This window comes from Staurois parvus, unplaced genomic scaffold (genome assembly GCF_062004578.1).
Source record: "Staurois parvus isolate SC_StPar_1 unplaced genomic scaffold, SC_StPar_1.0 ptg001122l, whole genome shotgun sequence".
Taxonomy (NCBI): domain Eukaryota; kingdom Metazoa; phylum Chordata; class Amphibia; order Anura; family Ranidae; genus Staurois; species Staurois parvus.
The window spans coordinates 451,688-511,629 of NW_028318918.1; the positions used below are offsets into that span (position 1 = coordinate 451,688).

General features: G+C 46.2%; 1 protein-coding gene across 2 annotated transcripts; it reads left to right on the forward strand.

The window, feature by feature from the left end:
* Positions 1 to 3,746: 3,746 nt before the first annotated feature.
* Positions 3,747 to 37,355, forward strand: THAP7 (THAP domain containing 7). Of its 2 annotated transcripts, XM_089658990.1 has the most exons (7): positions 3,747 to 3,861; positions 8,353 to 8,480; positions 12,584 to 12,791; positions 18,024 to 18,103; positions 24,025 to 24,180; positions 29,849 to 29,974; positions 36,598 to 37,355. In XM_089658990.1, the coding sequence occupies exons 2-7, from the start codon at positions 8,401 to 8,403 to the stop codon at positions 37,265 to 37,267; spliced, it is 1,320 nt and encodes a 439-aa protein (XP_089515116.1). In that variant the 5' UTR covers positions 3,747 to 3,861; positions 8,353 to 8,400; the 3' UTR covers positions 37,268 to 37,355. The 2 variants fall into 2 exon arrangements, with proteins under 2 accessions (XP_089515116.1, XP_089515117.1); XM_089658991.1 differs by lacking the exons at positions 3,747 to 3,861; positions 8,353 to 8,480 and adding an exon at positions 8,811 to 8,831.
* Positions 37,356 to 59,942: the final 22,587 nt, after the last annotated feature.

A 59,942-nucleotide genomic window follows, 5' to 3' on the forward strand; every position in this document is an offset into this window, starting at 1 on the left:
AGGTTACTAAAGTTACGAAAATTCTCAGACAGAATAAAAATTTGGAAGTGATGTAATTCATTGTATTGTGTTTTCGTACTGAGAAATGACGGACGGACAGGAGGTCTCCTGTTCTGGGAGGACATCATATGGTGTCCTCCCACTCTAGCTGCGCATAAGCAGTGGATCGCTGATCGTGGTAAAGAGCCGATGATGTAGGGTCTTTACCATGTGATCAGCTGTGTCCAATCACAGCTGATCACATGTAAACAGGAAATGGCAGTTATCGGCATTCCTCTCCTCCCGCTGACAGCGCCTGAGATGAGGAGAGCCAATAAGTGGCAATCATCAGAGGGGACATCTACACTGATAATCAGGGCACTGATGACCAGCGCAGCCACATCAGTGCCCATCAATGCTGCCTTTAAGTGGCAGCACAGTGGCTAAGTGGTTAGCACTTCCGCCTGGCAGTACTGGGGTCGTTGGTTCGAATCCCAACCTCAGCACCACCTGCCTGGAGTTTGCACGTTCTCCGTGTCTGCGTGGGTTTCCTCCAGGTACTCCGGTTTCCTCCCACACTCCAAAGACATGCTGGTAGGTGAATTGGCTCCTGTCTAAATTGTCCCTAGTATGTGTATGTATGAATGTGAGTTAGGGACCTTAGATTGTACGCCCCTTGAGGGTTAGGGACCTTAGATTGTACACCCCTTGAGGGTTAGGGACCTTAGATTGTACGCCCCTTGAGGGTTAGGGACTGATGTGAATGTACAATATATATGTAAAGCACTGCGGAAATTGACGGCTCTATATAAGTACTTGAAATAAATAAAATAAATAAAGTGCCCATCAGTGATACTTGTCACTGCCCATCAGTGCTTCCTCATCAAAGCAGTCTATCAGTGCCACTTATCAGTGCCGCCTATCAGTGCTTCCTCATCAGAGCAGTCTATTAGTGCCCATCAGTGCCGCCTGTCAGTGCTTTCTCATCAAAGCAGTCTATTAGTGCCCATCAGTGTCGCCTGTCAGTTCTTCCTCATCAGAGCAGTCTGTTAGTGCCCATCAATGCCGCCTATCAGTGCTTCCTCATCAAAGCAGTCTATTAGTGCCCATCAGTGTCGCCTATCAGTTCTTCCTCATCAGAGCAGTCTGTTAGTGCCCATCAGTGCCGCCTATCAGTGCTTCCTCATCAGAGCAGTCTATTAGTGCCCATCAGTGTCGCCTATCAGTTCTTTCTCATCAGAGCAGTCTATTAGTGCCCATCAGTGTCGCCTATCAGTGCTTCCTCATCAAAGCAGTCTATTAGTGCCCATCAGTGTCGCCTATCAGTTCTTCCTCATCAGAGCAGTCTATTGGTGTCTATCAGTGTCGCCTATCAGTTCTTCCTCATCAGAGCAGTCTATTAGTGCCAATCAGTGCCACTTATCAGTGCTTCCTCATCAAAGCAGTCTATTAGTGTCCATCAGTGCCACCTATCAGTGCTTCTTCATCAAAGCAGTATATTAGTGCCCATCAGTGCTGCCTATCAGTTCTTCCTTATCAGAGCAGTCTATTAGTGCCCATCAGTGCTTCCTCATGAGAGCAGTCTATTAGTGCCCATCAGTGCTACCTATCAGTGCCCATCAGTGCCGTCTATCAGTTCTTCCTCATCAGAGCAGTCTGTTAGTGCCCATCAGTGCCGCCTATCAGTGCTTCCTCATCAAAGCAGTCTATTAGTGCCCATTAGTGTCGCCTATCAGTTCTTCCTCATCAGAGCAGTCTGTTAGTGCCCATCAGTGCCGCCTATCAGTGCTTCCTCATCAGAGTAGTCTATTAGTGCCCATCAGTGTCGCCTATCAGTTCTTTCTCATCAGAGCAGTCTATTAGTGCCCATCAGTGTCGCCTATCAGTGCTTCCTCATCAAAGCAGTCTATTAGTGCCCATCAGTGTCGCCTATCAGTTCTTCCTCATCAGAGCAGTCTATTGGTGTCCATCAGTGTCGCCTATCAGTTCTTCCTCATCACAGCAGTCTATTAGTGCCCATCAGTGCCACCTATCAGTGCCAATCAGTGCCACTTATCAGTGCTTCCTCATCAAAGCAGTCTATTAGTGTCCATCAGTGCCACCTATCAGTGCCGCTTATCAGTGCTTCTTCATCAAAGCAGTATATTAGTGCCCATCAGTGCTGCCTAGCAGTTCTTCCTTATCAGAGCAGTCTATTAGTGCCCATCAGTGCTGCTTATCAGTGCTTCCTCATGAGAGCAGTCTATTAGTGCCCATCAGTGCCACCTATCAGTGCCCATCAGTGCCGTCTATCAGTTCTTCCTCATCAGAGCAGTCTATTAGTGCCCATCAGTGCCGCCGTCAGTGCTTCCTCATCAGAGCAGTCTATTAGTGCCCATCAGTGCCTTCTATCAGTTCTTCCTCATCAGAGCAGTCTATTAGTGCCCATCAGTGCTTCCTCATCAGAGCAGTTTATTAGTGCCCATCAGTGCCGCCTATCAGTTCTTCCTCATCAGAGCAGTCTATTAGTGCCCATCAGTGCCACCTATCAGTGCCAATCAGTGCCACTTATCAGTGCTTCCTCATCAAAGCAGTCTATTAGTGTCCATCAGTGCCACCTATCAGTGCCGCTTATCAGTGCTTCCTCATCAGAGCAGTTTATTAGTGCCCATCAGTGCCGCCTATCAGTTTTTCCTCATCAGAGCAGTCTATTAGTGCCAGCCATCAATGCCACCTATCAGTGCCCATCAGTGCCTTCTATCAGTTCTTCCTCATCAGAGCAGTTTATTAGTGCCGGCCATCAATGCCACCTATCAGTGCCCATCAGTACTATCTGTCAGTGCCCATCAGTGATGCCTATCAGTGCACATCAGTGAAGGAGAAAAATTACTTATTTACAAATTTTGTAACAAACTTTTTTTCCCAAAAATGTTTGGTCTTTTTGTGTCTGGTCCAGTGGTGATTAAATACCACCAAAAGAAAGTTCTATCTGTCTAAAAAAAAAGGATAAAACTTTCATATGGGTACAGTGTTGCATGACCGCGCAATTGTCATTGAAAGTGTGACATTGAAAGCTGACAATTGTCCCGTGCAGGAAAGGGGCGGCAGATGAACGCGGTACTTCAATTTTCTGAATGAGGCTTTAGATTCACACCAGCGCACTGATCTGCGTTTCAGCGCAGCAGTAAAAAACGCAGCTCAACGGACGGACGTCTGATAAACAATCATTTCCAACGTGTCCTATTCACACCGTAACGCTGCAATGACCCGCGTTGCGCTAAAATTCAACAGGTAGGCATTTTAGCGCAACGGCATTGAGCGGATGTCAACGCAATGCGCGGGATATCCTGTGAAAATGCAGAACGCTTTAACGTGCGATAAAATGCATGTCAGCGGATGTCCGCACGCGACTACGGCGGATGGAGGAGTACATCGACTTTCTGTAGGATTTCATACACATCGGTGTGAATTGGCCCTCAGAATGTGGTGATGAAGGGGTCCGGAGTATGTGATCCGGGGTTCCCGGTGATGGCTCCATACACCGTACCGGGTGATGAGCAGGGGCAGACTGACCATTTGGAAACTCAGGCACTGCCCGAGGGCCCGGGGTCAGTAGGGGGCCCCATGAGATGCCCCTGGTACCTTTTTCATAGGCTTTTTTGAGTTTGGGCAAGGACACAGGGGCCCCATGATCCCCTATTGCCCGAGGGCCCCATGAGTTGTCAGTCCGCCCCTGGTGATGAGGGATCACCGGGGTTATCGGACGGTACAGCTGAGCGCTGGTTGTTCGGTCCTCCGGCCGGCAGGTGGCGGTGTTCCGGCGGGGGGTGGTGTAGAGACAGTCAGGCGGACAGATGACTCCGGATCTGTAGCCGGTTCCTCTGTGCTCTGTGCACCGGACAGGTATGGGGGGAGGGGGGCACGGTGCTGGGGGACGTCTGTGTTTAGAGAGGTGATTGCTGTATTATCAGGAGGTCCCCATCCCCCCACTGCATCCTCCTGACCCCCCCTCCCCCATAGTACACACAGGGGAACCACAGGGCTCAGCATGTCCTCATCACAGCCTAACATCGAACCCACATTTCATTATATTCTACATAGAGGAGGATGTCTGCTCCTTCACTTCCTGTCCTGTGACACCATTGCATGGACATTTCCCATCACTTCCTGTCCTGTGACACCATTGCATAGACATTTCCCATCACTTCCTGCCCTGTGACACCATTGCATAGACATTTCCCATCACTTCCTGTCCTGTCACACCATTGCATGGACATTTCCCATCACTTCCTGCCCTGTGACACCATTGCATAGACATTTCCCATCACTTCCTGTCACACCATTGCATAGACATTTCCCATCACTTCCTGCCCTGTGACACTATTGCATGGAGATTTCCCTTCACTTCCTGTCCCTGTGACCCCACATAGCGACAGATCACTTCCTGTACTTTTGACACCATTGGATGGAGATCTCCCCTCGCTTCCTGTCCTGTGACCCCACTGGAGGGAGACTTCCTGTGCTGTGACACCATTGGATGGAGACTTCCCCTCATTTGCTGTCCCTGTGACACCATTTGAGGGAAAATCCTGTCCCTGTGGCCCCACATAGAGAGAGATCTCCCCTTACGTCCTGTCCCTGTGACCCCACATAGAGATCTCCCCTTACATCCTGTCCCTGTGACCCCACATAGAGATCTCCCCTTACGTCCTGTCCCTGTGACCCCACATAGAGATCTCCCCTTACGTCCTGTCCCTGTGACCCCACATAGAGATCTCCCCTTATGTCCTGCCCCTGTGACCCCACATAGTTAGAGATCTCCCCTTACGTTCTGCCCCTGTGACCCCACATAGAGATCTCCCCTTACGTCCTGTCCCTGTGACCCCACATAGTGAGAGATCTCCCCTTACGTCCTGTCCCTGTGACCCCACATAGAAATCTCCCCTTACGTCCTGTCCCTGTGACCCCACATAGTGAGAGATCTCCCCTTACGTCCTGTCCCCCCACATAGTGAGAGATCTCCCCTTACGTCCTGTCCCCCCACATAGTGAGAGATCTCCCCTTACATCCTGTCCCTGTGACCCCCCCACTGAAGGGAGACTTCCTATCCCTGTGACACCAATGGAGGGGAATGTCCCCTCACTTCCTGTACATGTGATATCATTGGATGGAGATTTCCTGTCCCGTGACTCCACTGGAGGGAGACTTCCTGTCCCCTTGACCCCACTGGAGGGAGACTTTCTGTCCCCGTGACCCCACTGGAGGGAGACTTTCTGTCCCCGTGACCCCACTGGAGGGAGACTTCCTGACCCCACTGGAGGGAGACTTCCTGACCCCCAGACCCCACTGCATGGAGACTTCCTGACCCCACTGCAGGGAGACTTCCTGACCCCACTGGAGGGAGACTTCCTGACCCCCAGACCCCACTGGAGGGAGACTTCCTGACCCCACTGGAGGGAGACTTCCTGACCCTTTGACCCCACTGGAGGGAGACTTCCTGACCCCCAGACCCCACTGGAGGGAGGCTTCCTGACCCCCAGACCCCACTGGAGGGAGACTTCCTGACCCCCAGACTCCACTGGAGGGAGACTTCCTGACCCCACTGCAGGGAGACTTCCTGACCCCCAGACCCCACTGGAGGGAGACTTCCTGACCCCCAGACCTTACTGCAGGGAGACTTCCTGACCCCACTGCAGGGAGACTTCCTGACCCCACTGGAGGGAGACTTCCTGACCCCCAGACCCCACTGGAGGGAGACTACCTGACCCCACTGCAGGGAGACTTCCTGACCCCACTGGAGGGAGACTTCCTGACCCCCAGACCTTACTGCAGGGAGACTTCCTGACCCCACTGCAGGGAGACTTCCTGACCCCACTGGAGGGAGACTTCCTGACCCCCAGACCTTACTGCAGGGAGACTTCCTGACCCCACTGCAGGGAGACTTCCTGACCCCACTGGAGGGAGACTTCCTGACCCCGTGACCCCACTGGAGGGAGACTTTCTGTCCCCGAGACCCCACTGGAGGGAGACTTCCTGACCCCGTTACCCCACTGGAGGGAGACTTCCTGACCCCAGTGGAGGGAGACTTCCTGACCCCGTGACCCCACTGGAGGGAGACTTTGCCCACTTTCTAACTCTGGCACAGGAACAGAAAGAAGAAGTAAGAGAATGGACGGGAAGAGAATGATGCTGGGGGTTATTTTTGGGTGAAGATCCCTTTTCAGAATTAGTACAAGCAGCTCATCATTAGTCACAAGAGACATTCATTTCTGTCATTTGGGGACCCCTCATCAGTTCATGTAAACTTTGCCCCTCCCCCACCGACAACGCATCTAGCAAGGAGACAACTGCATAGGAAGCACATTTTGGAACATTGTTTTGAAAATCCTTTTGGGAAAATAAGGACTTATGTTTGAAATATTATATACCGTATTTTTCGCTCCATAAGACGCACTTTTTTCCCCCCAAAAAAGGGGGGAAAATGTCAGTGCGTCTTATGGAGCGAATATGGAGCGGCCGGTCCGGTATTTCCACTGCCGCCGTGTCAGAATACCGGGCCGGCCGCTCAGCTCTACAGCGGGACCTTATAGAGATGACGGCTGACCTTTGGGGAGAGAGGGGGAGCGGGTACCTGAATTTGACAGATACCCGCTCCCACTTCCGCGGAGTTGTTCTTTATCTTACCTGTTCCTCTATCCAGCGGCGCGCTGTCTTCCGGCTTCTGTAGTGTGGGCGCTCGGCATGACAGCCGGGTGCCAAGTGCGCATGCGCAAGAAGCGGTGCTTTTTGTGAATGGTAAGGCGGTACCTGGGACACATGACAGATCCCAGAAGCCGCCGGACCAATCACAAAGCGCAAGTGCTTCTCGCTCATGCGCACTGGGCACCCGGCTGTCATGCTGAGCGCCCACACTACAGAAGCCGGGAAGACAGCAGGTGGCTGGATAGAGGAACAGGTAAGATGAAAGAACAACTACGCGGAAGTAAGAGCGGGTACCTGTCAAATTCAGGTACCCGCTCCCCACCTCCCCAAAGGTCAGCAGTCATCCCTTGTACTATCCACAGTCTCTGGTCATCCCTGTACTGTCCGCAGTCTCTGGTCATCTCCTGTGCTGTCCACAGTCTCTGGTCATCCCTGTACTGTCCGCAGTCTCTGGTCATCTCCTGTGCTGTCCGCAGTCTCTGGTCATCCCTGTACTGTGTCCGCAGTCTCTGGTCATCCCTGTACTGTGTCCGCAGTCTCTGGTCATCCCTGTGCTGTCCGCAGTCTCTGGTCATCCCTGTACTGTCCGCAGTCTCTGGTCATCCCTGTGCTGTCCGCAGTCTCTGGTCATCTCCTGTACCGTGTCTGCAGTCTCTGGTCATCCCTGTACTGTGTCCGCAGTCTCTGGTCATCCCTGTACTGTGTCCGCAGTCTCTGGTCATCCCTGTACTGTGTCCGCAGTCTCTGGTCATCCCTGTACTGTGTCCGCAGTCTCTGGTCATCCCTGTACTGTGTCCGCAGTCTCTGGTCATCTCCTGTACTATGTCCGCAGTCTCTGGTCATCCCTGTACTGTGTCCGCAGTCTCTGGTCATCCCTGTACTGTGTCCTCAGTCTTTGGTCATCTCCTGTACTGTCAGCAGTCTCTGGTCATCCCCTGTACTATGTCAGCAGTCTCTGGTCATCTCCTGTACCGTGTCTGCAGTCTCTGGTCATCTCCTGTACTGTGTCTGCAGTCTCTGGTCATCTCCTGTACTGTGTCTGCAGTCTCTGGTCATCTCCTGTACCGTGTCTGCAGTCTCTGGTCATCTCCTGTACTATGTCTGCAGTCCATTAGTTCAGAATTTTTTTTTCCTGTTTTCTGCCTCTAAAACCTATGTGTGTCTTATGGTCAGGTGCGTCTTATGGAGCGAAAAATACGGTATATATTTTTGCACGGACATTTATTTATTTGTGATTATTTTTATTTATTTAATTTTTGCGCTGTTTTTTGTGTTATTTATTATTGGTGGTTTTCACTGGTGCACAGCTGCATAATTGTATACTTTCTTTGATTGGCGCTGGGATTTTTTTAGTTTGTTTGCATAGGTAGCGCCTATTATCTCCAGCTCCAGACATGTACTCAAGACAAGCAGCAGCAAGAGAAATGCAGGGCGGGGGAGGGGATGCTTGTCTCTTGGAGCCGGAGATGAGTGTCGGCTATCAGTGCTGCTGTCTCCTTGCTGGCTGCGTTGTTGGACAGCCGTGGGGGTGGGGCTCATCCTGCCCAACCTCATAGCTAGCCTTCCACAGCACATAGGAAGCTGGGACAGAGTACTGTGGAGGACGGAACACTAATAAAAAAAAGAAATGCGACGTCCCCCTTCATATTGCCCTGTATTCATACTGAAAACATTCTTTTTCTTCATCCGAAGGAAAGGCCTTGATGTGGGCGGCCTGTGACACCGGCCGAGTGGTGCGAAATGGTCCGGTCATGCTCTGCTGCTAATTGTGTCAACCGGCAGACGGCGCTTACGAGACGCAAAGGGATAACATTCCACAGGTAGGTACTGTGGTCTGACATAGGGCGAGATAACATTCCACAGGTAGGTACTATGGTCTGACCTAGGGCGAGACGCAAAGGGATAACATTCCACAGGTAGGTACTGTGGTCTGACCTAGGGCGAGATAACATTCCACAGGTAGGTACTATGGTCTGACCTAGGGCGAGACGCAAAGGGATAACATTCCACAGGTAGGTACTGTGGTCTGACCTAGGGCGAGACGCAAAGGGATAACATTCCACAGGTAGGTACTGTGGTCTGACCTAGGGGGAGACGCAAAGGGATAACATTCCACAGGTAGGTACTGTGGTCTGACCTAGGGGGAGACGCAAAGGGATAACATTCCACAGGTAGGTACTGTGGTCTGACCTAGGGCGAGATAACATTCCACAGGTAGGTACTATGGTCTACCCTAGGGCGAGACGCAAAGGGGTAACATTCCACAGGTAGGTACTGTGGTCTGACCTAGGGAGAGATAACATTCCACAGGTAGGTACTTTGGTCTGACCTAGGGCGAGATAACATTCCACAGGTAGGTACTATGGTCTGACCTAGGGCAAGATGCAAAGGGGTAACATTCCACAGGTAGGTACTATGGTCTGACCTAGGGCGAGATAACATTCCACAGGTAGGTACCTTGGTCTGACCTAGGGCGAGATAACATTCCACAGGTGGGTACCTTGGTCTGACCTAGGGCGAGATAACATTCCACAGGTAGGTACTATGGTCTGACCTAGGGCGAGACGCAAAGGGGTAACATTCCACAGGTAGGTACTGTGGTCTGACCTAGGGCGGCGTCCCTGCGCAGTGTGTGTGACCGCATTCTTATTGTAGATTTATTACTGTATTCTAGTTGCCATCTTTATAATATTGTGTTCTAATTACCATATAGTTGTTACCATTTTATCATTGTATCAATTTAGTAATTGTTCCAAAAACTGTAGCTGCTGACTTTTAACCACTTGCTAACCGCGTTATTGCCGAATGACGGCTACAGCGCAGTCGTCCAGTTCTGGACGTCCTATCAGAACGCCCCCAGTGGCGCACCCCCCTCGATCTCTGTGTCCTATGGACACAGCTGATCACGTGATGAGGTAAAAGGCCAATCACAGCTTCCTTTTACCGCATGATCAGCTGTGTCCACTGACACAACAGATCACGGAGTAAATACAGTTGCCGGTTATCAGCAGCACTTTGCTCACACTGTCACAGTACTGCCGATAACCGGCAAATATGACAGATCAGTACTGATCATCAGTGCCCTGCAGTGCCTCCCAACAGTGCCACCCTCCAGTGCCCAACAATGCTCCCCATCAGTGCTGTACAAGCAGTTGCGCCCAGCAGTGTAGCCAGTCAGTGCTGTTAGTCAGCACCACACGTCAGTGCTGCTTATCAGTGTATCAGTGCCCATCATTGCTGCATATCAGTGCAGCATCATCAGTGCCTCCTCATTAATGCCCACAAGTGACAACCTCATTGGTGTCACCTCATCAGTGCAGCCTATCAATGCCCATCTGTGCCACCTCAGGAGTGCTGCCTATCAGTGCCCATCAGTGCTGTCTATCAGTGCAGCTTCATCAACGCACATCGGTGAAGGAGAAAAATTACTTGTTTGCAAAATGTTATAATAAAAACAAAGAAAAACTTTTTTTTTTTAATTTTGTGCTCTTTTTTTGTTTATAGCGCAAAAAATAAAACACCCAGTGATGAGTACATACCACCAAAAGAAAGCTCTATTTGTGTGAAAAAAAATGCTAAAAATGTCATATGGGTACAGTGTTGCATGATCGCGCAATTGTCATGCAAAGTGTGAGAGCGCTGAAAGCTGAAAATTGGCCTGGGCAGAAAGGGGGTAAAAGTCCCCGGTAGGCAAGTGGTTAATAAACGGTCACCTGTCCAGGAATCCAGCTCTGTCTTCACCCGGGCCGGTTCTTCACAGGTCTTTGGGTCCCCAGTACCAGCATATTTACTATGGGAGGCTGACTGGGACTCCTCGCAGCTTCACAGCCGACTCCCCGTTACGCATGCGTGAGTCACGCTGCGCCTTGTGAATGGTTCCGCTGCCTACTGGGACCTGTGACATGCCCCAGTAGGTCACTGGCAGGGGGCCTAACTTCTGCTCCGATCACCTAGGTTGGGGGTCTCCAAACTTTCTAAACAAAGGGCCAGTTTGCTGTTTTTTAGACTTTAGGGGGGCCAGACTGTGACCAGCGGGAGTGGAGAATGCCCTGACATCAGTGGAAGTAGACAATGGGGCTTATTTACTAAAGCCGGAGAGTGCAAAATCAGGCTCACTTCTGCGTAGAAACCAATCAGCTTCCAGGTTTTATTGCCAAAGCTTAATTGAACAAGCTGAGTTTAGAAGCTGATTGGCTCCCATGCACAGCTACACCAGATTCTGCACTCTCCAGTTTTAGTAAATCAACCCCAATGTCTCAGCCCGGGTTCACACTTGTGCGATGCGGCACATAGCATGTGATTCGCACAGGAACCGTACCTCATTCACATGCGATTTCTGTGCGGTGCAATTTGAGCCATACATTTTGTCAACAGTAGATTCCTCCCAGCAACGGCTGACCCCCCCCCCCCCAGCAACATAAGACCCCTTCCCCAGCAACAACAGATTCCCACCAACAACAATAGACATACATGCAAAAATAGATCCCCTTCAGCAACAATAGATTCCCTAGCAGCCAACATCAATAGACTTCTCCCTCAACTGTAGATTCCTTCCAGCAACAACTGAGCCCCCAGCAACCTAAGACCCCTTCCCCAGCAACAACAGATTCCCCACCAGCAACAATAGACATCCATGCAAAAATAGATCCCCTTCAGCAACAATAGATTCCCTAGCAGCCAGCATCAATAGACTTCTCCCTCAACTGTAGATTCCTTCCAGCAACAACTGAACCCCCAGCAACATAAGACCCCTTCCCCAGCAACAACAGATTCCCACCAACAACAATAGACATCCATGCAAAAATAGATCCCCTTCAGCAACAATAGATTCCCTAGCAGCCAGCATCAATAGACTTCTCCCTCAACTGTAGATTCCTTCCAGCAACAACTGAACCCCCAGCAACCTGAGACCCCTTCCCCAGCAACAACAGATTCCCCACCAGCAACAATAGACATCCATGCAAAAATAGATCCCCTCCAGCAACAATAGATTCCCTAGCAGCCAGCATCAGTAGACCCTCCAGGACATCTCACCACCTCTTGTCATTACATACATTCAGTGCTGGAGGTGCCGGAATGTGTTCCCCCGCGCTCCTGATGAATAAGAGCCCTGCTTATTATCGTATTCTTATTATATCTACTTATTATTGTATTCTGGACCTGCTGGGTCTAAGATAATTCTGTTGTTGCTCATAGCAACCAGTAAACCTCTTTTCGTTTACTTGTATGTGTATTCTTTAGTAATTTTAGCAATTTTTCCTGCCCCGACATGCAAAAAATGGCTATAGATGTGCTTTACAGCAGAGCTCAGACTACAGTAGACAGAAGCAGCACAAGGAGCCAATTAGCTGTGCTTTAGTAGCCATGTGCTAACAGGCAACTTGCTGATAAGAGGAGAGAGCAGAGTGACAAGGGAATGAGTTCCACAGTCTGCTGCTTCTCTTTCACAGGTTGGGGCAGGAACAAGAGTTGTATTTCTTATCTGCAGCAGATAAATGCCAGGTCTAGAGGATAAATGAGCTGTCTGGCAGGGCTGTGTAACTCTCGGGACTGGATGGATGGAAATACAAATCCTTTAGCACACGGGTGTCAAACTGGCGGCCCTCTAGCTGTTGCCAAACTACAAGTCCCATGAGGCATTGCAAGATTGACAGTTTACAAGCATGACTCCCAAAGGCAGAGGCATGATGGGACTTGTAGTTTCACAACAGCTGGAGGGCCGCCAGTTTGACACCCCTGATTTAGCAGGTATATTAGCTCCTATTTATGTATTTCATCCATGTATAGGCATGTTGCCCGGAGATCCACTTTAAATGTTCTTTCATATTGAAATCATTTTCTTTTTTTGTATCTTTGGTTCTGGGTTGTCATTCCTCCCATGACACAGTTATCACCTTTTTTTTTTCTTCTTTCCTTTGCTTAGATTTCCCAAAGAGGAGTCTCGGAGGACGCTGTGGGTGAATGCCGTGTCCCACTCTCACGCTGCGGTCGGTAGTGAATGGACCCCTTCTGTCCACAGCTCTCTGTGCTCCCAGCACTTCCACGATAAACAGTTTGATCGAACCGGGCAGACGGTGCGGCTCAGGGACTCTGCGGTCCCTATGATATTTTCGACCTTCAGCTTTGCAAAGGTACTCACCATGGGTGAATTTTGAATGCCTTATGCTGGCCGCACAGTCATTTGATGTAATGTTCATGGTAATGGGCAGCACAGTGGCTAAACGGTTAGCACTTCCGCCTGGCAATACTAGGTTCAAATCTCAACCACGGCACCACCTGCCTGGAGTTTACATGTTCTCCCTGTGCCTGTGTGGGTTTCCTCTGGGTACTCCGATTTCCTCCCACACTCAAAAGGCTTGCTGGTAGGTTAATTGGCTCCTGTCTAAATTGTCCCTAGTATGTGTATGTATGAATGTGAGTTAGGGACTTTAAATTGTACACCCCTTAAGGGTTAGGGACTGATGTGACTGTACAATATATATGTAAAGCGCTGCGCAAATTGACAGCACTGTATAGCGTATTTTTTGCTCCATAAGATGCACCTAGGTTTTAGAGGAAAAAAAAAAAAAAAAGAAAAAAAAATATTCTGAACCAAGACTACAGAACTAGTACAGGAGAGGACCAGAGACTGCGGACACAGTACAGGAGATGACCAAAGACTGCGGACAGTACAGGAGATGACCAGAGACTGCGGACAGTACAGGAGATGACCAGAGACTGCGGACACAGTACAGGAGATGACCAGAGACTGCGGACACAGTACAGGAGATGACCAGAGACTGCGGACACAGTACAGGAGATGACCAGAGACTGCAGACACAGTACAGGAGATGACCAGAGACTGCGGACACAGTACAGGAGATGACCAGAGACTGCGGACACAGTACAGGAGATGACCAAAGACTGCGGACAGTACAGGAGATGACCAGAGACTGCGGACACAGTACAGGAGATGACCAGAGACTGCGGACACAGTACAGGAGATGACCAGAGACTGCGGACACAGTACAGGAGATGACCAGAGACTGCGGACACAGTACAGGAGATGACCAGAGACTGCGGACATAGTACAGGAGATGACCAGAGACTGCGGACATAGTACAGGGGATGACCAGAGACTGCGGATATAGTACAGGAGATGACCAGAGACTGGGGACGTAGTACATGAGATGACCAGAGACTGCGGACACAGTACAGGAGATGACCAGAGACTGCGGACAGTACAGGAGATGATGACCAGAGACTGCGGACACAGTACAGGAGATGACCAGAGACTGCGGACATAGTACAGGAGATGACCAGAGACTGAGGACACAGTACAGGAGATGACCAGAGACTGCGGACATAGTACAGGAGATGACCAGAGACTGCGGACACGGTACAGGAGATGACCAGAGACTGCGGACACAGTACAGGAGATGACCAGAGACTGCGGACATAGTACAGGAGATGACCAGAGACTGCGGACACAGTACAGGAGATGACCAGAGACTGCGGACACGGTACAGGAGATGACCAGAGACTGCGGACATAGTACAGGAGATGACCAGAGACTGCGGACATAGTACAGGAGATGACCAGAGCCTGCGGACACAGTACAGGAGATGACCAGAGACTGCGGACACAGTACAGGAGATGACCAGAGACTGCGGACACAGTACAGGAGATGACCAGAGACTGCGGACACAGTACAGGAGATGACCAGAGACTGCGGACACAGTACAGGAGATGACCAGAGACTGCGGACATAGTACAGGAGATGACCAGAGACTGCGGACACAGTACAGGAGATGACCAGAGACTGTGGACACAGTACAGGAGATGACCAGAGAATAATACGGTAAGTACCTGTAATAAATGAATAAATAAACACATCAGCAATCAATTGCTCTACTTAGCATTTTACCTAAAATATGTTGCTTTTTTTGTTTTGTTTTTTTAAAGTTTGGTTTAGAAGGGTATCTATTCACCTTCTGTCCTATAGGCACAACAGGAAATCAAGCATAGACATACAGTAAGGACTTCTGACACTTTTTCAACTTTTCTGAATCACGTTAGTTTGGCGCGAGCATCTCAAAGCATTAAAGCCTATGGACCACCTTAAATCTGTAATTGATCCCAAAACAACTATGTAACATATTGCAGCAGACCAATCCTTACCCCCCGGCGGTATTCCCGAGTGTAGCTCGGGGTTAAGTTTGAGTACCACAAGCGGTAACCTCGAGCTACACTCGGGAATACACTGCAGCGTTGCTCTGGGATCCCTCGAGCACTTACCTTGTCCTGTGGTCCCGCGATGTCCCCCCTGCAGCGTCCCCGACCATGTCCTCCGGCCGATGCCAGTATCTGTCTTCTGGGATCCGTTCCCTGCGAGCGTCGGGACATACGGGGGACGGAACCGGCGGGAAATTAAAAATTGTGACATTCACTCAATACACTAAAATCACATAGTAAAACATTCCTGTATCAAACCATTTCACATACATTTTGTCCCGAGTGCTTTGTCCGGCGCCCTGCCTGCATTTTTACTGTTCTTTCTGCCTGGAAACTGAGAAACGTCCATGGCGTCCAAAAAGCGTCCCTTTAGGTCAAAAGTGGTTTTAGACCGGCTAGAGAACAGCGATAGTAAATCAGAACCACTTGCAGAATTGAGTGATAATGATTCGTGGGGGAAATTCCTCATCAGACACTGAAAACGATTCTGCAACTGAGCTCAGCGATGTGCGAACTTGGCGCTCTATTTCAAATTTCAGTGTTTTTGGTTTGATTATATTATTGAATTAAATTTATTATATATTATTATTTTTTATGATTATTATATTATAATTTATGATTTCGTGTTTCAAATTTTATCATACCCGGGATGTTTACTAGACTCTTGTTCGGACAGATTTCAGTGAGTTATTCCTAAAAATTACAGGCCTACAATAAAAAAAATACATATTTCCATGCAAAAAAATGTACCGCTTTGAGCACAGAAATACTGACATAATCAGACCGCTAGGGAGGTTAAAGCAATACTAAAGGTTCAAGTTTTTTCTTTTAATTAAAATAACAAACGTGTTATACTTACCTGCTGTGTGCGGTGGTTTTGCACAGAATAGCCCGGATCCTCCTCTTCTCTGGTCCCCCATCGGCATTCCTGGCTCTTTCTTGCTATGGTGGCCCCCGAGCAGGTGTGCTCCTGAGCCGCTGCTCCATGTGTCCATTCACACAGGGAGCCACGGCTTGGCCCTGCCCCCCTAGCTCCTCATTGGCTCACTGGCTGTGATTAACCACTTGCCGCTCTGCCACTGTAGAAATAGGGCGGCACGGGCAGGTAAAAACCACGTTTTAAAACGTGTGTTTTGTAAATCGGTAGGAGGCGCGCCGCCGCCCTACCTGTCCCGCCGATCACAGCCGCGGATGTCAGTCGCCGGGTCACAGCCGGTCCTTACCGGCTATCTCCCGGCGATCGGCGGCAATCAGTGACAGAGAGCACAGCTGCAGTAGCTATGCTTTCTGTCACTTCCCTGACAGCTGGAGGACAAGCTGATCGGGACAGAAGAGTTGCACTCTCCCGATCAGCCTGTCCCCTGCAGTACACAACCCCGCCCCCTAGTAAAACACTCCCCTCACACAGATAACCCTTCCCTGCAAAATAAACTTAACCCCTTCCTCCCCAGTGCCTTTAGTACAGTGTCAGTGTTTTTGTTTTTTTTTTGCACTGATCACTGTATTGGTGTCACTGGGGATGTCAGTACCCCCCCAGTGTCAGAATGTCCGCCGCAGTCCCGCCATAAGTCCCTGATCCCCGCCATAAGTCGCTGATCGCCGCCATTATTAGTATAAAAAAAAACGAAAAATCCCAGTATCTTTCCCGCCATTTGTAAACGCTATAACTTTCACGTAAACCAATTAATTTACACGTATTGGTTTTTTTTTTAGCAAAGACGTGTCGCAGAATGCATTTTGGCAGAAATTTATGACTAAATTTGATTTTTAAATTTTTTTTTACTGGACATGTTTTATAGCAAAAAGTCCAAAATATTGTTTTTTTTCCTCAAAATTGTCAGCCTTTTTTTTATAGTGCAAAAAATAAAAACCGCACAGGCGATCAAATACCACCGAAAGAAATTTTAACTTTTAATTGTAAATTTCATTTATGTACCATATTGCATGACCGCGCAATTGTCCGTTAAACTAGTGCAGCGCTGTATAGCAAAAAAATGGCGTAAATTGCAGTATCTGTACCACAGTTTGTAGACGCTATAACTTTCACACAAATCAATTTACACTTATTGGGATTTTTTTTACCAAAAACATGGAGCAGAATTCATTTTGGCCTAAATGTATAACCAACTTTGAGTTTACTATATATTTTTTATAGCTGAAAGTAAAAAATATTGTTTTTCTTCAAAATTTTTGGCCTTATTTTGTTTATAACGTGAAAAATAAAAAGCGCACAGGTGATCAAATACCACCGAAAGAAAGCTCTATTTGTGTGAAAAAAAGGATGTAAATTTCGTTTGGGTGCAGCATTGCATGACCGCGCAATTATCAGTTGAATTAGTGCAGCGCCGAGTAGCAAAAAGAGGCCTGGTGAGGAAGGGGGGTAAATCCTCAGGAGGGCAAGTGGTTAACAGCAGCGGGAGCCAATGGCTCAGCCAATGAGGAGGCAGAGACCCCGGACAGCCGACGTTCTTGTGCTTGATCGTGATGGGGCTCACGTAATTATTAGGGGGCTGAGGGAACTGCTGCCCACAGAAGGTTTTTTACCTTCATGCATATAGTACATATTTTTACATTTTCACCCGGTGATCCTGTCTTAGGGTGTCTCCGCTCTGAATGGGAGAGTCATCCTTGGACAGCAGCATTGTCAGCTTGCGGGGAGGGTAGTGTTAGATGCAGATTTAAATGAGCTTGTCTAAAATGAGTGACAGCAGCATTTATTTATTTTTTTTCGGTGTAAAGGTTTTACGTAAATGAATAAAATCTGATCATTGTAAGCACCCCTGTCGGTGGTAAATGGTTTGTCTTCTCTCTCTGACTCCAGTTTTGCCGGAGAGCTTGGTGTGTTAAAGGAAGGTGAAATTTTTTTTATTTTTTGATCTTGCCACACTTCCTGCTCCTGAATGCCAACACTTCCTGTACAGTATATTTGGAATAGCATTGTTGTCACCCCCTTCCTCTTCTTCATAACATTGTGGGGAGGTGTCCTGTAGTCCATAGAGGTTACTTGGGCATTAAGATAACAGGAAGTTACATTTTATTTCAGGACAGGTTTACGTTAATATCATAGGACTTATCATTATGTGACTAAGTATTCTTCTTGGTTCCTGGTGATTTGTTAGGCTAACTCTTCCACTTTCTCTACATTCCAGATGCCAAGACACTGCTCCGCTCTCGGCTGCACCACTCGGGATTCTCGGCTGACCAGGGAGAACAACATCTCATTTCACAGGTCAGCTCAGTTTCTTTTTTGCAAGAGGACCTGTACTGTATAAGCTACAAAAAAGAAAGGCAGAGGACGAGGGGCTAGTCATGAGTATTGCCTGTGGGTTCCCTGGAGTTGATCGTTGCACCACTGCTGATTTACTTTGCCTTGGTATGCGCTATGTCTCTGAGTGGAGGCAGCCATCTTTGTAGAGGCAGGGCTATACTTCCTTATGTCCCAGTCACCTCTTTGAGGACTGTATTATGATGGGGAAGCACAGACCTGGAGAACAAATGAAACAAAAGCAGGGAGTTACTTGCGCTACAAGTCCTCAGAAACAGCTTCCTCTTCAGCAGGGAGAACAGCGTTCAGCACAATAGTGACAACAGCAAATCTCACTCTAAATCTTGTAAAAGATGCAGTCTGAGGCTAGAGTGCGTAGGCACATTTACAGGCCAGGAAGTGAATTGCAATTTCTTAGAAAGATATTAACAACTCATATGTCGTCTGTCCTCCCATAACATGCCCCATGCGCAGCCGTGTGGCTGGGCTGCAGGCGTCACCAGTCACTGGTTGTGTCCACTAGACACAGCTGATTACAGTTCACTGTACCAGTCCGCTGCCAGTACCATGTGGTCTCTGTGACCAATCATAGCAGATCACATGACAATTGTAAACAATAATTTGCTTCGATTCATGCCATTCTTCGTGTACAGTTGTGTTGCTAGCTGTGATTGATCACAGTGATCACATGGTACAGACAGGGCCAATCACAGCCCATCTGTACTATGTGATTGGCTTTGGCCAATCACAGCCCATCTGTACTATGTGATTGGCTTTGGCCAATCACAGCCCATCTGTACTATGTGATTGGCTTTGGCCAATCACAGTCCATCTGTACTATGTGATTGGTTTTGGCCACTCACAGCCCATCTGTACTATGTGATTGGCTTTGGCCACTCACAGCCCATCTGTACTATGTGATTGGCTTTGGCCAATCACAGCCCATCTATACTATGTCATTGGATTTTGGCCCCTCACAGCCCATCTGTACTATGTGATTGGCTTTGGCCAATCACAGCCCATCTGTACTATCTGATTGGCTTTGGCCACTTGCAGCCCATCTGTACTTTGTGATTGGCTTTGGCCACTCACAGCCCATCTGTACTATGTGATTGGCTTTGGCCAATCACTGCCCATCTAAACTATGTGATTGGCTTTGGCCAATCACTGCCCATCTAAACTATGTGATTGGCTTTGGCCAATCACAGCCCATCTGTACTATCTGATTGGCTTTGGCCAATCACAGCTAAGCACAACAATGCATACTGAATGAATCTGTTTCATTTAGTGACAATGCTGGCTTATAGCAGTGAAATTCACAAGCAATCATAATGTGTAAAAAAAATAAAATAAATAAATAATCCTATGGTAACATTTAAGAAAAAAAAATTAATAAAGAAAAGAAAATGAAAAATGTAATGTTTTTTGTCGTATTCTCAGCAGTCAGTGTCCTTGATCACTGCCACACCAGTTATATGATGACACTGTACTGTACTGTTGACCGTAAAAAAAATTTTTTTGTTTTTAATTTCTTCATTTTCAAAAAAAATTAAAAAATATTAGAACTTCAGAAAACTCACCATGCCTTGTACAAAATACCTCAGACTGTCTACTTTCCAAAAAGGGGACATTTGGGGGATATCTGTACTGTCCTGACATTTTTGGGTCTCAAGAAATGAGATCGGCCTTCAGTACTTCAGGATTGATCAATTTTCGGATACATCCCATAGTTTGTGGACTCTATAACTTGCACACGAACTAAATAATAAACACTGATTTGGGTTATTTTCACCAAAAAAATATAGCAGAATACATATGGGTCTACAATTATGAAGGACAATTATTTGTTTGCAAAACTTTTTAACACAAACAGAAAAATGTCAGGCTCTTTTTTAAAAAAATGTTTAGTCTTTTTTACGTTTATTTAGAAAACAATAAAAAACCTGTTTGTGGTTAAATACCACAAAAAAAAAAGCTATGTTTGTGTGGAAAAAAATGAGTAGCATGTTGCATGGCTGCGCAATTGTCATTCAAAGTTCGACAACGCTAAAAGCTTAAAATTGGCCTGGGCAGAAAGGAGGTTAAAGTGGCCATTATTGACGTGGGCAAGTGGAAGAGTTTTCTTAGTACTGCTTTGACAAAATTAGACTTTTTATACAAGCGCTATAAGATAGCAGATCTTCACTTTTTTGGGGTTAGATCCACTTTCAGTATATGGATATGTAGATTATTGGGTCTCCTTCATAAAATCTGCAGAACTAGGAAGTGAAGGTCATTGCCAGGGATGCACCGAAATTTCAGTGGCCTGATGATCAGTGTAGCCCCATCAGTGCCACCTGTCAGTGTCCAGCAGTGCCACCTGTCGGTGCCCATCAATGCCACATATCAGTGCCCACCTGAGCTGCCTTTCAGTGCCAACTATCATTGCCAGTCAGTGCCACCTATCAGTACCAGTCAGTGCTGCCTGTCAGTGCCAGTTAGTGCCGCGTATCAGTGCCACCTATCAATGTCATATATGAGTGCTGCCTTTCAGTGCCCATCAGTGATGTCTGTCAATGCCCATCAGTGCCTCCTACCAGTGTCTCCTCATCCGTGCCCATCAGTGCAGCCTATCAGTGCCCATCACTGCAGCCTCATTAGCGCACATCAGTGAAGGAGAACAATCACTTATTTACAAAATTTTATAACAGAAACTTAAGAAAAAACTTTTTTTTCCCAAAATTTTCTGCTGTTTTTGGTTTGTTTAGCAAAACATAAAAATACCATCAAAAGAAAGCTCTGTCTCAAAAAAATTATAACAAAGTCATATGAGTACAGTGTTGCATGACCGCGCAATTGTCATTCAAAGTGTGAGAGCGCTGAAAGCTGAAAATTGGCCTGGGCAGGAAGGGGGTAAAAGTGCCTGGTAGGCGAGGGGTTAAAGAGGGGTGGGCTCCCTTCAGGCAAACTTGCCCAGGATCTATCCACTACTATGTGCTTCAACCTGAGAGACTCAAAATTACAGAGTTAGGACTGCAGTACACTGGGGTGCCTTGACGTGGCCACTGCTGCTTACACATATATTTGCAAATGTTTGCGACTAAACCCCTTGTTTTTACCATGAATTGTTAGGGTCAGTTTGGTTTTGTTGCAAGCTAGCTATTAAGGTAGCTGGAAATTTTTGTTTTTGATGTGTGTTGCCCTTCTATGTGCTCCTTGCTGCACAGGCTAGTATATGTTGGGGTGGTTGCCATTTGTTTATATGTCATGAGTGCTCTGCACTTTGTTTTCTTGGATTGGCAATTTTTTTTAAAACACAGGAGGGGAGGATTTGTTAATAATAATAATAATAATAATAATAATAATAATATTATAATAATAATAATAATAATAAAAAAACAAAAACCTACTGCTCCAATTTCAGTATAATCCTTTAGATTGTAAGCTCCACAAGCCGGGCCCTCCTATTCCTTCTGTACTGAAATGTATTGTAATTGTACCGTCTCCCTTATATTGTAAAGTACTGCGCAAACTGTTGGCGCCATATAAATCCTGTATAATAATAATTCAACAGGCACTTTTTTCTCTATATGTAAATATATGGCGAGGGCTGATATGAGAAAAACAACAAGCTTCTAGCACAAGAGACAGTGAAAACGGATCTCATAAACAAATATATAAAAAGAGTGCAGCGCATAAATGTATAATAAAAGAAATTATATCGCCGGTGCAAGTTATATGATAAGAATCACACAAATGTAAACTGAATGCAAAATGGTCAATCCATAAGCTAAGTACTGCAATTAGCACATAAATAACATCCAAAAACAAAACAGTGTGAATAAAGTGAAGTCATGTGTCCGTGGCACTACAAAACACAGCAAACACAGCAGTGTAGAGTCCCAGATAAATCAATCTAAGTGACAAAAATAATGTATCCGTGGCACTACAAGGCACAGTAGTGTACAATGCAAAATGAGTGCTGTGGAATCCAGTGAGACCATCCATCATCGCTATGTACTCACCAGAAAGCTACTGGTATAGCAGCAATGTATAAACTCTCAGATAGAGAACTGAAATCTTTAACCAGAAAGGACTTCTCCAGAAAGCTACTGGTATGGCAGCATTGTAAAACCTCTCTCAGATGGAGACTTGGAATCTTTAACCAGAAAGGACTTCTTCAAAGGAAGAAACCCTGAGGACGTGCATGTGCACGAAACGCATTTGGAGGAGCCTACGTGCTGATGTCACGCCGCCGCACACTGCAAGACAGAGTAGTGTTCAATTCAAATTGAGTGCTGTGGAATCCAGTGAGACCATCCACGACCACTATGCACTCACCAGAAAGCTACTGGCATGAGGATAAAACATTCCATGTGGAGATATGATATAAACATGTGTCTTTACACATACTAAGATGGCCGCCACTTCTGTTCATGAAAACGGTGGCGTGACGTCAGCACGTAGGCTTCAACCAACGGGTTTCGTGCACATGCACGAAAAACCTCTCTCAGATTGAGACTTGGAATCTTTAACCAGAAAGGACTTCTCCAGAAAGCTACTGGCATGGCAGCATTGTAAAACCTCTCTCAGATGGAGATTTGGAATCTTTAACCAGAAAGGACTTCTAAGGAAGAAATCTCACCACCAGAGCCCAGAAATCGATATATAGTGTAGTACTTTATTTGTATGAGGATAAAACATTCCACGTGGAGATATAAAACAAACGTGTCTTTACACATACCAAGATGGCCGCCGCTTCTGTTCACGGATGCAGCAGCGTGACGTCAGCTTGTAGGCTCCACCCAACGGGTTTCGTACGCATGCACGAAAAACCTCTCTCAGATGGAGACTTGGTATCTTTAACCAGGAACGACTTCTCCTAAGGAAGGAAGCTCACCACCAGAGCCCAGAATTTGTTATATAGTGTAGTACTGTATTTGTATGAGGATAAAACATTCCACGTGGAGATATAAAACAAACATCTCTCTTTACACATTCCAAGATGGCCGCCGCTTCGGTTCACAGACGCGGCGGTGTGACGTCAGCATGTAGGCTCCACCCAACTGGTTTCGTGCACATGTACAAAAAACCTCTCACAGATGGAGACTTGGAATCTTTAACCAGAAAGGACTTCTCCTAAGGAAGGAAGCTCACCACCGGAGCCCAGAAATCGATATATAGTGTAGTACTTTATTTGTATGAGGATAAAACATTCCATGTGGAGATATAAAACAAATGTGTCTTTACACATACCAAGATGGCCACCGCTTCTGTCCACGGACGTGGCGACGTGACGTCAGCACGTAGGCTCCACCCAACGGGTTTCATGTGCATGCACGAAAAACCTCTCTTAGATGGAGACTTGGAATCTTTGACCAGAAAGAACTTCTCCAGAAAGCTACTGGTATGGCAGCTTTGTAAAACCTCTCTCAGATGGAGATTTGGAATCTTTAACCAGAAAGGACTTCTCCTAAGGAAAAAAGCTCACCAAAGGAGCCCAGAAATCGATATATAGTGTAGTACTTTATTTGTATGAGGATGACTTCAGCACGTAGGCTTCACCCCAACGCGTTTCGTGCACTTGCACGTCCTCAGGGTTTCTTCCTTTCTTCCAGTGGCTTTCCGGTGAGTGCATAGCAGTGGTGGATGGTCTCACTGGATTCCACAGCACTCATTTTGAATTGAACACTACTGTACCTTGTAGTGGCACAGATACATTATTTTTGTCACTTAGATTGATTTATCTGGGACTCTACACTGCTGTGTTTTGTAGTGCCACGGACACATGACTTCACTTTATTTACACTGTTTTATTTTTGGATGCTATTTATGTGCTAATTGCAGTACTTGCCTTATGGATTGACCGTTTTGCAATTAGTTTACTTTTTTCTGTATAATTAAAGGTTACCAAGAAAAGAGGACCCTCGGCGAAACCTGTGGATTGCGAACTGCAGAAGAACGGACCCAAGCGGTAATGGGCTTTGGGACCCCTCCTCAGAATATGTGTACTTCTGCTCTAGGCACTTTGAGAAGAACTGTTTCGAAGTAACAGGAATAAGGTATGCATATTCACTGTTTTAGAACGGGAAGAAATATATCAGATTTGGTCCCAAATTGTACTTGTTTTACCAAGTAATGATAATTGGGTATTGAGTGTATTAGGCCAATGCTAACTGTACTCGCTGCAGGAATTTAAAGCGGAACTTCACTCTCTCAATCACCATGGACTATTTTTAATCCTTATGCTGCTAGCATTAGTAAATGGATGGAAATATATATCATATTTACTTGTTTTCATTTGTTTTTTACATTTCTTTAGTTACTTCCTGGTTTCCATGCCTAGGCAAATGATGTCATACATCCCAGGAGTCTTCAGGAGGGGAGGGAGGGTTCTCAGCTCAGCTAATGCCTGCGTTAAGGGCAGATGGATTCCAGGAAGTAAATGCGACATGAATCATCTACCCTTAGGCTAGGTTCACATCTGTGCGGGTTGTGCCGCTGCGGATCCGCACGAAAATCCATGCAGCTGCACCACCCGCACAGAGGAATGTGGACCCGCGGGTGGGTGCCATTAGTTCTAATGGCACGCCGCCCGCACTGGAAAACGCAACCGTACTGGGTACCGAGGTTCCCATGCGGGCTGCATTTTCGGAAGAAATGCAGGGACGTCTTCCCTGCGTGTCACGGGCATGGGAGTCTTTTCAAATGAATGGGCTCTCGTGCCCGTGCAAAACGCGGCCCGCACTGCCGCATATATGTGAACCAAGGCTTACTCACAATTGACACTGCCAGAAATGCCAGGAGGTGTTTTTCAAAATGATTTCTTAGAAAAATAAAGCATGGAGACATGGATGGACGAGTGAGTTTGCTTTTAATATTAAAAATGAATTAAAGTGTTACTAAACCCACAACAGTACAGTCTGTATATGCAGTAAAGTATGCTTGTTATACTCACTGTGGAACCTAAGGGGTTGATCCTCTACATTATGTAAAAAGGCTGTTTGATCCTGACTTCTCTGGTCCTCCCCTTCTTCTAATGACCGGATATAGTGAATGCAGGGTCCGGGGAGAGCAGATATAGTGAGCGCAGGGTCTGGGAAGACCAGATATAGTGAATGCAGGGTCTGGGAAGACCAGATATAGTGAATGCAGGGTCCGGGGAGAGCGGATATAGTGGGTGCAGGGTCCGGGGAGAGCGGATATAGTGAATGCAGGGTCCGGGGAGACCAGATATAGTGAGTGCAGGTTCCGGGAAGACCAGATATAGTGAGTGCAGGGTCCGGGAAGACCAGATATAGTGAATGCAGGGTCCGGGGAGAGCAGATATAGTGAGCGCAGGGTCCAGGGAGACCAGGTATAGTGAGCGCAGGGTCCAGGGAGACCAGGTATAGTGAGTGCAGGGTCCAGGGAGAGCGGATATAGTGAATGCAGGGTCCGGGGAGAGCAGATATAGTGAATGCAGGGTCTGGGGAGACCAGATATAGTGAATGCAGGGTCTGGGGAGAGCAGATATAGTGAATGCAGGGTCTGGGGAGAGCGGATATAGTGAATGCGGGGTCTGGGGAGACCAGATATAGTGAATGCAGGGTCCAGGGAGAGCGGATATAGTGAATGCGGGGTCTGGGGAGAGCGGATATAGTGAATGCAGGGTCCGGGGAGAGCGGATATAGGGAGTGCAAGGTCCGGGGAGACCGGATATAGTGAGTGCAGGATCCGGGGAGAGCGGATATAGTGAGTGCAGGATCCGGGGAGAGCGGATATAGTGAATGCAGGGTCCGGGGAGAGCGGATATAGTGAATGCAGGGTCCGGGGAGAGCGGATATAGTGAATGCAGGGTCCGGGGAGAGCGGATATAGTGAATGCAGGGTCCGGGGAGAACGGATATAGTGAATGCAGGATCCGGGGAGAGCGGATATAGTGAATGCAGGGTGCGGGGAGAGCGGATATAGTGAATGCAGGGTCTGGGGAGAGCGGATATAGTGAATGCGGGGTCCGGGGAGAGCGGATATAGTGAATGCAGGGTCCAGGGAGAGAGGATATAGTGAATGCAGGGTCCGGGGAGACTGTATATAGTGAATGCAGGGTCCGGGGAGACTGTATATAGTGAATGCAGGGTCCGGGGAGAGAGGATATAGTGAATGCAGGGTCCGGGGAGACTGGATATAGTGAATGCAGGGTCCGGGGAGAGCAGATATAGTGAGTGCAGGGTCCGGGGAGACCAGATATAGTGAATGCAGGGTCTGGGAAGACCAGATATAGTGAATGCAGGGTCCGGGGAGAGCGGATATAGTGAGTGCAGGGTCCGGGGAGACCAGATATAGTGAGTGCAGGTTCCGGGAAGACCAGATATAGTGAGTGCAGGGTCCGGGAAGACCAGATATAGTGAATGCAGGGTCCGGGGAGAGCAGATATAGTGAGCGCAGGGTCCAGGGAGACCAGGTATAGTGAGCGCAGGGTCCAGGGAGACCAGGTATAGTGAGTGCAGGGTCCAGGGAGAGCGGATATAGTGAATGCAGGGTCCGGGGAGAGCAGATATAGTGAATGCAGGGTCTGGGGAGACCAGATATAGTGAATGCAGGGTCTGGGGAGAGCAGATATAGTGAATGCAGGGTCTGGGGAGAACGGATATAGTGAATGCAGGGTCTGGGGAGACCAGATATAGTGAATGCAGGGTCCAGGGAGAGCGGATATAGTGAATGCGGGGTCTGGGGAGAGCGGATATAGTGAATGCAGGGTCCGGGGAGAGCGGATATAGGGAGTGCAAGGTCCGGGGAGACCGGATATAGTGAATGCAGGGTCCGGGGAGAGCGGATATAGTGAATGCAGGGTCCGGGGAGAGCGGATATAGTGAATGCAGGGTCCGGGGAGAGCGGATATAGTGAATGCAGGGTCCGGGGAGAGCGGATATAGTGAATGCAGGGTCCGGGGAGAGCGGATATAGTGAATGCAGGGTCCGGGGAGAGCGGATATAGTGAATGCAGGGTCCGGGGAGAGCGGATATAGTGAATGCAGGGTCCGGGGAGAGCGGATATAGTGAATGCAGGGTCCGGGGAGAGCGGATATAGTGAATGCAGGGTCCGGGGAGAGCGGATATAGTGAATGCAGGGTCCGGGGAGAGCGGATATAGTGAATGCAGGGTCCGGGGAGAGCGGATATAGTGAATGCAGGGTCCGGGGAGAGCGGATATAGTGAATGCAGGGTCCGGGGAGAGCGGATATAGTGAATGCAGGGTCCGGGGAGAGCGGATATAGTGAATGCAGGGTCCGGGGAGAGCGGATATAGTGAGTGCAGGGTCCGGGGAGAGCGGATATAGTGAGTGCAGGGTCCGGGGAGAGCGGATATAGTGAGTGCAGGGTCCGGGGAGACCGGATATAGTGAGTGCAGGATCCGGGGAGACCGGATATAGTGAGTGCAGGATCCGGGGAGAGCCGATATAGTGAATGCAGGGTCTGGGGAGAACGGATATAGTGAATGCGGGGTCCGGGGAGAGCGGATATAGTGAATGCAGGGTCCAGGGAGAGAGGATATAGTGAATGCAGGGTCCAGGGAGAGAGGATATAGTGAATGCAGGGTCCGGGGAGACTGTATATAGTGAATGCAGGGTCCGGGGAGAGAGGATATAGTGAATGCAGGGTCCGGGGAGAGAGGATATAGTGAATGCAGGGTCCGGGGAGAGAGGATATAGTGAATGCAGGGTCCGGGGAGACTGGATATAGTGAATGCAGGGTCCGGGGAGAGAGGATATAGTGAATGCAGGGTCCGGGGAGACTGTATATAGTGAATGCAGGGTCCGGGGAGACTGTATATAGTGAATGCAGGGTCCGGGGAGAGAGGATATAGTGAATGCAGGGTCCGGGGAGAGAGGATATAGTGAATGCAGGGTCCGGGGAGACTGGATATAGTGAATGCAGGGTCCGGGGAGACTGGATATAGTGAATGCAGGGTCCGGGGAGAGCGGATATAGTGAATGCAGGGTCCGGGGAGACTGGATATAGTGAATGCAGGGTCCGGGGAGAGCGGATATAGTGAATGCAGGGTCCGGGGAGAGCGGATATAGTGAATGCAGGGTCCGGGGACAGCGGATATAGTGAATGCAGGGTCCGGGGAGAGCGGATATAGTGAATGCAGGGTCCGGGGAGAGCGGATATAGTGAATGCAGGGTCCGGGGAGAGCGGATATAGTGAATGCGGGGTCCGGGGAGAGCGGATATAGTGAATGCGGGGTCCGGGGAGAGCAGATATAGTGAATGCGGGGTCCGGGGAGAGCGGATATAGTGAATGCAGGGTCCAGGGAGACTAGATATAGTGAGTCCAGGGTCCGTGGAGAGCGGATATAGTGAATGGCAGGGTCCGGGGAGAGCGGATATAGTGAGTGCAGGGTCCTGGGTTTGGTAACATTTTAAACAGCATTTTTAGTTTGTGGTGCTCAGATGCAGTGCAGTTCCACTTTAATATATAGTTACACTGGTGAAGAGAGAGGTCCTGTGTTGAGTGTGTCTGACTTTCTACATAAAGGAGATTTCTTCTCACATCATACTGGAACAAGAGGACAGGAAATTAGGAGAATATCTCCAACTGGGATATGGACAACAGTAAAACCACTTTCTGTCTGTAGAGTGGGCTATGGTTCGGACAGGTGTTGTCCACCCTTCCTGTTGTGTCACCAGGAATGGAAGTGGTGCAAAATCTCCCCAGGGCCTTCATGCACCACAGCAATATCTGGAAGAAGAGCTGAAATTCTAACCAGTTAGTCAATTTGACTGCTTTATACCTTTTGTCACATATAGGAAATGCATTGTGGCTTTGTAATGAAGTAAATATGAAACATTCCATATTAATATGTTGTATTCTTTTTAAGCCAGCAGATGGAGTTTTATGCCCTTGTCACATTTTCAGGGGTTTTTTTTCTTTGCTTCTTTGATGTAAAGACCGTTGTTTACTGAGCTCAGTACCTCAAGAGCAGCGACTGACCCGTCCTTAATTGGAGGGCTGATTCTGAAATTTCAATTAGAAAAGCCAGAGTCTCAAATAAGGCAGACCGTGCTGTGCTATCTTTGCATTAAATGTTTATTTTAGGCGATCTTTGAAAACTCTTCTTCAGGGAAGCCTACCCCACCTCCACTTAAGTACTGTACTTGAATCACCTCCGCCAGATCATCCCCCACAGCTATCACCTTTTGTATCACCTCCCCCTTCCTTTAGATTGTAAGCTCCCAGGATCAGGGCCCTCCTATCCCTCTTGTATTGAACTGTATTGTTGCTGTATTGTCTCCCGTTATATTGTACAGCGCTGAGCAAACTGTTGGCGCCATAAATCCTGTATAATAATAATAATATATAAATCCTGTATAATAATAATAATAATATATAAATCCTGTATAATAATAATAATATATAAATCCTGTATAATAATAATAATATAATAATAATAATAATATATAAATCCTGTATAATAATAATTTATAAATCCTGTATAATAATAATAATAATATATAAATCCTGTATAATAATAATAATAATATATAAATCCTATATAATAATAATAATAATATATAAATCCTGTATAATAATAATATTTGTAAAACAAAGGTAGTATGTGCGTTGTATAAAAACAGCTAAAAAAACGTATAAACTTGCAAATTATTCTAAAGTAAAATTGACCTAAAGCCTTATAGCTTCCCTTTAGGTAATCAATCTGTACTTTATCTGGGTCTTGTCTATTGTCTAGTGGCTATCATCGTCTGAAGGAAGACGCCATCCCAACCATATTTACACCTTCAGCAAAACCCCAGAGGGTAACCAAAATCAAGACACAAAAGAAGAAAACAACAAAGGCAAAAGTAAAAAGGAAATTGTGAGTAATCGCCCTTCACCTTTATTGACGGACACTTGGAAACCTTTCTTGTTCTGTGTAATAAAGTTGCTTGAAAAGTTCGGCAGGGGGTCTCCTATTTTCACTGCAGCTGCTGGGGAGGGCAGCATTACAGTAAAGGTGGTCTTTTACCTTGCATGGGCAAAGCACAGGTATGTTTTAAAGGTCTGCAGAAGCAGAACTCCAGGCCAAATCTATATTCCCGGGATCTAATTTTTTTTTTTGCCACATACTGTATATTTGTGCTACTTTATTCTTATAGCTGCAGGCATCCTGTCTGTGCATAGTTCCTACAGCCTTCCCACTCTGAAAACATGGCACCTCTTTCCTCCTTTGACCTGTGATTGGGCAGTGAAGGAGAATGGGAACATCAATGGCGTCACCTTTCAGCTACCCCCCCCCCCCCCCTCCTGTAAGCATGTATCTGTGTTAGACTGAAAGCGCTGTGAGATTGGCTTAAATGCTACCCCTTCTCACCATCTGAGTGTTGCCATACAGTAAGATTGCTGGAGGTTGATATAAAGAAGATCGAGGCAATTTTGCTGATTCACAGTTAAATTTATTTATTTATTTCAGGTACTTATATAGCGCCGTCAATTTACGCAGCACTTTACATATATATTGTACATTCACATCAGTCCCTAACCCTCAAGGGGCGTACAATCTAAGGGCCCTAACCCTCAAGGGGCGTACAATCTAAGGTCCCTAACCCTCAAGGAGCGTACAATCTAAGGTCCCTAACCCTCAAGGGGAGTACAATCTAAGGTCCCTAACCCTCAAGGAGCGTACAATCTACGGTCCCTAACCCTCAAGGAGCGTACAGTCTAAGGTCCCTAACCCTCAAGGAGCGTACAATCTAAGGTCCCTAACCCTCAAGGGGCGTACAATCTAAGGTCCCTAACCCTCAAGGGGCGTACAATCTAAGGTCCCTAACCCTCAAGGGGCGTACAATCTAAGGTCCCTAACCCTCAAGGGGCGTACAATCTAAGGTCCCTAACCCTCGAGGGGCGTACAATCTAAGGTCCCTAACCCTCGAGGGGCGTACAATCTAAGGTCCCTAACCCCCCGAGGGGCGTACAATCTAAGGTCCCTAACCCTCAAGGGGCCTACAAGCTAAGGTCCCTATCCCTCAAGGGGCGTACAATCTAAGGTCCCTAACCCTCAAGGAGCGTACATTCTAAGGTCCCTAACCCTCAAGGAGCATACAATCTAAGGTCCCTAACCCTCAAGGAGCGTACAATCTAAGGTCCCTAACCCTCAAGGAGCGTACAATCTAAGGTCCCTAACCCTCAAGGAGCGTACAATCTAAGGTCCCTAACCCTCAAGGAGCGTACAGTCTAAGGTCCCTAACCCTCAAGGAGCGTACAATCTAAGGTCCCTAACCCTCAAGGAGCGTACAATCTAAGGTCCCTAACCCTCAAGGAGCGTACAATCTAAGGTCCCTAACCCTCAAGGAGCGTACAATCTAAGGTCCCTAACTTACATTCATACATACACATACTAGGGACAATTTAGACAGGAGCCAATTCACCTACCAGCATGTCTTTGGAGTGTGGGAGGAAACCGGAGTACCCAGATGAAGCCCACGCAGGCACAGGGAGAACATGCAAACTTCAGGCAGGTGGTGCCGTGGTTGGGATTCAAACCAATGATCCTAGTACTGCCAGACGGGAGTGCTAACCATTTAGCCACTGTGCTGCCCGTAATAAATATATCTTTAATGACTTCATAACCAGCATTGCATTGAGTTTTGACTTTAAGTAGATGTCATCCCTAGCTGAATGACATTTAGGCCTCATGCACACAGACATCTAGAGCAGTGTTCCTCAATCTTTTTTCAGTCAAGGCACCCTTTAAACTTATGGACAGTCCCGAGGCACCCTTTAAAATTACGGACAGTCTTGAGGCTTCCTATTCTAAAATGGGGTGCCTCAAGACTGTCCATGGGACACCCAACGTTAGAGGTGATTTATTCTTCCAAAGCAAATACACTTTTGCACACTGGTACTGACTAGTATTCCAATGTTTCTCTTCCCCCTTATTTTTTCTCCATCATTGAGCTAATGTGACCCCAGCATTGATGGGGAGGGGGAGGGTCACACTAGGATACTGTGCAGGCAGCTGACATCCTCCTTATCAACTGATGATGTCATTGGTTGTCAGGACGCCGGCGGCTAGAAGGTGGTAATGGTGCACAATGGAAACCTGTGGCTTTGTGTAACTAAAAGGCGGGCTTGTTCCACCCGCTGGCTTGTATATAAGTTTTTGGGCAATTTTTAGACATTTTGCCAAGGCACCCCTGAAGAAATCTCAGGGCACCCTGGTTGAGAAAGGCTGCAAAGTTCTGTAGCATAAATTCCGTGGCATTTTCTGGTTCAGTTCAGGCTCTGTCCCTACACCTCCTTTCTTCTACCAGTGGTATGTGTCAGACTGGTGAGCTCTGGACTACCCATCTGGGAAAATACACCCCATATTTGGTTAATATGGCATACTGCATTTACAACCTAAATATTCATCACCTACAGCCATCAACCAGTGAGCTTTGAAGAGGAATTTCTTTTTTTTTTCTATTTTGATGGAGAGAAGGATCCTCACTCTTTGTATGGAAGCAATGGTCTCTCTGAAGAGGTCCAACTTACACTCTGCTGAGTCAAAGCTAAATCTATCCAATCAGCAGGGAGCATCATGAGCTTTGCTACTCAGAGATCTTTTTTTTATCAAGCAAACCTTTTATTGAGAGGAACAGATATGCAGCCACATCACATATTCAGTGAAAACAAACACAGGTCTATTAGACAAGCGAGTAATGCATTATACAGGTTGTAGAGCCTTTACCACAGGCAAGGAAAGGAGGACTAGCATGATAGCAACCAACCAGGGGCGGACTGACCATTTGGAAACTCGGGCACTGCCCAAGGGCTCGGGGTCAGTAGGGGGCCCCATGAGATGCCCCTGGTACCTTTTTCATAGGCTTTTTTGAGTTTGGGCAAGGACACAGGGGCCCCATGATCCCCTATTGCCTGGGGGCCCCATGAGTTGTCAGTCCGCCCCCGATTTAGACAATTGAATTGGTGTCAAGTAGGTTCTATGTATAATATATAGCTGAGTAAGACGGTCCGACAACCTCGGGGAAACCATCTTAGTCGAGGACAACACCTTTCATATTTCATCATATCATCCAGCTCCCCCACGTCCACCTCCCAGCAGGTTTTAAGGCGATATGCCAATAATGATGCAGAAGGTGAGAGCAAAGCATTATAGAATGTTTTCATGAGTTTCTTCGTTTCCGTGCCCAAAATCACATCCAAAAGACAATTAGAGTTGGGTTGTAAAACAGAGTCACCAAACTGGTCCCGCAGAGCATGACGGAGCTGGAGATAACGAAAAAAACATAAAGTTGGGGAGGTCATATTCCCCTTTGAGGTCTTGAAAAGATTTGATGCTTCTCAGAGATCTTTAGCCTTGACTCAGCAGAGGGCATGTCAAACCTCTGCAGAGAGACAACTGCTTCCATACAGAGAATGCTGGCAAAGCACTTTCTTTTCTACCCAGGCTGTGTCTGCTTCCGAAAGAAAACAAACTGAAAGACTGCACGCCTTTTGCTTTGATTTACCTAGAATGTATTTATCTTAGAAGTGAAAGTTGAATGGGCTTCAAAGGGTTGGATCACCTTTCATGCACATTTCCAGCACACCCCCCCCCCCCCCCCCCGTACATTCCAGCATCCCCAGCTCATTACATAACACTACCTTTCTTTTAAAAAAAAGGTGTTCCTTTTCCAGTCCATTTCAATAGGCCATGTGCAGCCTGTCTGCAAAAACTCCTATGTAGCCGAATTTAGACATGGCAGGCCGGAGGTTAGAAGAGCTTCTAGAAGGCACCCTGGCTCATTCAGACTGCATGCATGCGCAGTGTGTTTCATCTCCCTATAGCAGCAGCAGCTGAGCTCAGCGCTGTGCATCAGAGCGAAAGAGAGCTACGTGGGAGTTTTTGCGGCCAATCCGCAAATGGCCTACCATAAAGAAGTGGAAAAGAAGCACCTTAGCTGAGCTGCGATATGAAATGAGCTGGGGATGTTGAGATGCATAGGGTGCTTTTGTTAGAAATGTGCAGCAATGGTGAACAAACTCTTTAAAGCAGCGGTTGTTCAACCTGTGGCCTACGGGCCACATGTGACCCTCGGAGCCCTCTGATGTGGCCCTCGACCTCAAACCAGGGAAGCTCATGCCCATGTTTGGAATGACGGTTCGGCAAGCCCAGAACGTGTTTATTGGGTTGCCAACCTGCCATCCCAGTGCATCAGAGGGCATAGAGCCGGCAGCGGAGGAAGCAGAAGGAAGCCATGGAGGGAGCAGGAGCTGCATAAGTCGATGCTTCCTGTGTAGCAGCGGCTCCTTTCCAAGTCAGAGTGATGCCAAGTGCACTTCACCGGGGACCATTCTAGCAGCCTGGAGAACGATGCCAGCAGGAAGAAAAAAATGTTTCTACAGTTTTCACACTGATCCACAGGTACAGTGCTGTGCACCTTCGGCTTTCCTGCGGGTCGGCTGCACTGAGCCATACATTTCTATTATATCCTGCAGGTTTGGTGCATTTTCTGAAAGCAGCTAACCTGCAGGAAAGCCGCATGTGCACTACGCTACACCCACGGTGCAGGTAAACCGCAGCACGTCAGTGTGAAAGCAGCCTTATAGGGGGATCAGGACAGTAAGGGCTTTGTTTACATTTGTGATTTGGGGGGGGGGTAAAACTCCATAGTTCATTGTGACCCATGATCAGTTACCAAATCATTTAATTGGCTTTCGCTTTTCAAAAATTTGAGCAGCCGTGCTTTAAAGGCTAAGTTTACCTTTTAAAAAATGCTGAAATTTTTACAATCATTTTTTTTTTTTCTGGAGCTTACAGAGCATTGAATCCATAATCAGCAGATCACAGGTGAAATGTCAGCCTCCTGCAGAATCTCTATACCTGTCTGCCTGTACCTCCCGCATGTGCACTGCGCTACACCCACGGTGCTGGTAATCCGCAGCACGTCAGTGTGAAAGCAGCCTTATAGGGGGATCAGGACAGTAAGGGCTTTGTTTACATTTGTGATTTGGGGGTGGTAAAACTCCATAGTTCATTGTGACCCATGATCAGTTACCAAATCGCTTAAGTAGCTCTCGCTTTTCAAAAATTTGAGCAGCCGTGCTTTTAAGGCTAAGTTTACCTTTACAAAAATGCTGATATTTTTGCAATCATTATTTTTTTTTTTTGAGCATGCAGAGCATTGAATCTGCGATCAGCAGATCACGGGTAAAATGTCAGCCTCCTGCAGAATCTCAGTATACCTGTCTGCCTGTACCTCACGTACCAGCAGACGGTTGCTGAAATGCAGGAAGATCAGTGAACTATGAGAGAGTGCTCACCAGCTCACTCACAGTTCATTGAGAACTACAAGCCGCTTGCCGCAATGTCAGACGGTAGTTGTAGTTCATTCATTCACAGACTCTGTGAATGAATGATGCGGCTGTGTGAATGGAGCCCCGGATTGCCGTGGGTGCGGAGAAAAGATCTTCGATCCCTCGCTGTGACGGAGGGTGGGAGGAGCGCAGGCATGTGCTCTTTGGTAACATGTTACATATTACACCCTAAATATGGTTGTAACATGTTACCAAAGGTAAACTTATCTTTTAACCCCCCCCGGCGGTATTCCTGAGTGTAGCTCGGGGTAAAGTTTCAGCACCACAAGCGGTAACCCCCCCGAGCTACACTCGGGAATACACTGCAGCGTTGCTCCGGGATCTCTTCTGCCCTTACCTTGTCCTGCGCTCCCGCGATGTCCCCCCTGCAGTGTCCCCGGCAATGTCCTCCATTGGATGCCGGCATCTCTCTTCTGGGTTCCTTTCCCTGCGACGTCGGGACGTACGGGGGACGGAACTGGCGGGAAATTTGAAAGTTGAAAAAGTGACATTCACTAAATACACTAAAATCACATAGTATAACATTCCTGTATAAAACCATTTCACATACATTTTGTCCCGAGTGCTTTGTCCGGCGCCCTGCCTGCATTTTTACTGTTCTTTCTGCCTGGAAACTGAGAAACGTCCATGGCGTCCAAAAAGCGTCCCTTTAGGTCAAAAGCGGTTTTAGACCGGCTAGAGAACAGCGATAGTAAATCAGAACCACTTGCAGAATTGAGTGATAATGATTCGTGGGGGAAATTCCTCATCAGACACTGAAAACGATTCTGCGACTGAGCTCAGCGATGTGCGAACTTGGCGCTCTATTTCAAATTTCAGTGTTTTTGGTTTGATTATATTATTTAATTAAATGTAATATTATTATATTATTATTTTTATGATTATTTATTAAATTATAATTTATGATTTTGTGTTTCAAATTTTATCATCCCCGGGATGTTTACTAGACTCTTGTTCAGACAGATTTCAGTGAGTTATTCCTAAAAATTACAGGCCTACAATAAAACAAAATACATATTTCCATGCAAAAAAATGTACCGCTTTGAGCACAGAAATATGGATATAATCAGACCGCTAGGGAGGTTAACTGACTATGACTTTGTAAACAAAGTCCACTAATACTTTGCATCTTTTTATTAACAGAGACTTTTTGAGGAGTGATCACGCAGCCGCGTGCGAAACTGCTGATCCTTCGGGCAACCAGTGTTTTGATGCTAGGAGGTATGACGGCGTACCAACACCAGACTTGGTGAACTTCCACGGACTCTGCCCTGAAAACATTGATATCCCAGGCGATGCCGCCCCAGCCGAAGGAGCATTGGCAACCACTGTAGACCACCAGATGCATCCAGAGGCCACGCTGGAAGATATAGAGGTGGGAACTGTAATCGGCGGACCTCTCTCAGACTTAGAATTGTCTCATGTACAGGAAGATATGTCTTCTGAGATATGCGTAAACACGGACCCGGAAGGGTCCGCGGAGGGGGTTGGAGAACAGCCGCGCCCAGTGTCTCCTTCAGTCTACATGATGCGCATCCCCCAGCCGCCGGGGGCCTATATTCAGAACGAGCACAGCTACCATGTGGGGAACGCACTGCTTTGGAAGAAGAGAGCAGAAGCCGCATTAGAGGCATTGACCAAAGTCCAGAGACAGCTGGAAGCTTGCAGACGGCGGGAGCAGAGGCTTCGCCTTCGCATCTCTGCGTTACAGCAGGAGCACTTGCGGGAAAGGCGCGCACAATCAGACGTCCGAGAGAAGCTGAAGGAGCATCTGCAAGTGTTTGAGCTTCAGCTTATAAATGACTTTGTGTAATGCCCTGCTGGGTCTGCTCAGAGTATGTGCCCATGGACGTTTTTACGCCGTCATACAAAACAGTAAATACTGGTAGAGAGGGGGGTTATTTTGTTTCAGGTTAAATTCTTAAAGTCTAGCCAAAACGTTCATTGGGTTTGCATAGGGGTGGGATTGGAACCCCTTTGGGGTTTTTACTGCTAACTGGGGCAACATTAGCGAGATTTATGACACCCTTAGATGGATAAAAAATCCAGGGAGTGGATGATTTTTGATCCACCTACGGCCATTCTCGCTTTAAGCCCTGGTTCATACCGGTGCGACTTGTCATGCGACTTGACAAATCAGTTGCAACCAGGGGCGGACTGACCATTCGAGCACTCAGGCACTTCCCGAGGGACCAGGGTCAGTAGGGGGCCTCATCAAATGCCCCTGGTACCTTTTTATAGGCTTTTTTCGGTGTGCTTTGAGTGTGGGCAAGGACACAGGGCCCCATGATCCCCTATTACCCGGGGGCCCCATAAGTTGTTAGTCCGCCCCTGGTCGCACCCTATTTTCAGCTATGGAACCGTTTTAAATCGGTGCAACTTTGATTCGCACTGACTTTGAAAAAGGTTCCTGCACTATTTGTGTGCGATTTCATGTGTGCCTTGCATTGACGGCTGTGCATGAAGCCACACATAAAATCGCACTGATCTGCGGCTTTGAAATCCCGCTGAAGTATCGCAATATCAAAGCTGCATTCGGTGTGAACCTGAAGTAAAGAAACTGATCTAACAACAATTTTTCTCAATCGCCACTGATCAGTATATTTGGATAGCAGAGGAGTGCTGCCATCAGAATACAATGGTGCAGTAAAGAGGATTCCTCCATCCACCTTGCATGTGCGGATGGGGGAATCCCTTTGTCTTTTAACAATCAGTCCTCTGGCTGATCGAAAAAAACAAAACCGGTATCTATGGGCAGCCTAATTCCAACCCTAACCCCCGGTTCACATCTATGAGGCCATGCGGGCCACGTTTTGCGCGGGTGTGAGAGCCCATTCATTTGAATGGACTCCCGTGCCCGTGACACGCAGGGAAGAAGTCCTTGCACTTCTGAAAACACAGCCGAGGTTCCCAGTACGGTTGCGTTTTCCAGTGCGGGCGAGGCGCCATTAAAACTAATGGCACCCGCCCGCGGGTCCGCATTTCTCTGTGCGGGTGGTGCGGCTGCACGGATTTTCGTGCGGATCCGCAGTGACACCACCCACACAGGTGTGACCCAGGGCTAATGTCACACAGATAATAGTTTTACCAGACAGGAAGCAAGAAAATTCTGCAAGGACTCAGACAGCAAAATAAAGCTGCAAGGAGAAGAATCCACACCAGAAATTTAGGAGTCCAAGTATATTCATTGCAGCAGCCCAACATGTCTTGGTTGCTGTAGGGGTCTCCCTTTATCAGATCTTTAGTATGCAGTTTTTTGGGGGTTAAATCAACTTTGGAATGAAATTTTCTATTTAAAGTGGACCTTCCCCTCCGAACACAAAACACACATAAGCATCAAAAACCTTTTCTTCAAACCTTCACCCAAAACCTAATACCCTTCCTTTACTTCAAAATGTCCCAAATACAGTTCAAAAAATGGTCCACCAAATGTCCCAAATACAGTTCAAAAAATGGTCCACCAAATGTCCCAAATACAGTTCAAAAAATGGTCCGCCAAATAAAGTTCAAAATAATCCACCAAATGTCCCAAATAAAGTTCAAAATAATCCACCAAATGTCCCAAATAAAGTTCAAAATAATCCACCAAATGTCCACACTATTCATCTTCCAAACGTGATAAAATGTCCAATTTGTCACTTCAAATCCAAGATACCTCAAAGAAATGTAAACTAAATATAGTGCATTATCTCTCAAATAATACAATATTCTGTGATGCCATGCAAAACACTCATGAGACACAAAAAAAAAAAAAAAAAGAATATTGTATTATTTGAGAGATATTGCACTATATTTAGTTTACATTTCTTTGAGGTATCTTGGATTTGAAGTGACAAATTGGACATTTTATCACGTTTGGAAGATGAATAGTGTGGACATTTGGTGGATTATTTTGAACTTTATTTGGGACATTTGGTGGATTATTTTGAACTTTATTTGGGACATTTGGCGGACCATTTTTTGAACTGTATTTGGGACATTTTGAAGTAAAGGAAGGGTATTAGGTTTTGGGTGAAGGTTTGAAGAAAAGGTTTTTGATATTTGTACTTTCAAGGGTGAAAGATTTACTTTTCTTTGGGGATATACAGAGATTTTGGTTGTGACACATAAGCATCGTTAGGTCAGTTGTTTAACTTATTCCCACTGGCCTTACCTATATATGTGGCAGGCGGGATTTAAAGCGGTATGAAACCCAAAACCAAAAAGTAATATATTGCAGCTAACCAGTCATTAGATGTGGTGGCTGCATTAGTTTTCTATTTTTAGGCTTTTTTTGCCACTGTTTTCAGCTGCTGATATGGCCAGTAACACTTCTCCCATATTAGAGCGCCCCCCCACTCTGGATGAATGAGCACAGGGGACACGGAAGACAGCAGCATTGTCAGTCTGGGGGGGGGGGGTGTTAAATGTGTTAGATTTAAATACGCTAACAAGTTGAAGCCAAACTCCAGCTAACATTTTATAATCAGTTACAGTAAACATTTTGTTTTCTTTTTTTGGGATAAAGGTTTTACTTGAATAAATAAAAGCTGATCATTGTAAGCACCCCTGTCAATGTTAAATGATTTTTCTCATCTATGTAAGCTGATGCATTCTGGCTGGATCACCAGATGAAAATAGAAGAGAGAGCCTAAAAAAAAGAAAAGGCAGCTATCACATCTAAGAGTTGGTAAGCTGCAGTATAATAAATGTTTGCATTTGGGTTTAATACCACTTTAACACTGAGCGGGCACATATTTGTGTCTCTTGGGAGTGGCTTTTCTGTGTTGAGAGCAGGGGCGGACTGACCATTCGGGGTCTCGGGCACTGCCCGAGGGCTTAGGGTCAGTAGGGGGCTCCATGAAATGGCCCTAGTACCTTTCATAGGCTTTTTGGGGTGTGGTTTGAGTGTGGGCGAGGACACAGGGGCCCCATGATCCCCTATTGCCCGGGGGCCCCATGAGTTGTCAGTCCAGCCCTGGTTGAGAGCATCCAAGGTGTGAAACTACGGTGTCATGGACAGTTACCGACGTAAACTTGCAATTGGGAGCTTCCGATCATGTGACCATTGTGACAGCCAGTCGCATCGATCACAAGATCTGAAAGCCAGTGACAAGTTGCTATTTTTTTTATTACCTTTGTTCCAGACACTTTTCGGTTTCCTTGAGGCCATGCCCCCAGTGCCTACATGAGTGATCTCATCTGATCTTGGACATGCGTAGTATGAGATCTGGGGCAGCTTCTTTTTGGACACTAGCTTTCCTAAAATCATGTATAGTATGCTGCATGTGCCAGATCTCTTACAAAGGTTGTAAACCCCAAGCATGAAATATGAAGAAGCATATCCCTTTATAGTGTGTACTTGTCTCAGTCCAGAGCACTAAGTGTCATTTCTGTCTGCTGCTTCATTCCTCTGCTATCTGCTTGAGTCACTTCTGACAAGTTTTCCTGACACCAAGAGAAAAATGGTGACGGGGAGGGAACAACCTGTGATTGACAGCCTGGGCTCTGTTCCTGTGAGCTGTATGTAGGGTGTGCGTCTCTTCCCTCCAATCAGCTCTCAGAGCTCTCCTCACTGATGTAACTTCAGGTCCCTGCCCCCTGCTTTCTAGAGCTGAGAGCTCCTGCTAGAGAAGAGAAGACTGTGGATAAACAGGTACAACTTATGTAGGAGGATTTTTTTCATCTTTGTGTATCCACCTGAGGCCAGTCACTTCACTTGGTATATGTGAGAGTTTACAACCACTTTAAGACGCATGCCCCTACAATCTCCGATGTGACTTGTTACTGTTCGATAACAAGCTGCTCACATCTCATATGCCATTGGAGATCTGGCGCATGGGCTGTACATGATATTGGTTGGCTAGTGATAGTTCAGTAATATGCCCCCCCCCCCCCCAAGTCTTGTACTGCGCATGCTCCAGGTCTGGCATGAGGTCATTGGTGGGCCGGCACTAAACAAGGAAGAAGAAGCCGGCCACCAATGAGGTAAATGTAAAACAGCGGTGCGGAACGTGCAGACCAAGGAGGGAGATCCTATTGGAAAGGGGGGCAAGCCAAAGAAAAAGCATTGCCTACTGATGTGTGAATTGGTTTCCCTGAATCCCCAAATACATTTATGTGACACGGGCAGTGCAGAATGGTGGAGTGGGTTGGGGGGGGGGGGTCAATTTATCTGCTTCCTTTGGGTCTGTTATAGCTCTTAGATAAATGCATAAACTACATGTTAGTGGTTTTGAAGATTTTTAACTCCCATGCATTCTATGCATTAAGGTAAAAAACCTTCAGTATGCAGCCCCCCCAGCCCCCCTAATTTTTACCTGAGCCTAATATCTCGTTGCACTGCTGCGCACAAGAGCAGCGGCTCTCTCGGGTTTCTCCCTCCTCATTGGCTCAGACACATCAGTGGCAAACATTGGCTTCCGCTGCTGTTAAATCACAGCCTCATTGGCTGTGATCCCCCTGCTCCTCCTCATTGAAGGAGCAGTGGGCAGAATGGCCAAGCTGCACTCTGCCATTTATGGACACACAAAGCAGAGTTCGGGAGCGAGCATGCACAAGTGCCCCCATGGGAAGCAGCTTGCTATGGGGGCACTCGGCTGGGGGGGGGGGGGACCCGTAAAGAGGAATATTGGAGCTGCTGTGTGCAAGACCATTACACAGACCAAGTATGACATGTTCGTTATTTTTTACAAAAAAAAAAAAAAATACCTTTTACAATCACTTTAATGCTGTCAGAAATCTTGGGATCTGATAACTTTTTGTGCTATCTGCTTGTGCTCCACTGTTATTGGTTACTTTGTTCCCAGTTTACTTCTGTGAGTTATAGAACACCTTCCCCCCCCCCATGTTTTGGAAATAAGGGAGGGGGAAGTGTTGTGTAGACCTGTCTAACACCCCGGTCACATCGGGTGCGACTTGGCATGCTATTGTCCGCCATTAGAGCGGTCATATCGGTGCGGTTCTGACTTGGTTGGATCCGCACCGATTTCTAAAGTAGCGCATGCACTACTTTTGATGTGATTTGCATAGACGTCTGTGTCAGATGTCTTGGAAATCGGCAGGTCACACAACTTTGAAATCATGCGACTTCACTGTAAGTCACATGATTTCAAAATCGGCTTTGATGTGACCGGGGGGTTAAGGTGGCAACGCCGATCTTCCATAGAGGCAGTAAAGTGAATTACTGGAAGGATTGTAAAACAGGTGGTGTGTTATTGGCAGGATCAGCAGGGGAAGAAGAAAAGTCACATCTGAAGACTGGTAAGCTGCAATATAATACAATGGGGGGGAATCTTGGACGCACCCAGTAGGATGTCATACTAAGGACTATTTTTGAAGAGGAATGTGGGTTTTTCAAAAGACATGGAGTTCCCAGAGGAAACCACCAAAAGCTTAGAGCAGGGCTTAAAATTTCAAGTCCTGAGCTACTAGCCAGGCCTTAGAGTTACTCACCACCAACAAACACACACAAACAGAGACACCTGTACACACACACAGGCATGTACATACACACACAGAAACATGTACACATAAAGCACATACAGACACATGTATACACACAGAGGCACGTACAGATACGCATACACACAGACACATGTATGTACATGTACACACAGACACATGTACACACACACATACATGTACATACACGCAGACACATGTAAAGATACACACATGTACATACACACAGACACATGTACAATTGTACATGCATAAACACCACCCCCCCAAAAAACGTTGCAGTACTTTGTTGTACACTCACAGATCCGGGTACTGCACTCTAGGGGGAGGCAGAGAGCACAGCACACACTCCTTCCTTTGCTTTCACTGCGCTCAGCTATTGAGCAGTCTGACGGCTCCCAGTGCCAATGACAGATCCGGCTTGAGCTCCGAGCCTGCTCAGCAAGACGGCCCTGGGGGACACACTCGCCCCCCACCATAATTTCCACTCGCCATTGGCGAGCAGGCGAGTGGAAATTTCAAGCCCTGGCTTAGAGAGCATGCAAACTCCATTTAGATAGACCTGGACACCATTCAAACCAAGGACCTTTGGCAAGGCAGAAGTGTTGACTACAAAGCCATGGTGCTGCCATTATGGAGCAAATTCATCCCAGATTCCCATTACCAATGAAGAATACAGTTAAAGGATAAGTTCACCTTCGGGAACATGTTACATGTTCCTCCCGTTTTTAGGGTGGAATATGTAACATGTTCCCAATGCTGCAGCCGCTGTCCTGTCTCCTTGTGACAGCAGTATGAGAAGAATTGCGCTGTGCTAGCTGTCACTTTTTCAAAACTTCGCCCACACAACCGCGTTCGAGAGTTCTGAAAATGAATGAACTACAAGTCCCAACAGCCTTTGAGACTGTCGGCTTGTAGTTTTCAATGAACTACCATGATGCTGTGTTAGTTCATTGACTCTTCCTGTCACAGTGTATCTGCTTGCCTGTATGAGGTACGAGCACGCAGATACACTGACAGGTTTGCAGGAGTCCTGCGTGACACCGGCTGATCTGATCACCGGTGAAATGCTTTACAGATGCAGAAATAAAAATGGTAAATGCACATTTTTTACCTGCAAAATAAAAATGGGCATTTTATTATTTTTGTCCTTTTAAGTGAACTTATTCCTTAATCTTTTGGCACCAGCCAAACGCAAATGTGCAGCCTCCCGGCGTCTAGGCCTAGACGCCGAGCGGCCACACATTTGCGTTCTATTAAAAAAAGACATGTGCTGAGAGCACGTGCCCTGCGCGCTCCCAGCACACATGTCCAGTACTCAGGGAAAGGTCCCGATCTCCTCTTTCGATCGGGACCTTTCCCGATCATGTGACTGCCGTGACGTTGTGTCACAGCGGTCACGTGACTCTAAACCCCGCCCCGCCTCCCGGCTTCTGAAACCCTTAGAGGGCCGGGAGGTGCTGGTACCAAGGGGCACCAAGGGGTTAAAGGCAAACTTAGCCTTGATGAAGGAGGAACTTTATAGCACTTGAAATGAGTCGGTTTGTCATCTGTGAACTTTCTGTGACTAAATAAATACATTTGGACAACTACTTTTGGTGTGGTGGTCTTATTCTTCTTGCACCTTCCATTGTTCACTCAAACTACCTTTGAGGCTATTTGAGGGTTATTTACTAAAATTGTAGAGTGCAAAATCTGGTGCAGCTCTGCTGTCAGGGATCCCGGGCTCTCGGCGGTGCGCGCATGCGCAGATTGCGGATCCGTCCGAGCTGGCGAGCACTGAGTCCTCGGCGATCGCGGCGGCGGCCGCGCATGCGCACTAGCGATCACGGCTGCACCAATGGGAGAACAGGGCGCTCTATTTAAACCTGCCCTGTGCATCTCAAAGTTGCCGCAAGGTCTTGTTCCTGTTCCTGTAAGTACGTTTCCTTGTTGCCAAACTCTGCCTGTTCTGATTTATGCTGACCCTCTCCTGCTCTGACCCCGGCTCATTCCTGACCATCCTTCTGCCTGATGCTCAGTACCGCGCTGACCGCTACCTGCTGAACCTGGCTTGTGACCCCGACCATTCTCCGCTTGCTCCTCCTATACCACACTGCCCGCACGATACCGACCCGGCTAGTCTGACCTCGCTCACTCCTAGCAGTCACCCATCCATCCCGCTCGGATCGGGACCTGTCATCCCCTTCACAGCAGGCTCATCCCAGGCACACACCCTCAGCGGGAGCCCTCTACCACCGCCGTGGGTGCCCAGGGGCGCGACCTGGTTCCAGTCTTGCACCAAGTCCATCCCCACCATCAGGGGCTCTGGTGAAAAGGCAGACTGGGACTTAGACTCCGCGTCCTGGGAAACCCCGTGCTGTGGACCACTAGAGATCCCGTTGGGCGGAGCCTGATATCTGCATAGAAACCAACCAGCTTCCAGATTTTATTGTCAAAGCTTAATTGAACAAGCTGAACTTAGAAGCTGATTGGCTCCCATGCACAGCTGCACCAGATTCTGAGCGCTCCAGTTTTAGTAAATCTCCCCCTTTTGTATTAAAGCCAGAGTTGTCATTCTTCATAGTATGGACTTCGCTTCACATTGATTAACCAAATATATTTCATTTCCAGCGCTGTTCATCTACAAAAAAAAAAGTAAGTTATAATCTTACCTTACAATATTCCTGTGTGAATGTCTCCAGCATTCGTGTAGCCGTCACACATAATCCTTGTGTTATGTGTCTAATATGTGTATTTTCTATGAACATCAGCTCCATCTAGTGCCCATGTGGTGGTGTTTTCCTGAAATACCTCAACCAGGAAAATACCTCATTATGACCACTAGATGGAGTTGACGATCATAGAGAATAAACATACAGTGCCTTGAAAAAGTATTCATACCCCTTGAAAATTTCCACATTTTGCCAAAAACGTCAGTGTATTGTGATTTTATGTGGTAGACCAACACAACGTGGCACTTAATTGTGAAGTGGAAGGAAAATGATAAATGGTTATCAAAATTTTTTTTACAAATCTGTGAAAAGTGTGGAGTGCATTTGTATTCAGCCCCCCGGAGTCAATACTTTGTAGGACCCCTTTGGCTGCAATTCCAGCTGCAGGTCTTTTTTGGGGATGTCTCTACCAGCTTTGCACATCTAGAGAGGGATATTTCTGCCCATTCTTCTTTCAAGAATCGCTCATGCTCTGTCAGATTGGATGGAGAGCGTCTGGGAACAGCAAATTTCAGGTCTGGCCACAGATTCTCAAGTGGATTTAGGTCTGGACTGTGACTGGGCCATTCTAACTCATGAAGATGCTTTTATCTAAACCATTCTATTGTAGCTCTGGCTGGATGTTTGGGTCGTTGTCCTGCTGGAAGGTGAACCTCCACCCCGGTCTCCAGTCTTTTGCAGATTCTAACAGGTTTTGCTGTGTCCCCCACATGGCTTCTCGCAAATTGCAAACAGGACTTCTTATGGCTTTCTTTCAACAATGGCTTTCTTCTTGCCACTCTTCCATAAAGGTCAGATTTGTGGAGTGCACGACTAATAGTTGTCCTGTGGACAGATTTTCCCACCTGAGCTGTGGATCTCTGCAGCTCCTCCAGAGTTCCCATGGGCTTCTTGGCTGCTTCTCTGATGAATGCTCTCCTTGCCCGGCCTGTCAGTTTAGGTGGACGGCCATGTCTTGGTAGGTTTGCAGTTGTGCCATACTCTTTCCATTTTCGGGTGATGGATTGAACAGTGCTCTGTAAGATGTTCAAAACTTTGGATTTTTTTGTTTAAGCTAACCCTTCTTTAAACTTCTCCAGAACTTTATCCCTGACCTGTCTGGTGTGTTCCTTGGCCTTCATGAGGATGTTTGTTCACTAATGTTCTCTAACAAACTTTTGAGGGCTTCACAGAACAGCTGTATTTATACTGAGATTAAATTACACACAGTTGGACTCTATTTACTAATTAGGTGATTTCTGAAGGCAATTGGTTCCACTAGATTTTAGTTAGGAGTATCAGAGTAAAGGGGGCTAAATACAAATGCACACCACACTTTTCAGATATTTATTTGTAAACAATTTTTTAAACCCATATATCATTTTCCTTCCACTTCACAATTATGTGCCACTTTGTGTTGGTCTATCACATCAAATCCAAATAAAATACATTTACGTTTTTGGTTGTAACATGACAAAATGTGGAAAATTTCAAGGGGGATGAAGACTTTTTCAAGGCACTGTATTAGACACAGTATAGGGATTACTTGTGACTGCTATTTGAATGCTTGTAACATTTCAGAGGCCAACGGAGGGACTACCAACCTTAACAGATGGTGTGCCAGAACTCCAGGTCAGAGTTGAAGTCAAGAACTTTACAGGGATCAGAGATACCTTTTCAAACTACAAAAAAGAAAAATTCCCAGCTCTAACTCTCCAGCCAGCTTGCAAACAAACCGAATTAACCTAACAGTATGCGTTAAAAACGGGTTTAGTTAGCACACATTTGCAAATTTATGCGTAAGCTACAGAGCTTCGTCACGGCACCAAAGTATTCTGTAGTTCTTAACTCTCCAATTTTAAGAGCCCCTATAGTAGAGGCACATGTATTTAATGGATAGACCAAGGCAGCTGGACCTGAAGGAGCCCACTCCTCCTTAAAGGTACAGGAGCGCACCGGACACCCAGCATGTAGCACAATGACAGCTAAGGTGTCCAGTGCGCCCCCTCACCAACAATTCAACAGTACAAAAAATACCCAATGCCCCAGTCTATAACTGGCCTTCACAGCAAGGAGCACATGGAAGGGTGACGCATGTCAAACAACAAAAAAGAAAAATTCCCAGTTCTGAATTGCCAGCCAGCTTGCAAACAAACCAAATTAACCTAACAGTATGCATTAAAAACAGGGGTTTAGTTAGCACACATTTGCAAATACAGTGTAAGTTACAGAGCCTCGTCACAGCAACTCAATATCCTGTAGTTCCTAACTCCAATTAAATACATGTGCCTCTACTATGGGGGCGCTTAAAATTGGAGAGTTGGCATGTGCTCCTTGCTGTGAAGGCCAGTTATAGACTGGGGTGTCACAATCGCCGCCACCAACATGCTACAATCCCACGATCACGACGTCAGACCCCAGACCTTCTCGCCAAATTCGTGACCGAAGGACTAGCCAATGTAAAACCGCGATGTGACGTGCGCAACAATGCCACACCCAGCTGCACCCTGCACAACGATTTTCCAGCTAATGGACCACAATCGATGTATTGGCAGCCTGGGCGATTGTTACTGGGTCAGGTTAATTACGCAACTAAACCTTCACACTGCCACCACCTCCTTTTTAATCAGAGAAAGAGGAAACTCGGCGCTCAGCTATAACACTATAATGGTTGATATAATTGTATAAAATGGTCCGGTTATACAGAGGTTCAAAAGACCGGTTATACAGAGGTTCAAACAAACACAGTAGCGTTCTCTTTAAAGGCAGGGATTCGTAAATTGCAATTAAGAGCTATAGAAACAGTTCAACACTTTCAGAAAGAAAGATTTATTACTAAGAGGTCAAACGGGTGCAATACAAATATTTACAGGAAAAGATGTAACTAAGATATATATATATATATATAAACATACAGAAAAAGATGTAACTAAGATATATATATAAACATACAGAGACGAGCAGCATAGCAAAGAGATATCAGGGAGAGGTTAAAGGGTTCAGATACTTGCCATTAAGCCCTGGATATAAGCAGATCAAGTTTCTGAGCAGAATGGCTTTGATCTCCCTATGGTAGGATGGAAAAAATGGGAGATGTCTTCAACTTCCTTCTTTTAGGCCTGACAGCCTGTTTTAAAGTCCCCAGCAGGGGGTGTCTCTGACACCAGGGACCAATACCTCGTGTAGGCGTGGAGGTCAGGGTGTCGACCTAAACTAGAGCCAAAATCTTATGTAGTTCATATTTGGGCTCATAACTGTTCCTATGCACAAGTGCCATCCCACCCGCGGGTAGATTATTATGTAGACAAGTTTAAGGATTGAGTAGATATGAATTATGAAAGTGTATGCTAAACGGTTCACGAGATCTATTTTTCTGCTTTTCTGTGTATGTGAGACAAGTCGAGTGACCCATCAAACTGTTCGGCTCCTCCTAGCCAATCTGACGGTATGTCTGGTTTTTATGTAAGTCTCTCATATTCCAAGATATGAGACATAGGGAAGAAATGGATTTGGAGGAGTGTTATCTGATTCTGTCACCTACACTGAGTTAGGCTCATTAGATCAGAATCCCTTTCAACTCCTGAGAGAGCTTGCCTTATCTCTCAGGAGGTGTTACAATTGGCAGGTTCTGTGGACGGAGAGACTCCAACTCTCTTGGGGGCTTTTACAGCTTCGGTGACCCACCTGTGACTTTCCTAACTCACACACATACTGGCCATATGTCCCTGGGCCTCTCAGGAAGGGAGGAGGAAGGAGAATGAGGGAAAAATATATGTCAGGATCGTTAATCCCTTCGCCAAGATGGAGTTTGAAGCCAAAATGGTTGAACCGCGTCCATCTCTGATGCGCACGTTTGCGCCATGGGGCAGTGGCCATTTTTTGTTCAGGAATACCTTGTAGCATGTAGGATGAAGTGCTGTTTTTGAAGAGTCTTGTGGTGTCAGCTCACATTTAACAGATTTAATTTTTCCATGATACTATACCAAAACTGATAGCGCTATGTGTCAACAACAAAAGAAAATGGAAAACAGCATAAAATTCAATATTTCAACAGTGGCCACACTCACTATAGTTATCACATATATATATATCAATAAAACTAGCAAAATCGTGTTGCGCCACCTACAAATAAAGTACAAATGCAAAGGAAAATACAAGTGAACAAAAAAAGTCCATACAAGGTATTGAAAAGTTCACAGTCCATAGCCAAAAAATCCAGCGTGAATAAAACAGTCCAAAAGATCCCGGTAGTAAGCCCAATCTTCACCAACTGTGTGCATACACAATCACACCCAGCTTACCAGATTCTCAGACCTCAAAGAACGGAGGTCTGACTGCGCATAGAGGGACAAAACCCAAATGGATGGATGGATAGCTCAAACCAACATCAGTACTCCCAACGGGGTGAACCAGCTCCGGATTATTACCAAACAAGGAGAAGGCCTCTCATAGTGTAGTATTAAAACAACCACATTTTATGAAGTGTTCTTGCATGGCAGACCACTTACTGTTATCTCACATATATATTATTATTCTTATTATAGCCAGATTTACTACCCTAACTCCTCCCACATGACTCACAGGCAGCTGAGTCAGGGAGGCTAACTGTGAGCTGCAAAATACAAGCTGAAATGCATTTCTCTGTCTATCAGGCTTGCCACGTGCACTGCTTACATTTCATCAATCACTTGGTTACGGTTGGTTGCAAGAACACTTCACACAATTTCCCCAGAAATTGTAGATTTTCTAGTTATTATTATTCTTATTATAGCCAAATTTACTACCCTAACTCCTCCCACAGTTTTTACACTACATAGACAGTAATATACCGAAACGTACGGATTGTTCCCGATTGGTGTGCTATTACTTTGTGGAACGTTTTGCCGAATGGTTCACAAAATATCGGGGTTTTTGTGGTGAAATTGGTCCCATAGGAATGAATGGCGGAATGTTCAAAACTAGAGTGGGAGCTGACAAAAGCTAGAGTGTGAGCTGAAAAATCAGGACATGATTTCTAAACTGCCATCACTCCCTCATTTTCAAGCCCACCTACACAAATCTTATATCAAAACGTTCAGCTATCCCTGCTGCCACTAAAAATGTCCACGGCTAAGCCATAGTCCTGATAGTTTCACTCCAACCTATTCACAGTTACTCCAGCCACTTCAACCACACAACAGTTACTCCAGCCACTCCAACCACACAACAGTTACTCAAGCCATTCCGCCCAGTTACTCCGCCCACTCCAGTTGTAGACTACTGGTGGAGGCAAGAACACTTCACACAATTTCCCCAGAAATTGTAGCTTTTCTAGTTAAAGTATGTGAATGTAAAACAAGCACCAGCATTACAATCTCTCCTGGTCCCAACCGATGCCATGGAGGCATGATGACGTCTCCGCTGTAGCTCCGCCAAACACGTTTCATCCAATAGCACGTCGTCACTGGGGCAACAGAGCATCATACAAAAATGATACCCCAAGTTGCTTTCTTGGTGCTTTAATGTTTCTCTAAAGCCTTCATAGAAGTTTATGACAAAGATGGCTAACAGCACCTGCAGCTTTTGAGGGGTATTTATTCAGAGTTAGCTTTGGTTTGTTTTGGAGGTATTGCAGGTGTGAGATATCCCAGGATGCATTGGGAAACCAACAAGCGAACCAGAAAGACGTCATCAGCAGTCACTTCCGGTTCTTGTGTATAAATTCTGGGAGAGTCTGGTGCATATGTTATATCTGGTGTACATGAGGAGCAGCAGGAAGTTGAGCGGCGTCTGGACTGAAACAGAGCAGCTAGAAGACAACACACAGCGTGTGCAACATGGGAACACTATAGCAGAAAGCAGACCCGGACTGGGACAAAAAATAGGCCTGGGCATTTTAGACCACTCTATAACATGCACACAAACACACAAATATCCACATAAATGCCATTGTTCTCTATGGGGAGGCAGATGTAAATGGACATATGTCCGTTTACACCCGTCTGCATCCGATTACATAAAAACAGATGGATGGGGATGTGTTCCCCATCCATCTGTTGGAGCAGATTGGATGACGGTCGGATGTAAATGGACAGGTGGTCTGTTTACACTAGACTGCCCTATAGAGAACAGGCTGTGTCTGTTCTGCACAAGCGGAGCAGTTCTGCTTGGTGGAGTCCACCCATGTGAAAGGGACCTAAAATAGGAAAAAGCAGAATGTTTGTTGTATCAGGAAACCCTCAGAATCAATTATCATTTTGTCTGTGATCAACCTCCCCAATGCCCTTCCTACTGTGGCAGCACCCAGATATTACAGAGTTCCCCTTTAAACTTTAACATTTCTAGCAGCCTCTGTTTGCAAAAGAATGGTCACCAGCCCACTTCCCCCTCCCTTATTTCCTGTGAAGTAATGTGTTCCAGCCTGTAGCTGGTATTCTTATCTGTAGCTGGTATTCAAGGCTATATTTTGCACAGTTTAGAAAGCCTTGAATGTACAGGAAGTGAAAAAGGAAAAATATGCATTGCGATGTAATTATTGGTATATACACCATGTAAGAGGCTTTTGAAGGCACTTAGCTTTACAGACACTGTCTGGCTAAGTCCCAGCTGGTAAATAAAAGGTTTGTTTTCCTCAAGTTCATGTCCGGAGTTTACCTGGTATTCCCAAAGTTGCTACTACACTACCACAAGGCCAGCCGTGGAAACAGAAAGTTATAGTGTGAACCTCACCTTAAAGGGAACCCATTTACTGGTGCAATCTTCATAAGGTATTATACCCGTGATAAGGTGCATCAGCTGCAGCATCAGCCATTCATTCTCTTTAACTCCAAACTTTCTGTTTCCATAGCTGGCCTTGTGGTATGAAGATGTAATAGGATGGGGGGAATCACAGACAAAATGATCATGATTATTCTCACCTGAAGATTTCATATACCTGGCCTCACAGAATCTTCACTGCTCATGGGGACCGGGGACTTTTACTATTGTGGACTCCACAATACTCCACAGTACACTGGGAGATCATGATGGGGTGGGAAGGTCAGGTGTTTTCAGCTGCAGATGGGAAATAAAACTCTGTGTGTAAGTTGCTGCCAGCTAGTGGTAATCTGTGTCAGAGGGACTCCCAGTTTTCACAAAGCTCGGGGACTTACTGCTGTCAGTAGGCACATGGACACAGTTTTAGGCCTGGTTCCCAGCTATGCATTTTTTAGTGCTTTTTGGGTTTTGCAGAAACTCACTATTATTATTATTATTATTATTATACAGAACTACAGTCCATTTAACCTGGTTTCCTATGGGACATGTTCACATCTACGACTTTTTGTAAAGGTTCAGGGAGTTTTTTTCCCGCAGCAGACTGCAACAGGCATAGGTGTGAACAAGGCCTAAAAGACAGCCGTGAGGAGGACTAAGAGCCACTTTCCCTTGTGTAGCTTTCCAGTGCTGGACTGTTAGATTCTGACACCACCCTGGACAAAGCCAATGATCGTTCCTGTCTTCCCCTATGAGGCAGGGTCTGTGGGGCTCACTGCAGTTCATTAACTCCGGACTCCAACTCTGGACTGTGCATGGTTGCTTGTGTGAAGGCATCTAGCCTCTAACTCCAGCAAAGTGCTGGTTGTGAGGGCTGCAACCACCACTCATGGGGCCCCCTACTGCCAGCCAAGGTAGTTATTTAAGCATTCTCCTCCGCTGTTCCTCTAAGTATCTGACATCGAAGCCCTCCCCGTCACTTCCCATCCTTAGGCAGCAGCCACCAAGGAGAAAAGGCAAGCCTGTAAGGCCCCTCTGTCTGCTATACCAGCCCTGGGCTGGCCCGGCACACCAGGCAAATGCACGCCATGCCCGAAGGCCAGTCCGGGCCTTGTGGAAAGTGAGTGGGGACCAGGCCAGGACTGAGCGATGGAGGATTAGCAGAGCTGGGGGACAAGAGCAGGAGAAACTAGTAATGTCACACATGGTGCGCAGCATGGGATCAATTTAACGTGTGGGTGGGTGAGTGGGACCTGGAGAGAGAGGAAGATCAGAAAACCAAAGGATCAGCAAAGCTGGGAGTTATTACTGAGTGGGGGATCAGCAGAGCTGGGGGTTACTACTGAGCAGGGGGATCGGCAGTGCTGGGAGTTACTACTGAGCGGGGGATCAGCAGAGCTGGGGGTTAGTACTGAGCAGGGGGATCAGCAGTGCCAGGGGTTACTACTGAGTGGGGGATCAGCAGAGCTGGGGGTTACTACTGAGCAGGGGGATCAGCAGTGCTGGGAGTTACTACTGAGCGGGGGATCAGCAGAGCTGGGGGTTACTACTGAGCAGGGGGATCAGCAGTGCCAGGGGTTACTATTGAGTGAGGGATCAGCAGAGCTGGGGGTTACTACTGAGCAGGGGGATCAGCAGTGCTGGGAGTTACTACTGAGTGGGGGATCAGCAAAGCTGGGTGCACGACTGAGTGGGGCATCAGCAAAGCTGGGGGTACTACTGAGCAGGGGATCTGCTGAACAAGCGTACTAATAAGCTGGGGATCTGCTAAACCAGGGTACCAATGAGCCGCGGTTCTACTGAGCCTCTTTAAAACTAATAGAAAGTCAACACACACAGGGCATTTGCCAAGCTTCAAAAAAGCATCACAGAAGCATCAAAAACACATAAAAAAAAACACCTTCAAGTGGTAGGTGCTTTAATGTGTGTTAAAGTCAAAGTAGGTGTAAGTGAGTGATAAGGGCATCAAAATAAGCACAAAGACAAAAGCCTATATTCAGGAGCTTACCAAAAAGACCAGAAGAAGACATTCCCTCAAATCGAGAAATCCAAGTGTAGTAAGTCAAAGAAAGCTCAAAATGAAGAGTCCAACATCTTTACTGGTTACAGCAAGCAGGGAAAAAGACAGCCAATGCATTTCAGGGGCCACACAATCCCGTCTTCATCAGGGTTGGGCGAAATAACAAAATGTTAAATGGACACAAAAATACTTTATGCAGTCTAATCTGCAGGCAGAGGATCTTCTAAACAACTGTTAGTGCTGGTGTTCCCAGTAAAAGTGGCAAGGCACGCCCTCTCTTTGTTCTGACGATCGCCATTACTAAGAATGAGTGAAAGGGAAAGAAACTGCCAAGTTTTGGGTTGTCACCAGAACAGGAATAGAGGGGAAATTTTCCAGTGAGGGCACTAATTCTGGTGACAGCCAGGAATTTCACTCACCTTGGAGGTATCTCCTCTCACTTCCGGTTTTGGCAATGGGAGAGGACATGAAAGGAAATCTCCCCAATGGGACACAGAGGGCAAAAAACTAGACGTGCACGCCAGAAATTTTCATTTAGTTTCAGATGCATGTGTTCGTTGAAGAATTTCATATTATCAAATACATTATGTTGAACTGATTAGTTTTCGGAAATGATTGCATTTCTTCGCCATTCATTTTGTATGTTCATTGGTCCAGATGGAATCAAAAAATGTTGCAGTTTTTCTGAAAGATTGCTATATATTCAATTTATTATCATATCTGGAGGATTCTTTTTTTATTTTTAAATGATCAATTTTTATTGTCATTTTCCAAAAACTAACAAGCAGTTATATACAATAGTCTCTTTTAAATTTAATAATTTCATTCTTAACCTCCCTGGCGGTATTCCCGAGTGTAGCTCGGGGTAACATTTCAGTACCAAGAGCGGTAACCCCGAGCTACAGTCGGGAATACCATGCGGCACTGCTCCGGCATTTGTTCTTCACTTACCTTACCCTGCGCTCCCGCGATGTGTCCCCTGCAGCGTCCCCGGCCATCTCCTTCGGCTGATGCCGGCATCCGGCTTCTGTGTCCTGTCCCTGTGACGTCGGGACGTACGGGCGCCGCCGGCGGCGGGAAATTTAAAAATTTTAAATAATGTCATTTTTTTTTTTTTACATTTTACATAGTAAAACATTGCTGTCTCAAACCATTTCACATACATTTTGTCCCGAGTGCTTTGTCCGGCGCCCTGCCTGCATTTTGACTGTTCTTTCTGCCTGGAAACTGAGAAACGTCCATGGCGTCCAAAAAGTGTCCCTTTAGGTCAAAAGCGGTTTAGATCAGCTAGAGAACAGCGATAGTAAATCAGAACCACTTGCAGAATTGAGTGATAATGATTTGTGGGGAAATTCCTCATCAGACACTGAAAACGATTCTGCGACTTTGCTCAGTGATGTGCGAACTTGGCACTATATTTCAAATTTCAGTGTTTTTGGTTTGATTATATTATTGAATTAAATGTATTAATATTATATTATTATTTTTTATGATTATTTATTAAATTATAATTTATGATTTTGTGTTTAAAATTTTATCATCCCCGGGATGTTTAATAGACTCTTGTTCGGACAGATTTCAGTGAGTTATTCCTAAATATTACAGCCTACAATAAAAAAACTACATATTTCCATGCAAAATAATGGTACCGCTTTCAGCACCAAAAATCGGAAATAATCATACCGCCAGGGAGGTTAATAACATCAAAATAGTTACATAGTTAGTCTGACTAACGCGTTTCCTTAGAGGAAGAGGTTGTGTCCTCGAAACGCGTTAGACAGTTGGTCATCCAGGGTTCCATCGTATGGACTCAGATGTTGTTTGGATCATACATCTTGTTTAGTTTGACATGCCTGTGTTTTTATGTCTATTGTGAGTATGATACTTACTTTGTTTCTTCAATAAATCTTTAAACGATAATGCACTAGGTCGGTGCACCCTTTTTCTGTTTCTCTATTTTGCATCCAGTGTATTTGGACCACCCCGGTCTGTTGAGGGCAGCAAGCAGTGCATATTCCAGAAAATTCCAGAACATTCCTATTGGACATATTGAGTCTTTTCCTAGCGCAGGAGAAAAGTGTTTGTTGTGTTGAACTGCAAGCTACACTCGGGATTACCCTGCAGCGTTGCTCCGGGATCCCTGTATCACTTACCTTGTCCTTCGCTCGCGCGATGTCCCCACTGCAGCGTCCCCAGTCATCTCCTCTGGCCGATGCTGGCATCCATCTTCTGGGCTCCGTTCCCTGCGAGCGTTGGGACGTACGGGATGGGGAACGGAACCAGCGGGAAATTTAAAAATGTTAAAAAGTGACATTCGCTAAATACACTAAAATCACATAGTATAACATTCCTGTATCAAACCATTTCACATACATTTTGTCCCGAGTGCTTTGTCCGGCGCCCTGCCTGCATTTTTACTGTTCTTTCTGCCTGGAAACTGAAAAGCGTCCAAAAAGCGTCCCTTTAGGTCAAAAGCGGTTTTAGACCGGCTAGAGAACAGCAATAGTAAATCAGAACCACTTGCAGAATTGAGTGAAATTCATCATCAGACACTGAAAACAATTTTGCGACTTTGCTCAGTGATGTGCGAACTTGGCACTATATATTTGAAACATCAGTGTTTTTTGTTTTATTATATTATTGAATTAAATTTATTATTATTATATTATTATTTTTTATGACTATTTATTATATTATAATTTATGATTTCGTGTTTCAAATTTGATCATACCCGGGATGTTTACTAGACTCTTGTTCGGACAGTTTTCAGTGAGTTATTCCTAAAAATTACAGGCCTACAATAAAAAAACAACATATTTCCGTGCAAAAAAATGTACCGCTTTGAGCACAGAAATACTGACATAATCATACCGCTAGGGGGGTTAAAGAGGGCATCACTTTTTGTAAACGTAAATCCAAGAATTTAGAAAATATTTTTAGATCCTCGTTTATTAAAGAAATGGTCCGAGAGAGCACAAAGTAGGGTCCTTTTGCTCTTTAGCTATTAATACGATATGTGCCTCTTGTGACTGTTTGGTAAGAGGGCAGGTCGATGAAATATCATTAAACATATTGCCCAGAAAAGGAGTAAGAGAATCCTCAAATTGCTTCTAAACGTTTCCCCATGAATCCATCTGGTCCAGGACTTTTACCATGCTTTAAAGATTTAAAAACGAACATAACTTCTTTCGGTGAAAAGGGATTTGAAATACTTTTTACCTGTTTCTCTGTCAATCTAGGTAAGGCTGTCCGTTTTACATAGTCATTACGTTGAGAAGAACTAGTACTATCTAAAAAAAAGATTCTGTTGTATTTCTAATATTATATAATGAACAGGGGCGGAGCCCCCGGGTAATAGGGGATTATGGGGCCCCTGTGTCCTTGCCCACACCCAAAAAAGCCTATGAAAAAGCCAAAAAAAGGTACCAGGGGCATCTCATGGGGGCCCCCTACTGACCCTGGGCCCTCGGGCAGTGCCCGAGTGCTCGAATGGTCAGTCCGCCCCTGATAATGAAGAATAATAATCATGAAAGGTTGAAGCTATTTGCTCTGAAGCCTGTAGGCCTCTCATCTTTGGTATAAACCTTTTAGAATGTTTTTATTAACCACTTCCAGTCCGGACACTTTCCCCCCCTTCCAGTCCGGACACTTTCCCCCCCTTCCAGTCCGGACACTTTCCCCCCCTTCCAGTCCGGACACTTTCCTCCCCTTCCAGTCCGGACACTTTTACCCCCTTCCTGTCCAGGCCAATTTTCAGCTTTCAGAGCTATCACACTTTGAATGACAATTGTGCGGTCATGCAACACTGTACCCATATTAATTTTTTAGCATTTTTTTTTAGACAGATAAAGCTTTATTTTGGTGGTATTTATTCACCACTGGGATTTTTATTTTTTTTTTGCTATACAAATGAAAAAAGTCTACAAATTTTGAAAAAAGTGTTTTTCTTATAAAATTTTGCAAATAAATAATCTTTCTTCATAAATCTTGGCCAAAATTTATTCCGTTATCTTTTTAGTAAAAAAAAAAATAACCCAAATTAGTTTATAACCAAAAATGATAATTTTTAAACATTTTTTTTACATTTTTATTTATTTTTTTATATTATTATTTTTGTTTTGTTTTTTTACATACTGTCACCCTAGCAGTACAGTGTCACCATGGTGACTCTGTACTACTAGTGGGGGGCGATGAAGATTTTTTTTTTTACACTGATTGCTTTTACACCCATATAGGATGTAAAAGCAATAATTTCTCCTTCTCTCTGGCTGCATTCTTTCAGCCATTGAGTACTACTGTGTGAGCTGTGATTGGTCACAGCTTGTCACATTTTACAAGGCTGTTGTGAATAACCCTGTACCATGTGACCTCTGTGATCATTCACAGATTTCACACGTAGTAAGCAATGATGTCAGAAGTGACATCTTGCTTACTACTTTGCATGTGATCACTGACTGGTCAATCAGTGATCACATGATCGGGACCTCAAACAGGTCCCGTACGACAATCGGTGTTCCACTGTGTCCGGAGGGAGCGCGCACCAGCAGGAGGTGGGGAGGCCGTTTATAAATTGCTACTCGACCCTGCAATGCTACCGTCCGGCCGTTTATATACAACGGCCGGACGGGAGGTGGTTAAATTGTACGTGCTAGAGCCCTACTACTTTTATCACCGTATGCATAACGGACACGTTGTGCGCATTCTCTTTAAATATGCTTGATCAACTAATGCATGTAGTTTAGTTCTTTTTTTGTTGTAAACTTTGAAAATTAGAGGCCTCCGCCCTATGCTTATGTTTCCTTTCTAAATCATGTATATCCTCAAGTAGGGAGGTCATGTTGGAATCTCTCGTTTTTCAGTCTTGAACCATGAGAAATAAGAACTCCTCTCAGGATACATTTCAACGCTTCCCACCTTAGAGTGGTCAACGTGGTATCATCTACATGGTCTATGGAGAGGTTTGCAAGTGTCTGCACGATGGCCTCCCTTACAAGAGGATCCTTCAGTAAATTCTCATGCAGTTTCCAAGTTTATTGCATTTTACATGTGTGAGAGATTTTCACTGAAAAATAAAGTGGAAAATGGTGTCAGCACAGTTGGGTACCTATTTGGGACCATGGTTCCCTGTCTAATAAACAATGAGAAATGTAAAAAATAATAATCAATCCTACTGTATGTATTATAAATAGCTGAATAGCACGTAAAATCCTTCTCAAACGGATGCAAAATATGCCAGACGTCTATCAACTGTAGCGAGTGGAGCATTTGCTTCAGCCTCTTAAGACGATATCTAGATATATGTGGTTTTTCCGTTGACGCATCTAACAATGGATCTAATGTTACATTCAAGTCACCTCCCAACACCACAACTCCTTCCTGAAAATCTGTTAATTTAGATAAAACAGAAGCTTGTCCAGAGTTAGGCGCATACATATTAGCTAGTGTCAGGAGCGGACTGACAATTCATGGGGCCCCCGGGCAATAGGGAATCATGGGGCCCCTGTGTCCTTGCCCAAACTCAAAAAAGCCTATGAAAAAGGTACCAGGGGCATCTCATGGGGCCCCCTACTGACCCCTGGCCCTCTGGCAATGCCCAAGTT

What these genes read in the sequence shown, in the direction of transcription:
- THAP7 (XM_089658990.1), top strand. Translation starts at nt 8,401, where the DNA reads ATGGTCCGGTCATGCTCTGCTGCTAATTGTGTCAACCGGCAGACGGCG. An exon ending in CGACCTTCAGCTTTGCAAAG is followed by an intron (nt 12,792 to 18,023) that starts GTACTCACCATG and finishes TCTACATTCCAG; the next exon opens with ATGCCAAGACACTGCTCCGC. An exon ending in GCAAAAGTAAAAAGGAAATT is followed by an intron (nt 29,975 to 36,597) that starts GTGAGTAATCGC and finishes TTTTATTAACAG; the next exon opens with AGACTTTTTGAGGAGTGATC.